The sequence below is a fragment of the Lactuca serriola genome, chromosome 5 (genome assembly GCF_051521515.1).
Source record: "Lactuca serriola cultivar US96UC23 chromosome 5, Lser_US96UC23_V15, whole genome shotgun sequence".
Taxonomy (NCBI): Eukaryota; Viridiplantae; Streptophyta; class Magnoliopsida; order Asterales; family Asteraceae; genus Lactuca; species Lactuca serriola.
Window position 1 is genome coordinate 151710122 of NC_136412.1, and position 72089 is coordinate 151782210.

At 37.5% G+C, this 72089-nt stretch overlaps 1 protein-coding gene and 1 non-coding gene across 2 annotated transcripts; one reads left to right on the top strand and one right to left on the bottom strand.

Moving 5' to 3' along the window:
* The first annotated feature begins 19399 nt into the window (after positions 1-19399).
* Positions 19400-21174, top strand: LOC145049883 (uncharacterized). Its single transcript, XM_078998225.1, has 4 exons — positions 19400-19683; positions 19995-20241; positions 20308-20859; positions 20938-21174. Exons 1-4 carry the CDS (start codon positions 19400-19402, stop codon positions 21172-21174), a joined length of 1320 nt encoding a protein of 439 aa, XP_078854351.1.
* LOC145056123 (small nucleolar RNA R71) lies at positions 19774-19880 on the bottom strand. The gene has a single exon (XR_013685659.1). It is a non-coding gene; the product is annotated as a small nucleolar RNA R71 (small nucleolar RNA).
* Positions 21175-72089: the final 50915 nt, after the last annotated feature.

Sequence of the window (72089 nt, forward strand, 5' to 3'; positions counted from 1 at the left end):
GATAACATCTTGCCTAATGAAAAAGAGCTATCTGAGTTACAAGAGCTAGAGTTAAAAGATGAAGAGTTTAATCCAGAAAGAGATTTGGAGGAGCTGGAAAGATTGCTAGCAGAAGGGTCAAATGAAGAACGAGAACAAGCTGAATTGCAGGAACCAAGTTGTGGTTTGACCATTACCACGACATGGCCCCCTATATTTCCAGTTTTTGTTTCGAAGGATGGGGTGACGATTCCAACTTTGGAGAAAGTTATGAAACGCGATCCATTTCTGATTAGTATCCAACCGGTCCCAACCCTTATCAAGATTCTTGGGTTTTATATATTCAAGCTCGTTTGGCCAATTATAGAAGCGAAGAGCCAAATTTTACAAATTGGTCCACCAAAGAAGATATTCAATGCAACAGATGGATTGGCATTGACTTTATTGGAAGTTTATTAAGTTGAGAGTCCAGCTAAAGACTCGCACAAAAAGAAGCGCTTGCGGGAGGCAACCCGTCATTAGAAGTTTGCTTTTCTTTTTCTTTTTGAACTTCTAGTTTATTAGGGTAGTGTAGGATTTTAATTTAACGAATGTTTTCCTTTTTATTATTTGGTTCTTGATTTTGATCTTTGCAGAAGTTAGGGCGAGAATCGATCAAATTGTTAAAGCGTGAGGAATAAATGTGAAATCGAGTCTAAAACGAAAAGAGTGGGAGAATTAAGTCTAATTACGAGTCGGTGAATAAATGGCTGAAAGGATGAGCTTTTACTGAAGAAAACTGAGGGGGAATATTGCTATAATCATTCCCTTAAAATCCAGAAACGAAACTGAAGTTGGAGTATATTTTGTTCACTCAGTGCATAAAACTCGTCGAGTTCCCTATATAAACTCGACGAGTTCTTTTGGAAAAACCCGACTGTGCCGGTTTCAGCGACCCAATTCGACGAGTTGCTCTTTCTCTTACCTTTGAGTTGGTGATTTGATTACATTCTACGAAGGCAATTGGCTGTGCTATCAACGTTTATTTTCCGAGCATTTCCAAGATCTTTTTCCTCTATATTTTGGAGCATAACCATACGAGATTTGACACCCAAGGCATGGATGAGCTGTTCCCATGTCCAAAGTCAGCTGAAGAAGGAGCTCAAAAGAAGAATCTCAACCTTGCAACTACTATCCCAGGGGAGTTTGTTCTAATTTTCTCTACTTTTATGTTCTTTTTCATGCATAACATGCAATGGGGACATTGCATAAATTAAGTGTGGGGTAGGGGGTTGATTACATTAGTTATATTAGAATCCTAGGTTTAATTTTTGAAAATTGCATAAAAATTGCTAGGGTTAATTTAGAAAGTTTTGGTAAAGAAATTAGGATTCCATGCTAGTATTGTATTTGATGATTCTATGAGAACCCAAATGTTTAGTTGAGCCAACATATGTTATAGTGCATTTGTGGCCCCCTTTATTCTAGTGAAATCATGGGACAAAAACACAACCTCGCTTAGTTAGAGGATCGAAATATGTTTATCATTGTGTACTTGAAATGTATCCAGGAAAGCTTAAGTAGTCATTGCACACGAGACTAATGCCTTTAACCAATAAAGGATGAAGTTAAATTCCCTTGCTTAAGCATACGTTTTTCTAGGTTTTTAGTTTTGAGTGGAAAAAGTGCGTTGAAAAAAGAAAAAAAAAGAGAAAAAAAAAAGAAAAGAAAAGAAAAAAAGTTGCAAAAAAAAAAGAGTGATGAAATGTTTGAATAAAGAATCTACAAAGCTATGAAGACAAAGAAGAGTATCATGAAGAAAAGCTACAAAGTATAAAAGATTCAATCAAAAGTTGTATTTGTCTTTTATTTGTAATTTTCTTTTCTAGGTTGTTTTATCGTATGTATGCTTAGGGATTTAACCAAAAATGACTTGCGGTTAAGAAAGTTTTCTGAGGATGGATTCGGAGGGATGCATAAAATGAGCGTTGTTCAAAAGAAGCGGGCGGGTGTTTATGAGGATTGTAAGTATTTAGAATTGAGGGGGGTCCTTAGGAAAAATTTTAGACACAAATGCATGCGTTGCGGTCTTGGCATAATGGCTGGGTTCAATTGGGATTGTCTTATGTGATATTAGCATGTTCAAATTCGGTTTTGCTTGGCGGCAAGCAAAAGTCAAGTGTGGGGTATTTTGATATGGGCTTATTTAGTCATAGAAATCATTCATTATCTTATTAATTATTGTTGATTTTATATCATTTTATGAACCAAAGATAGTTAATTAGCTTAATATTTCAATTTCAGCAATAAAAGACATGCTCGGGTGAGAAAGGAAGAAGATTGAGTGATTGGAAGCTTGGATCTTGGATTTTGAAGAAAGAAGGATGTTGCTGGACAGTTTGACCCCTCATCAGTGTTTTGGCCATATCTCATGAACCGTAACTCCGATTGACGAGATTCAAAATGTTATGAAAACTAGACACAATTTCGGATGACTTTCGTGTTTTGAGAAAATGTTGATTCCAAAAGAAACTCGACGAGTTTTTAGCACAAACTCGACGAGTTGGTTAGAATGTTCCAGATTCGAAGATGCCTTGCCGTACACGCTGTATACGCGGATTATCGAAAAAACTCGACGAGTTTTTGGTGAAAACTCGTCGAGTTGACGCTATTTTCAGAATTTATATATAGAAACTCTTCTCATTCGAACCCTAACGTTTTGTGGAGGCTAGCTGCGACTTTTGTAGACCAGAAGGGTTCTTGGAGCTGCTATTTTCGAGATTGCAACATAAGAGACAATTTAGAAGAGAATCAAAGGCAAATATTCATTCTACTTTTCTTAATCTTTGTTTTGAACCATGTTTGAATCATTAGATTTTGATTTTAGGTTATTACTTGCTTTAGATATGAGCTAAAAGCTTTTTACTTCTGTTTGGATGAGATAATCTTATGAATATGGTTTGATTGAGTGGTTGAATTGATATTAATTTGGTTATTCATCTTGTTAAGCTTATTAAAGATCCTTATGTATTGATGATAAATGTTTTTAGTTAACAAATAAGTGATTGAGTTGCATGAATATCTTCTTGATTACTTGATTCATATAGTTTTATGAATATTAGATTGTATGCCTAGGAATAGTGAATATGAAACTAGGGTTAACTATAAAATATGTAAATCAATGTGTGAGCATGTGTGATGAACATCTATACATGAGTTGATTGAATTGAACAAATTTGATTAACTATTATTATAAGTCTTGCTTGATACGAACTAAACACTAGGAAACTTGTTAGTTTAATCAACTGGCCATTGTTTGAATTAACTTGTCTACTAAAGGATTGGTAATAATGAACATGAACCCAATCACATTAGGAATCGGTAACCATTGACATATTAATCCATTGCACTTGCCACGAAATCAACCATAGGAATAAGTGAATCGAATCTGAACAGAAGTCTCTTTTATCATTGAATCTAGTTGTCCTTTCTTGTTCTTCTTAGTTGTTAATTGTCTTTGTTTGAAAGTTAATTGATTGATTAAGTTTCTAGTCTTGCAAAACTAGAGAAACCCCTTTTTTATTACTTGTTTTATTTAGATAATATTAACATTTATTTTAATTGTTTACCGTTCCCTGTGTTCGATACCCTACTTGCTTGAACTATATTACTAATCGATAGGTACACTGCCTTTCATGTGTTTATTTTGTGTCTAAGTTAGTAGGATTAAAAATAGTTTGTTTCACACACATCAAGTTTTTGGCGCCGTTGCCGGGGAACGGTTCTAATAGTTAATTTTATTTGCTAGTATTATCGATCCTTTGTGTAAGATTTATCTCATATAAAGTTACACGTTTTCTGTTTTAATTTTTATTATAATATTTATATGTATTTTCCAAATCTCGATGCTTTTGATGCTTTTCTTGAGGAAGTAGTACAGGAAATTGAGCAAGAAGATGAGGAATATGACTCAGATGAGGATTTGATGAAATTTGGAAGATGGTTAGATAACATCTTGCCTAATGAAAAAGAGCTATCTGAGTTACAAGAGCTAGAGTTAAAAGATGAAGAGTTTAATCCAGAAAGAGATTTGGAGGAGCTGGAAAGATTGCTAGCAGAAGGGTCAAATGAAGAAAGAGAACAAGCTGAATTGCAGGAACCAAGTTGTGGTTTGACCATTACCACGACATGGCCCCCTGTATTTCCAGTTTTTGTTTCGAAGGATGGGGTGACGATTCCAACTTTGGAGAAAGTTATGAAACGCGATCCATTTCTGATTAGTATCCAACCGGTCCCAACCCTTATCAAGATTCTTGGGTTTTATATATTCAAGCTCGTTTGGCCAATTATAGAAGCGAAGAGCCAAATTTTACAAATTGGTCCACCAAAGAAGATATTCAATGCAACAGATGGATTGGCATTGACTTTATTGGAAGTTTATTAAGTTGAGAGTCCAGCTAAAGACTCGCACAAAAAGAAGCGCTTGCGGGAGGCAACCCGTCATTAGAAGTTTGCTTTTCTTTTTCTTTCTGAACTTCTAGTTTATTAGGGTAGTGTAGGATTTTAATTTAACGAATGTTTTCCTTTTTATTATTTGGTTCTTGATTTTGATCTTTGCAGAAGTTAGGGCGAGAATCGATCAAATTGTTAAAGCGTGAGGAATAAATGTGAAATCGAGTCTAAAACGAAAAGAGTGGGAGAATTAAGTCTAATTACGAGTCGGTGAATAAATGGCTGAAAGGATGAGCTTTTACTGAAGAAAACTGAGGGGGAATATTGCTATAATCATTCCCTTAAAATCCAGAAACGAAACTGAAGTTGGAGTATATTTTGTTCACTCAGTGCATAAAACTCGTCGAGTTCCCTATATAAACTCGACGAGTTCTTTTGGAAAAACCCGACTGTGCCGGTTTCAGCGACCCAATTCGACGAGTTGCTCTTTCTCTTACCTTTGAGTTGGTGATTTGATTACATTCTACGAAGGCAATTGGCTGTGCTATCAACGTTTATTTTCCGAGCATTTCCAAGATCTTTTTCCTCTATATTTTGGAGCATAACCATACGAGATTTGACACCCAAGGCATGGATGAGCTGTTCCCATGTCCAAAGTCAGCTGAAGAAGGAGCTCAAAAGAAGAATCTCAACCTTGCAACTACTATCCCAGGGGAGTTTGTTCTAATTTTCTCTACTTTTATGTTCTTTTTCATGCATAACATGCAATGGGGACATTGCATAAATTAAGTGTGGGGTAGGGGGTTGATTACATTAGTTATATTAGAATCCTAGGTTTAATTTTTGAAAATTGCATAAAAATTGCTAGGGTTAATTTAGAAAGTTTTGGTAAAGCAATTAGGATTCCATGCTAGTATTGTATTTGATGATTCTATGAGAACCCAAATGTTTAGTTGAGCCAACATATGTTATAGTGCATTTGTGGCCCCCTTTATTCTAGTGAAATCATGGGACAAAAACACAACCTCGCTTAGTTAGAGGATCGAAATATGTTTAGCATCGTGTACTTGAAATGTATCCAGGAAAGCTTAAGTAGTCATTGCACACGAGACTAATGCCTTTAACCAATAAAGGATGAAGTTAAATTCCCTTGCTTAAGCATACGTTTTTCTAGGTTTTTAGTTTTGAGTGGAAAAAGTGCGTTGAAAAAAGAAAAAAAAAGAGAAAAAAAAAAGAAAAGAAAAGAAAAAAAGTTGCAAAAAAAAAGAGTGATGAAATGTTTGAATAAAGAATCTACAAAGCTATGAAGACAAAGAAGAGTATCATGAAGAAAAGCTACAAAGTATAAAAGATTCAATCAAAAGTTGTATTTGTCTTTTATTTGTAATTTTCTTTTCTAGGTTATTTTATCGTATGTATGCTTAGGGATTTAACCAAAAATGACTTGCGGTTAAGAAAGTTTTATGAGGATGGATTCGGAAGGATGCATAAAATGAGCGTTGTTCAAAAGAAGCGGGCGGGTGTTTATGAGGATTGTAAGTATTTAGAATTGAGGGGGGTCCTTAGGAAAATTTTTAGACACAAATGCATGCGTTGCGGTCTTGGCATAATGGTTGGGTTCAATTGGGATTGTCTTATGTGATATTAGCATGTTCAAATTCGGTTTTGCTTGGCGGCAAGCAAAAGTCAAGTGTGGGGTATTTTGATATGGGCTTATTTAGTCATAGAAATCATTCATTATCTTATTAATTATTGTTGATTTTATATCATTTTATGAACCAAAGATAGTTAATTAGCTTAATATTTCAATTTCAGCAATAAAAGACATGCTCGGGTGAGAAAGGAAGAGGATTGAGTGATTGGAAGCTTGGATCTTGGATTTTGAAGAAAGAAGGATGTTGCTGGACAGTTTGACCCCTCATCAGTGTTTTGGCCATATCTCATGAACCGTAACTCCGATTGACGAGATTCAAAATGTTATGAAAACTAGACACAATTTCGGACGACTTTCGTGTTTTGAGAAAATGTTGATTCCAAAAGAAACTCGACGAGTTTTTAGCACAAACTCGACGAGTTGGTTAGAATGTTCCAGATTCGAAGATGCCTTGCCGTACACGCTGTATACGCGGATTATCGAAAAAACTCGACGAGTTTTTGGTGAAAACTCGTCGAGTTGACGCTGTTTTCAGAATTTATATATAGAAACTCTTCTCATTCGAACCCTAACGTTTTGTGGAGGCTAGCTGCGACTTTTGAAGACCAGAAGGGTTCTTGGAGCTGCTATTTTCGAGATTGCAACATAAGAGACAATTTAGAAGAGAATCAAAGGCAAATATTCATTCTACTTTTCTTAATCTTTGTTTTGAACCATGTTTGAATCATTAGATTTTGATTTTAGGTTATTACTTGCTTTAGATATGAGCTAAAAGCTTTTTACTTCTGTTTGGATGAGATAATCTTATGAATATGGTTTGATTGAGTGGTTGAATTGATATTAATTTGGTTATTCATCTTGTTAAGCTTATTAAAGATCCTTATGTATTGATGATAAATGTTTTTAGTTAACAAATAAGTGATTGAGTTGCATGAATATCTTCTTGATTACTTGATTCATATAGTTTTATGAATATTAGATTGTATGCCTAGGAATAGTGAATATGAAACTAGGGTTAACTATAAAATATGTAAATCAATGTGTGAGCATGTGTGATGAACATCTATACATGAGTTGATTGAATTGAACAAATTTGATTAACTATTATTATAAGTCTTGCTTGATACGAACTAAACACTAGGAAACTTGTTAGTTTAATCAACTGGCCATTGTTTGAATTAACTTGTCTACTAAAGGATTGGTAATAATGAACATGAACCCAATCACATTAGGAATCGGTAACCATTGACATATTAATCCATTGCACTTGCCACGAAATCAACCATAGGAATAAGTGAATCGAATCTGAACAGAAGTCTCTTTTATCATTGAATCTAGTTGTCCTTTCTTGTTCTTCTTAGTTGTTAATTGTCTTTGTTTGAAAATTAATTGATTGATTAAGTTTCTAGTCTTGCAAAACTAGAGAAACCACTTTTTTATTACTTGTTTTATTTAGATAATATTAGCATTTATTTTAATTGTTTACCGTTCCCTGTGTTCGATACCCTACTTGCTTGAACTATATTACTAATCGATAGGTACACTGCCTTTCGTGTGTTTATTTTGTGTCTAAGTTAGTAGGATTAAAACTAGTTTGTTTCACACACATCAGTATTCTTTAGTGCTTAGGAATGGTTTAAGTTTAGATTTGAACAATTGTTGCTATTCGCCAGAAATGGCTACAAACATTATTTCATTTCATGGCTTGTTTAGACAAAGTTTTAGATTTTCTTTTAATAATGAGAATGGTTCTATTTTAGCTTATCTAAATGGTGTCTTTTATTTTGAAGAAATACCGTGTAATGGAATTTATGAAACTGTTATGATTGTTGATAACTTAGGAAATGATGTTTTGAACATAGATTCTTCCAATAGTATGGATAAAGCATCCTTGTGGCATTGTCGTCTTGGACATGTCAACAAGAAACGCATAGCCCAACTCCAAAAGGATGGAGTGTTGGAGTCATTCGACCTTAGGGAAGATGACACATGCGAGTCTTATTTGCTTGGAAAGATGACTAAGTCACCCTTCGTTGGTTCTTGTGAAAGGGGTGAGGGTCTATTGGACCTAATACATACCGATGTATGTGGACCGTTTAGATCAACCACGAAGGATGGGAACCGCTTCTACGTGACTTTTACCGATGACTATAGTAGATATGGGTATATTTACTTAATCAAGCAAAAGTCAGAAACTTTTGAAAAAGTTTAAAGAGTTCAAGAATGAAGTGGAGAATCAATTGGGCAGGAAAATCAAGATGCTTCGATCCGATCGAGGAGGAGAGTACCTAAGTTTTGAATTCCACGATTATCTCAAGGAGTGTGGAATAGTTTCACAATTGACGCCTCCTAGGACACCGCAGTTGAATGGTGTAGCAGAAAGGCGTAATCGAACCTTATTAGATATGGTTCGCTCTATGATGAGTCGTGCTTCACTACCTATCTCTTTTTGGGGGTATGCCTTAGAGACTGCCGCCCATATCCTTAACCGAGTCCCTACTAAGAAGGTTGCCAAAACACCTCACGAGATGTGGACAGGGAAATCTCCCTCGTTGGCACAAAGCAAGGTTTGGGGTTGCGAGGCTTTCGTAAGACGAGATACTCACGACAAGCTTGAACCTCGTAGTGAGCGATGTATTTTCATCAGCTACCCGCAGAAATCCTTTGGATATCTCTTCTATAGACCGAAGGAAAATGTTGTCTTTGTTGCGAGGAGAGGAGTTTTCCGAGAGCGAGAACTCATAGGCCAAGGAGACAGTGGGAGGCAAATCGAACTTGAAGAGATTCAAGAGTCGATAGATGAAGGAACCTCTACCACTGGCACTCAACCCGAGGAGGAAACTCCGGTTGAACCAATTGACGAGTCCTTACCTCTTAGATGTTCCGAAAGAGTTAGAGTTCAACCCCAGTTTTATGGTTTTCATATTACTACCGAAAGGGACACGTATATTAGTGATGGTACACTAATAAACCTTGATGAACCTAATAGCTATAAGGAAGCCATGGCAGGCCCGGAGTCTGCGAAATGGAAAGAGGCAATGGATAGCGAGATCCAATCCATGTATGATAACCAAGTTTGGAATTTGGTTGATAATGTGCCCGGACGTAAGACCGTTGGGTGCAAATGGATCTTCAAGAAGAAGACCGACGTGGATGGAAACGTACACACATATAAAGTGCGATTGGTCGCGAATGGCTTTACTCAAACTCCCGGAGTTGACTATGATGAGACCTTCTCACTAGTTGCGAAGATAAAATCTATTAGAGTGGTGCTAGCGATTGCCGCATTTCATGATTATGAGATTTGGCAAATGGATGTCAAGACCGCTTTCCTTAACGGGAAGTTGGCTGAGGATGTTTGCATGGCTCAGACAGAGGGGTTTGTGGATCCGAAGCATCCGAATAGAGTGTGTAAGCTTGAGAAGTCCATTTATGGACTTAAGCAAGCGTCTCGCAGATGGAATCTTTGCTTCGATGAGAAAGTCAAAGAGTTTGAATTTGTACGAAGCGAAGATGAATCGTGTGTATATGTCAAAGCCAGTGGGAGTATAGTAAGCTTCCTCGTTCTATATGTCGATGACATATTACTCATAGGAAATGACGTCCCGACTCTGCAGGAAGTTAAGTCCTGGCTCGGGAAGTGCTTCACTATGAAGGACCTCGGAGAGGCTTCTTACATTTTGGGAATAAGGATAGTGAGAGAAAGAAGTAAGAGACTAATAGGACTTAGTCAGAACACTTACTTAGAGAAGGTACTAAAACGTTTTAGCATGGAAAACTCGAAGAAGGGAGAATTACTGATACAAAGTAATGCCAAATTAAGTAAGACTCAAAGTCCGAGTACCAAAGCTGAAATAGCAGAAATGAGCCGAGTACCATACGCTTCTGCAGTTGGCTCAATCATGTATGCTATGACTTGTACTCGCCCTGATGTAGCCTTTGCTTTGAGCATGGTTAGTAGATATCAAGGGAATCCTGGCAGAGCACATTGGATTGCGGTTAAGAATATCCTTAAGTACCTTCGGAGGACAAAGGAATGGTTCTTAGTCCTCGGAGGGAGTGATGACTTGAAGGTGCGTGGGTATAGTGACGCCAACTTTCAAACCGATAGGGACAACTATCGTTCGCAGTCGGCCTGGGTCTTTACCCTGAATGGAGGAGCAGTAACTTGGAAAAGTTCCAAGTAGGAAACCGTAGCTGATTCAACGTGCGAATCAGAGTACATTGCAGCGACCGAAGCGTCGAAGGAGGCAATATGGCTGAAGAACTTCATTGGAGACCTTGGAGTTGTACCTACCATAAAGGAGCCCATGGAGATTTTCTGTGATAATGAAGGAGCGGTTGCCTTAACCAAGGAACCGAGGGATCATGGTAGATCTAGACATATCGACAGAAAATATCACTTTATTAGACATCGTGTAGAAGAAGGACAACTCGTAGTGAAGAGGATATCATCAGAAGATAACCCAGCAGATCCGCTTACGAAGGGACTGAGTAGGGTTAAGCACTTGCAGCATGCTAGGAATATTGGGCTGAAGGATGATATTAGTATAGATTAGATAGTATTAGAAACGTGTAATAGATAAATGTAATTAACATTTGATGATTAAATAAAGGAGTTTTATTTATGAGTAATGTTACTGTCTTATGTTAATTGTTTAACTATTGTTTCACTTTGCATGTTTTGACTTCCGTAATAATTGAGTTTATTAAGAATAATCAAATTATTCAAATTGTCCACAATCGTTCATATGTTGGAAGTAGATATGAATGAAGATTGTCATGAATTGGTGTGTAGATTGTCTAAATGGTATTAGACATAGCAAAGGGTTGCTGCAACGTTCATGAGTGCTTATGAACTAGTTTTGAGCATTGGAACAAACCCGCGCTTGCTGGAATCACTTTATGGAATATGATATAAAAGGGTGATCGCAAGACGATAATATCATATAGTCTTAAAACCTAGATATATGGTTTGTTATTTGTTAATTGATTGAACATTGATAATGCGAAAACGCATCAGTAACTCGGTGTTATAAAATGCATTGTTGTGTATAGTTGATTAATGAATAAGTAAATGCATATAAGTCGAAGTTTATCTATAACTTTTATCCTAAGAAGGTAAAAGCGATATCTCGGTCGCTCGATGATTTCATTTGACTTATGTGCCGGGCCCGGTCAGAACTGAATTGATGTGTTCGATTAAGTTCTATGTCAAATAAATCAGAGATCGAGAAATCTAAATGCTTGACTAATCATTCCATAGAATTGTCAGCATGATATCTAGCAGAGGACTGTACGATCCCTTATCTAAAGGACAAGATTGATCAGATCAGAGTTTGACAGCGTCTTTGAGAGCTATGATTGCAAATCGAATTGTACTTGTGCATATAGTTACTAGACTTATCCAAGTGGGAGACTGTTGGAATAGTGTCTAAGGCTGCAACTATATTAGGCAAGTATTTGACCCGATTGTGCATGGTCTTTTTGGGTTGCCTTCACCATAGCAACTTGATAGGATGATTTATTATGAGAGAATAAATATTATTAATATATTATGAGAATAATATAAGGAATGATCATATTGTTATTTGATTAATATAAGTCATAGATTAATTAGTATTAATTTTGGTGACTTAAAGAGATTAATTAAATAAGAGGGTATAAACTGTCAATTGTTTGATAGTTGCACTTTAGGCTGTAAATCCTTAAGGGATAAGGGTTGGACGGATTCTAGGGCTTAGGATAGCCTCAAAATCGTCCAAGGCTTACCTTAGGTAAGGATTTGGATTGCTTTAAGGAAAGATTATCCAGCTAGGGTTTAAGGGTGAAACCCTAGGAGCCTACAAGTATAAATAGACCCCTAGAGCAAGGGGAATCGGCATCTCATCTAAAGTAAAGTACCCCTGGCCGATTTCTTCCCAACCCTCTCTCTCAAATCATCTTCTTTGCTAGTTGGTGTTTGTAAGTCATTAGAGGAGTGACAATTGTGACTCTAGAGCTCCAAGACAACAAGATCAAACAAGAGATTCAAAGGTAAATTTCTAGATCTGATTTAGTATTGTTCTTATACCTAATTAGTCATTAGAAGTCTTGGATTCAAAGCATGTTTAATTAGAGAAACCTAGATCCAAGCATTAGGGTTTTGCATGCGCACATAGGAAAGTTCTTATGGCTAAAACTCATCAGTTAGTACAGCAATAGTTACTATAATACAACACTACAGTACTTTATTATTTCCCCATTGCATTCACATTGTGATCTTCTCACATAAAGGATAATGTAAAAACTATATTTTTTGTTAATGATAGTCACACTTGGGAAAATACACTATTACAAGAAACAAACATACAGAACATTTGATGCCTTGGTAGACGGCTCCATTTAGTAGAAAATATAGGATTTTCTAGGAGATACAAACATTCACTACAAACATTTACAAACTTACACATCAAACACTTAGAAATATTATCATACAAACAATGATACTAAAATGCTTATGAACTCACCAGCTTTAAAAGCTGATAAACTCCTTCAAAATAACTTGTATTCTCTGGTCATCAGTAGACAGGTACCGATGCCAGGTTTTGAGAAGATGGAGCTCGTTTAAGACTCATCTTTTATTTTGATTTACATTTTTGGTGTCTTATAAATTTCGAAGAACACACTTGTATTAAATTATATTATTAATGCAATTGATGATGTTGTTGCTTGTTTACTACTATGCTTTGTTGTGATATTCTACATTACGTCCTCTACCCCCGAACGTTTCCACCGTTCTGGTTTTGGGGTGAGACAATACCCTTCTAGTTAAATTAGACGGTACTTTTCGATTATTTTTAATTCAATAATATATATTAATCACCTTCTTAAAATAAGTAAAATGATTGGCTAATATTTTTACATACAATAACACAATAATTAGTTTTAATAGAATAACCTAAACATATATATATATATATATATATATATATATATATATATATATATATATATATATATATATATATATATATATATATATATATATAATGATTTTGACAAAAATAATTTACATAGCTTTTTAAAAAATTCAAACGATTGATATACCACCGGTTGTATTGAATCGACAAAATTGGGTTTAAAGGGTTCAATTAAACCATCTGAAACAAAGTATTTTCATTAAACACGGTAGAGATGGTATGAAATCATAGGCTTTCGAGCCACTTTAGATGCCATTAAAGCTTGAGAAGTTCACTGAAACACCATCAAATATTGACATGATTTTATTTAAATGTGAAATAAGAAGCTTACAACATAACAAACATTTTTTGATATTCAGAATAACTCTCGATACTTCCTTAGTTGTTTGCTGACGGGTGAGACCTCTTATACGCAGCAGCAGTCTTACTAAACCCGGCCTTTTGTTGTGCAGCAGAAGCCTTTTTGTTTGCCGAAGGTGCCACAGGTTCAGATCTCGCTCGTTCACCTAATTTGCCGAGTGACGGTGGTAATGCGCCATTATGCATCTGATTGCTACCGTAAGGTATGGAAGCGACGAATGGCCTTATAACTCCAACAGACGGCGGTTGACCAAATCCCGATGGGGGCGGATCCACCGGATTCTGATGGGCATGGATATCAGCAGCCACAGGATTGTGCGTGGCATTGACCTGGGGATGCTCCGGCTTAATCCATGTCCGAATAAAAGATGGAATGATGTTGCCGGGTGGCATATTGTGATATTGAAGATCAGTGATACATATACAATTCAGATGGTGTCGTTATATAGAGACACCAAAAGAAAGCAGGGAGGAAAGAAGAAGGCGTTCATGAAGCAGTCAACGTCAACGCAAATAGCTTATTTATTTATCTTAATTATTTAAAGACCAGGTTTTTGTCTAATTATTAACCGGTTGAACCGTTGACCTGGAATCGGATTGACCCGATCGGTTTGCTTATCAAAATTACTTCTAAACATAATAAGAAAAGAACCTCACGTAGCATCCATTGATCATCAACGATTTTCTTCACAGCTTCTCAAGTCCTTCATGCATCATGATCGGTGATTCAGGTGCGATTTTATTTTTCTCTCTCGCCTTTCTCTCTGTCTTCCTCGCCTTTCTTAATTTCCATGCTGGCATTGGAAATTAAGAAACAATATTTGTATAAGTTTATTCGGTTGTATCGTGTGGCGTTGTGGGGGTGTGGTGACGTAAGTACATGACGTCAATGTGTTTGCACCGTATTCAAGAAAGAAGTCTTTTTAAGTTATAATTTTCACCCTTCTGTATCATTTAATTCAATTAAGTAAATAACGCATGCAAGTTTTATTCCATGAATTTGTTTTTTTTTTAACCCAAATTCTTAATTGATTTTATACATTACACCATTCTCGATTGTTTATATTAATATTATTGGTATCAGCATTAGGTTTAAGATTGAATTTTAGTGATTCAACCAAAAAATACATCACTGGTAGGTGATGTGCATAAAATTTAGGCATCCGCAAATAATATTGCATACTATATGTCAATTAGTTGCGAATAATAAACTCAATTATAATTAATATGACTACCAAGTTTCTTCTAGAAACCAGATCAATAATTCCCGATTAGATCAGATTATAAGAAATGAGTAGAAGCAGAATGTCATGTTATTGGAAAAAAAATAAACGCAAGACAATAAAGTAAAATCAACCTGTTAACGGCTGATCTCGAACGTGTAATAATTGCACGAATCAAACTCTTGAAGGTTTTTACTTCGCTTCTATCGGTTGTAAGCAACAAAGTAAAACTCCAGGATTTAATACGGATATACCGCGTTTCAAACAACAATGAAAAACGATAAACGCAAAGTGAATATTGAGAAGCTGGAACGAAATCACCAAGAGAGCTTTGATTTTCGTGTGTAGAATACGGCTCCTAGGGAGCTGTATTTATAGTTGTTGAAACCCTAGAAGACAGTAAAAGGGCTCTCATAGATCGGCCCCTAGAAAACCCTAGCGTGATGACTTTCCCTCCAAGAAAGTCGTTTTCTCGGCCTTCCAGAAGATTTTGTCACCTTATCCACAAAGTCAACCGTTTGACCAAATCGGTCCAATCGGCTTGGCTCGAACTTGCCAAAAATAAAACCTTCTCAACTACCGATACGTCATACGAAGTGTCAAGTGCGCCTAAATTGGGCCATTTCATGCATTACAATATCGGCTAGGCGTGCACGTGGGCTTGACCCATTCCTTTGATCCACTAAAGCCTTTGAAGGCATATCAAGAGAAATGGTTTATAAGCTCACAAAATGTTTCTTCCCCCCACCAATGTGGGATAGAGGAAACTTGCCAACTTGCAATATTTCCTTTATAATTTCCAACAACCCCCCACCAAGTTGGAAATTTTCCTTTCACTCAGACATATGATGTCACTTGGGTGTCACTAAGATTAGAACCTAGTTTAATGAGGACAAACAATAAGAGAGAATTTCAATGGTATCCTTATAAGCTTAAACCATGAACCTTGTGACCTCTCCGGTTTACCCCTACACATCACATGTCGTCTTTGCGTTCTCCTTGAGCCCTAATATAGTCATGCACTAGAAATCCTTTTCATGACCATTTAGAAGATAAAACACTAATCTTCATTTGAGGCGACACCACCTCTAGGTCATATAGGCAAAGTTTTACTATATCTTCATTGTTTAGATGTCTCCAAAACTTTGTTAAGAGTCGTAACTCAACCTCGTTCTCGGCAATGACATACTATCCTACCTCACATAGATCTATCATTAATGATAGTACCTTTTATCGTTAGTGATTTTATTGTTACCCTTTAAACTTGAGAATTAGGAGCACTAATGTCAAGTTTGGTTTCCATCACTAAGCAATTTTATTGTGGTTTCAGACCCATGACTCTTGTGGTAGATGTAACCAAACCTCTAGTCAGCGGTTTGGTAAATGGATCTGCCAAGTTTCTATTTGTCTTGACATAGACAATTTTGATAGTACCACTTTCAATTAGTTGTCTCACAAAATTGTGTCTTAGATCTACATGTCTCAACTTCCTATTACATACCACATTATATACTTTAGACAATGTGGCCTTACTGTCACAATACATCAGTATAGAAGGCACTGGAATATCCTACAGACGGATATCCATAAGTGAATCTTAAATCCACTCTGCCTCTTTGCCTGATGTTGTTAAGGAAATTAGTCTGCTTCCATCATTGAATGTCATATGTATGTCTGTTTCTTGCTCACCTAAGAAATAGCACCACTATCTAGAGAATAAATCCAACCAATTGTGGATTTTAAATCACTGGTGTGATTTATCCAGCTAGCGTTGAAATAACCTTCTAGTATTCCATTAGATGACGAATACATCAACTCAAAAGTACTTGTCCTTTTTAGGTATCCTAGTACTGTACCCACTGCCTTCCAGTGATCCGACCCTAGATTGACAGTATATTGACTTAGTTTTCTTACAATAAATGTGATGTCAGGTCGATTGCAATGCATTACATACATCATGCTCCCAATTGCACTTGCATCTACTAATTGAGGCACTGGTCGTCCAGCATTGACATTAAGTTTCACACTTGAATCAAAAGGAGTGTTAAATTCTTTAATATTCAAATGTTGAAACTTTGTCATAATTTTCTCTATTTAATGAGATTGACTTAGAGAAATCTAACTGTCTGTCCTTTTCACCTTAATACCAAGAATTGGATCAACTTCTCTTAGATATTTCATCTTAAAGATTGAGGAAAGGTATTTCTTCATCTCAAGAATATCGTCTAGATGAGTGCTAATAATCAACAGATCATCAACATAAAGAGATATAAAAACTATGTAATCGGATGTGTATTTGGAATAATTACACTTGAAAGCATTGTTGTGTTGAAAACTGAAAGTATTCACAGTGGTGTCAAATCATTCATGCTACTATTTAGGAACTTTCTCCAACTTGTATAAGGATTTAACAAGTTTACAAACTTTGTTTTCCTATCCAGGTATCACGAAATTTTCATGTTGCCCTAAGTAAATCTCATTCTTGAGATAACCATTGAAAAAAGTTGTCTTCACATCCATTTGATGAATTTACAATAATTTCATTGCTAATATTACTATGAGAGTTCAAATATAACTAATCCTAGCAATTAAGGCATAGGTATCAAAATAATCAATTGCTTCTCGCTGCCTATAGCCCTTAGCAACTAATTAATCATGCTTTATAGGCATATATGGATCCACCTAGATGATATTTTCTCTTGAATATCCATTTGGATCTGTTAGATGCCATTTTATGCATCTTATAGAGTAGTTTTTATCATCATTTTAGCATCATATTTTGTACATTTTCATGTCAGTTATTTAAATACTGTTCAGCTCATGTATTTCGTTAGAATTCTCGTACTACTCATGTTTTATTGTTGATTTCAGATAGTTCGAGTGGAGCAGTGCTTTGGGAGCAGTTGGATGCACATTTGGAGCTTAAAATGGAGCTTGAAACTTATGGAGTATGTTGAGGAATGTTTGGATGATGCTTTGGTCAAGGAACATTCGATTGAATTTGTCACACGAAGAAAGAATATGCAATATCAAAGTTAAAGGATGTTGCTGGCAGCTTTGACCCCCTGTCAGTATTTTGACCATATCTTGGGAACCGTAACTCCGATTGACGCGATTCAAAATGATCTGAAAAGTAGACGAAATTTCGGACGTCATAGGCACAAGTTGCGATCGCAGGTTGTCCCCTTGCGACCGCAGGTGACCTTTTTGTGATCGCAAGTTTGGTCGTAGGTTGCCTTCGAGGTTCTTTTGTGCCCAAAATTCATCCGGAAGTGAAATCTCAAAACCTACGATTGCAAGTTGTCTCCTTGCAATCGCAGGTTGACCAAAAAGTGTCAAAATAGCATCCTACTTCATTAAAACGGCATCATATGTGTTTATTTCAAAATCTGCGATCGCAGGTTGTCCCCTTGCGATCGCAGGTGCGTCATTTTTGCTGCTAGACATATAAAAAGACCCTGATAGCCTTCCAGTAACCTAAGTTGACGATTCCAGAGGTTCCATACAGCGAAAATACAATTTTGGAGGTGTTTCTTCTCCGATTTCATCAATTTCTGAAGATCTGAAGACTGTGGATCATCTCCTACGTTTAGTTTAGTAAGATTAGTTGTTTGATGTCTCTTTTTAGTTGTTTTTATTAGATTTTGGCCATGTCTGGCTAAACCCTAGTTTTCAGTTCTGCAAAGACAAGTATTTTTCATGTGATTGATCATTAGATTTGGTTTTTTATTTGTGTTTCTATCTAGATTCTTCAGTTTTGTTCTTAATGAATGTTTGATTTTGATTCTTGTTAGTTGACCACCTAGCTAGGGTTTTATCATTCATGTTAATCAGTTAATAGAATCCGTAATTGTTCTTGTAAACTGGTAAAAGTAACAAGTATCAGATTGGTTCCATTTTGGGATTTAACTCTGGTATAAACTGTAAAAATCATATCTTTACGCTTCCAAGCTTGTGAGAAGTATTGGGTATTGCTGAGAATTTTACAAAGAACTTAAAGCAATTTTTCTGATTTAATTAAGAGCTTGTTTAATTGAACAGTAAAAAGTTAGGGTTAATTGAAGAGCCTGTTCTGATTAACTAATTTAGGTAAAAGAGAAATTACTAGAGCTTGTTAGTTTTTCTCAGTACCAGCTTAGATAGAACACATCTCTAATAATCAGATTTGGATCAGTTACGTGATTAGGAAAGTTGCAGCAGAACTGAAATCGTTTTTTTTATATTGATTTTTGTTTAGTTTAATATCACTGCAAGTTTTTAGTTTATTTCAAAACCCCCTTTTATAATTTCTGTTTTGACTAGATGTGCCTGATGCAAAAAGGCATTGACTTTTAGGCTGTGTCCTTGAGGATTCGACCCTGCTCCCCTGTGCTATATTTTTAGTGCAACCAGCAGTGATAAATTTATTTGTTTAATACGTGTGCGACAACGTGGTTAACAAATCGGCGCCGTTGCCGGGGACACGGTGCTTTCTAATAGTTTTATGCCCAGAATTTTTCGTTCAGGTACACCTTTAGTTTTTGATCCAGAAATCGAGCGAACTGCAAGGAAACTGAAGAAAGAAGCAACAAGAAAAAAAACAATCAGCTGGTCTCTTTGGTTCATCATCTTCCATACCCCCAGAAACCTCCACACCACAAGGCACTACCTTGTGAAACGAATCAGATCCGTTTTTTCCAAAAGTACCCCCATCTTCTCCTCAAAACAACCCATATAAAACTTACTCCCCACCCCCTTCCGTTAAAACTAAAACCACAGACTCTTCAGAAACCGAATCTGAAGACTTAGTTATGAGTGGAGACGAAGCAGAAAAGACCCTTTGGGAGTGGGCCACTCAAGAGGTCAACCAACAGCCCCTTTGCATTACGTTTCCAGAAGCCCATAACTTCGAACTTAAATCTGGGCTGATTCATCTTCTTTCCACTTTCAGAGGATTGGAAAATGAAGACCCACATAAATTCCTTAAGGAATTTCATGTGGTTTGTTCAGGAATGAAGCCTCATGCTGTCACTGAAGACCAGATAAAGTTAAGGGCATTCCCCTTTTCGCTTCAAGATTATGCAAGAGAATGGTTGTATGAACTCCCATCAGGTTCCATCACCACTTGGAGAGAACTCGCAAAGCTTTTTTTTTAGAGAAATACTTTCCAGAAACGCGAGTCTCCAGTCTCAGAAGAGAAATCCTTGGTATCAAACAAGGAAAAAGAGAAGTTTTACATACCTACTGGGAGAGATTCAAGAAGTTGTTGGTCCGTTGCCCCCAACATGGAATTAGTGATTACCAGCTCTATAATTGTTTTTGTGAAGGTCTAACACCCATGGAAAGACGACTTATAAATGCTTCCAGTGGTGGTTCTTTGCGTGACATGAACCCAACTTAAATCAGAGAGCTGATTGAGAAGCTGGCGATCGAGTCTAAACATTCTGGGAATGAAGACGAATGGTATCTAGATCAGCCAAAAGGGGTCAAGGAAGTCAGCAATGTTCATTTGGAAGCTCAGATATCTAAATTGACAAAAGTTGTTCTGCTCTTGACTAAAGAAAAAGCAGCTGCAAAGAAACAATGTGGGATTTGCTTAAAGACTGATCACCCTACAGATATGTGCCCAATATTGCAAGAGGATACAGTTGCAGTAAAAGCTGTCGGGGGCTACCAATAGAATTTTCAAAATAATTATCAGTGTAAAAAACAATTTCAGCCTCCACCCGGATTTCAGCAGCAGCGAAATTTTCAGCAGCCAGGCTTTCAGCAGCAAAATTTCCAAAATCAGAATTACCAAAATCAAAACACACATCAGCAACCCAGTAGTTCCAGCATGGCCTTAGAAGATATAGTGAAGAGTCTTGCCACGAGCACCCAAGCATTCCAGACCGAAACTAGAGCTAGTATCAAGAATCTGGAGCAACAGGTGTCTCAACTTGCCACTTTTGTGGGTCGTCTGGAGTCTCAAGGAAAGTTACCAGAGCATACTGAAAACAATCCAAAGCATAATGTGAGTGCTATTTTCTTTAGAAGCGGGAAGACATATGAAGGCCCGAGCTCATCTGAACCAAAAAACAAAGAAGCTGAAGAGTTTGAAGAGGTGTTGGTTGAAGAAGAATCTGAAAAGCTGGAAGAAAAAGAAACTCCAACACTATCCAAGCCAATTCTGAAGGAGTACAAGCCATTACCTCCATTCCCATCAAGACTGAAGAGCACGAAACGCGAGCGTGAGGATGAGGACATCATGGACATTTTTCGCAAAGTAGAGGTAAACATCTCGTTACTTGATGTTATAAAACACATTCCTCGTTATGCTAAGTTTTAAAAAGAATTATGTGTTTCAAAGAAAAAATTGAAATCTAATAAAACAATTAAAGCTGGTGAAAATATTTCTTTAATTTTGCAAAAAGGTTTGCCTCCAAAGTGCAAGGATCCGGGGATTTTCTCAGTTCCTTGTAAATTGGGGAAACTTTATTTTCCAAAAGCCATGCTTGATTTAGGAGCTTCAGTTAATGTCCTTCCCTATTCTATTTTTGAAAAATTAAAAATGGGATCTTTGCAAAAGACCAGGACAATTATCTAGTTGGCGGATCATTCAATAGTACACCCAAAAGGTGTACTTGAGGATGTTCTTGTCCAAGTGGGTGAGCTTATTTTTCCCGCTGATTTTTATATTTTGGACATGGGAAACTTGGACACTTCAGATTCAAACTCTATTATTTTGGGAAGACCTTTTACTGAAATTGCAAAAACAAAGATTGATGTTTTTGCTGGTACTCTTTCAATGGAGTTTGATGGTGATATTGTGCACTTTAAAATAAATGATGCTGGAATTCCAATTGATAAATTTTCTATTAATTATCTGGGTATCAGCAGTCCTTTTTCTGAGGACTGTTGTGATTTTTCTAATGGTTTTGTGCAAGATTTATTTTTAGACAGGAAACTAAATAATTATACATTAAAGGAGCTGAACATAGATAAGCTTGGGGAGATGAAAGATCATGTAAATTCTGCTGGAGGAACTGGTACAAAGCTGATGGAAAAAGCTAAGCTTGCAGAAGATGAGAAAAAGGTGATTTTTGACATGAAGCTAAAAAAGGAAAAGAAGAAAAACAAGAAGTTGGGTGCTGTCAAGAAGAATGGAAAAAGAAAACGACTCAAAAATCTAAAATTTGAGTCATTTGATAAAAATCTGGAGTCTTTCCAGTTTGCTGAACAAGTTCCAGATCTACCTATATTGCCATATTTGAAGGGATCTGTAGTTACAAGGAAAAGAGTTGAGCTTCAAGGAAGTCCAAACCATACGGGTTCATAAATCTGGTTGGGCAAAGTCGAGCCAACGACTTTAAAAAAGGGCGGCTTTCCAGGAGGTAACCCGATGAGTAGTTTTTAGTTTTTATGATTTCAATAAAGAGATGGTTGTAGTCACAAGCAAGCTCGGGGAAATCAGAGAATCGACAGAGTTGCTGAAATTCAGATTTTTCGCCACATCTTCGTCAAAATCATATTTCTGCAACCTTATCAGGTACATTCTTTCCTAGCTGCACACTTTTGTTTTTATTTGCTTTATTGAGCTGTTCATTCCTCTCTAAGCATTGAGGACAATGCATAATTTTAAGCTTAGGGAGGGGGTTAGTGTAAATAAATTTATTTGCATTTTTGTTAAAAAAAATTATTTTTTCAGTTTTTCATTTAAATTTTTCAAATTTTTTTTTCTGTTTGCATTTTATTCTATTCCATTTGCACATAAAAATTCGAAAATCCAAAAAAAAAAATTATTTTCTATTTTTATTTTTCTGCATTCATAACAAAGAAAAACCCAAAAAGATTTTATTTCTAGTTATTTTTTATTTTCTGCATATTAAAAAAAATTTTAAAAAAATGAAGTATACATGAGATGAGGATATTTTTTACATTCGATAGCTCTGTTAAGATGATGTGTAATAGTTACCGAAAATAACAGTCTCATTACAATCAATTTTAAGAATTATCTTTTCAAGTACTTTAAATGTTTACAATATCAACCAAAATATGAGTCAGATAATTTTTACAATGAAAGTGTGGGATGGAAAAACGAATAGTGTTTTGAAAACAATTTCCTTGAATTCCTTAAAAAGAACCTAGATTGGATAACCCTTATCATTCCTTGAAGTACTGGACCCTATAGTTTCTACGCCTTTTGAGATTAGGAGGGAACTCTTGTTATACCCACAATTTATTATCATTTTCGAAGTATTGAAGATATGGTGGGCCTCAAAGTAAAATTCGTGCCCGATCTATATATATGTTAGAATTGGTACATCAAGAAACTTGAAGAAATCTGCAATTCAAAGTCAAATCCAAATCAAGTTCAAGTCGAAATCAAGAAGCAAACAAGTTAAATTTGAAGAGTTGATGAAGACAAAGAAGATGTGTGGTATAATGAGATTGATCCCTCGATAGTGGAATCATAGGGGTAAGCTTGGATTTTCTGTCCATAATGGAGCTTACCGCGTTTGCTGGACGAGTTCGGAAAAAAAAGGAGGGGTTGGTCAAGCTAAGTTTTTTATAAACGAATTTTCGTGAAATTATTTTTAAAAATACACTATTTTCACAAATTTAATTCGGCGTAAAAATTATTTGCTCGAGCTTGGTTTAACTCATTAAATATGAAATATGAATTATTAATATAAGATATTGAGACTGTTGTCTAGGTAGTGATTTCATTCGGGCTTCCTCGTTGTGAAATCTGATCATGTGAACAAAAAAAAAAGAGTGAAGTGTTTTGATAAAGTTTAAAATTTTAGTTTCCTTAATCTTGTTTTAGTTTTCATTTTAAGTTCTTTTTAGGTTATCTACATCTTTCCATTTGTTTATAATGTTTTATCTTCTTCTTACTTGAGGGCAAGTAAGGTTTAAGCTTGGGGAGATTTGTTAGATGCCATTTTATGCATCTTATAGAGTAGTTTTTATCATCATTTTAGCATCATAGTTTGTACATTTTCATGTCATTTATTTAAATAATGTTCAGCTCATGTATTTCGTTAGAATTCCCGTACTGCTCATGTTTTATTGTTGATTTCAGATAGTTCGAGTGGAGCAGTGCTTTGGGAGTAGTTGGATGCACATTTGGAGCTTAAAATGGAGCTTGAAACTTATGGAGTATGTTGAGGAATGTTTGGATGATGCTTTGGTCAAGGAACATGGATGATGCTTTGGTCAAGGAACATTCGATTGAATTGGTCACACGAAGAAAGAAATGCAATATCAAAGTTAAAGGATGTTGTTGGTAGCTTTGACCCACTGTCAGTATTTTGACCATATCTTGAGAACCGTAACTCCGATTGACGTGATTCAAAATGATCTAAAAAGTAGACGAAATTTTTGGACGTCACAAGCACAAGCTGTGATCGCAGGTTGTCTCCTTGCGACCGCAGGTAACCTTTTTTCGATCGCAAGTTTGGTCACAGGTTGCCTTCGACGTTCTTTTGTGCCCAAAATTCATCCGGAAGTGAAATCTCAAAACCTGCGATCGCAGGTTGTCTCCTTGCGAACGCAGGTTGGCCAAAAAGTGTCAAAATGGCATCCTACTTCATAAAAACGACATCAGATGTGTTTATTTGAAAACCTGTGATCGCAGGTTGTCCCCTTGCGATCGCAGGTGCGTCGTTTTTGCTGCTAGATGTATAAAAAGACCCTGATAGCCTTCCAGTAACCTAAGTTGACGATTCCAGAGGTTCCAGACGGCGAAAATACAATTTTGGAGGTTTTTCTTCTCTGATTTCATCAATTTTTGAAGATCTGAAGACTGTGGATCATCTCCTACGTTTAGTTTAGTAAGATTAGTTGTTTGATGTCTCTTTTTAGTTGTTTTTATTAGATTTTGGCCATGTCTGGCTAAACCCTAGTTTTCAGTTCTGCAAAGACAAGTACTTTTCATGTGATTGATCATTAGATTTGGTTTTTGATTTGTGTTTCTATCTAGATTCTTCAGTTTTGTTATTAATGAATGATTGATTTTGATTCTTGTTAGATGATCACCTAGCTAGGGTTTTATCATTCCTGTTAATCAGTTAATAGAATCCGTAATTGTTCTTGTAAACTGGTAAAAGTAACAAGTATCAAATTGGTTCCGTTTTAGGATTTAACTCTGGTATAAACTGTAAAAATCATATCTTTACGCTTCCAAGCTTGTGAGAAGTATTGGGTATTGCTGAGAATTTTACAAAGAACTTAAAACAATTTTTCTGATTTAATTAAGAGCTTGTTTAATTGAACAGTAAAAAGTTAGGGTTAATTGAAGAGCCTGTTTTAATTAACTAATTTAGGTAAAAGAGAAATTACTAGAGCTTGTTAGTTTTTCTCCGTACCAGCTTAGATAGAACGCATCTCTAATAATCAGATTTGGATCAGTTACATGATTAGGAAAGTCACAGCAGAACTGAAATCGTTTTTTTATATTGATTTTTGTTTAGTTTAATATCACTGCAAGTTTTTAGTTTAATTCAAAACCCCCCTTTTATAATTTCTATTTTGACTAGATGTGTCTGATGCAAAAAGGCATGGACTTTTAGGCTGTGTCCCTGAGGATTCGGCCCTGCTTCCTTGTGCTATATTTTTAGTGCAACCAGCAGTGATAAATTTATTTGTTTAATACGTGCGCGACAGCGTGGTTAACATGATCCTATAGGTCTCCTCCCCTTGGGTAGATCAGCTAATTCCCAAGTTCTGTTACCCATAATTGAGTCCATTTCATTATTGATGGCTTCTTTCCAAAAAGGTGCATCTCTAGATGTCATGGCGTCAGTAAAGGTCTTAGGATCATCATCCAAGTTAATTTCAAAACTGACCTCTCTTGTCACTATCTTTTGTGTTCCTTCGACCAAATAATATTAGAAATCATCTCCTAAACTTTTCTCTATTGTAGTCCTGTTACTTGTCTTTGGTTCCTCCACAATAGGAGGAGGTGGGATTATTTTTCGAGAAGTAATTATTTGTATCGTGCTATTGGAGTTTTCATCATCTTTAGAAAACTTGTCTTCAAAAAATTCCACATCTCTAGATTCTACGGCAACACCAGATTCATCATCCAATAATCGATAAGCCTTATTGTTTTGAGAATATCCAAAGCACACACTCTTCATAACTCGAGCTCCCAATTTGGATCTCTTAGGATCAGGCGTCTGATAATAAGCGACACATCCCCACACTTTCAAATAGTCTAGTTTAGGTTTTCTACCTTTCCATAACTTATAAGGTCTTGTAAGAATCACATGACTAGTGATCCTATTATGGACATAGCAAGCAATCAAACGTGCTTCCCCTTATATATTTTAGGCAAACCAGATTGGTTCAAAACGGAGTTGACCATCTCACAAAGGGTTCTATTATTTCTCTCAACCAAACCATTATGTTGGGTAGTATATGGTGAAGTTCTCTCGTGTTTGATTACATTCTTTTCATTGAATGATTCAAAATCTTGGTTGAAGTATTCTCTGCCTCTGCCTCAGCAAAAAAAATTTATGCGTCTTTCAAGTTGATTTTTGACTTCAGCCTAATACAGTTTAAATGCAACAAAAGCTTCATCTTTTGATCTCAGCGGATAAACATATAAATATTGATTGGAGTCATAAAAAAATGTGATGAAATACCTTTTTCCTCCTTGAGTAAGTATTCCATTTAACTCACATATATAAGAATGAATCAACTCAAGTAATGATGTATTTCTCTTAACCGAAGGGAAAGGTTTATTTGTAAACTTTGATTTCACACAAGTTTCACATTTTTCAAAATCATTTTAGTCATATTTTAATTCCTTTAGTTTGCATTTTTTTTAATGTTTTTAACATTAGTGTGTGCTAAATGTTTATGCTATAAAGAAATTGAACAAACAAAATAACCAACAAAGTTCACTTCATTCGCATTAGTAACTAATCCACCAATTACATCATTAATAGTAACACTTGACACACTTGCAACACTCACACCATTACTATCAACATTTGTTCCACTAGCACTACCCTCATCACTAGGACACAAACAAGACATCCCTGAACAATTGTTCGCCCTCCCAACATATCTTCTTCCCTTAGTGATCATAATTCTACCTTTCTCAAGCTTCATCTTGAAACCACCCTTATCAAACTTGTCCGAAGAAACAAACCCATTCGAGATACTATGAACGTGAAGAACATCTTGAAAGGTAACCCCTTCACCACGTGTGAACTTTACACGAACATCACCTCTTCCTTGAACTTCAGCTCTGTGACCATCGGCACAAACGACTACCGTTCCTGGTGACATTGGACGGTAAGTGCAAAATTTTTCTCATTGTCCACAAACATGCACGGTGGCTCCAGTATCCACAAACCATCCTTGAGCATAGATTTCTCGGGTAAGGGAAAAGGTCATGAAAATATATCCAATGTTCACACTTGCAACCATATCAGTAACCTGCTCGACTGCATGTGCTACCGATCCTAATTTGTGATCTTTGAATTCTCTCGCATAATACCCAATCTCTCTGCAGACGTGACAAGGTCCGACCCTCTTAGGCTTTGAGTTAGGATTTTGATGACCCTTCTTCTTAAATCTTTGTTTTTTGGATTGGAATTTCTTCTTGTTTTGTCCCCTAGACTTTGCCTTGTGACCAGAACCCCAAGATGATACATGGTGCACACTCAATCCAGCTTTAACACGCTTGTCCTTGATGTGGGTTTCCTCTTAAATGTGAAGGTGTTTCATTAGATCTTCCATGGAGTAGTCCTCCGATTTGTGCATCATTCTCTTAGAGAAGTCTTTCCACGAGGGTGGCAGTTTTGGAATGATCGCACCAACCTGAAAGAGTTCTGGCATAGAGATTGGGAGCGTGTTCAACTTGTTAACCATGAACTGGATTTCATGCACTTGGTCCATGATAGGCTTGCGATCGACCATTTGAAACTCTAGGTACTTAGACACAAGGTACTTGTTAGTACCTTCTTCATGTGTCTTGTACTTCAGGTCCAAAGCACTCCATAACTTTGTTGGATCATTCACATGCGCGTAAAGATCATAGAGCCGATCAGATAGTGAGTTCTTGATGTAACCCACACACAATTACTCATACTCTCTACGTAGAGCACTTTGCTTTTCGAAATCAAAGATAACCTTTGGGCCCGTAGTTTTCCCTGCCTCAGAAATTGGATCAGCAGGAATTGGAGTAAAATTAAGGTCTAAAACATAAGCAAGCTTCAGTACATGAAACATGAATTTGAACTTGTCTGCCCAGTGGGTGTAGTTCTGACCATCAAATCGGTCAAGCTTGACAAACTCTTGATTCATGAGATGTAGAATAACAGATGAGAGTTTGGTGTCCATTAGTTCGTTAATGAATAAACACAAGAACCAATAGACAAGCAAGGAAACCGACAAATAATATTGAGAATTATATGTCGATTAATTGCGAATAATAAAGCCAATTAATATTAATATGATTACCAAATTTTGTCCAGAAACCAGATCAATCCTTCTCGATTGGACCTGATTATAAGAAAGAAGTAGAACCATAATGTTCTATTATTGGACGAAAATAAACGCAAGACAATAAAGTAAAACCGACCTATTAACGGTTGATGTAGAATGTATGATAACTGCACGGATCGAACTCATGTCCTTAAAGGTTTTTACTTCGCTTCTATCGGCTGTGAGCAATAGAGTAATACCCTAAGATTTAATGCAGATATACCAAGTTTCTGACAACAATGGAAAATGATAAATACAAAATGAATACTGAGAAGCGGGGAAGAAACCGCCAAGAGAGCTCTAATTTTCGTGTGTAGAATACGATTTGACAACTAATTCTTGTCCAATGATTACAAAAAAATAAAAGTACAGTTATCATATAAGTTTTACCTTAACAGAACATTTAATATGAATGTACTAATTTAAAAAAAAAAAATCTCTAGCAATATGGAGCCTACCAGTTAATGTCTTGATGGTATGGGAAAAAAGACTTACATATAAATGTTGCATTTTAAAGATAAATGATATTTAATATGCTTTTAATTTTAAAATGATAAAAACAGTTAAAATAAGATCTGAAAACATAAATGAGAAAATTGGGACAATAATAGATCTGATAAGGATGAAAATATTATTTGCCATAAAATTCGGGTTTAGTGACGCGAAGAGTCAAAATAGCGCCATGATGAAACATTAGACTTCGGGTTTTGCCACAACATTTATACACCCGCAGGGTAACTTCCTTAAGTCTATAAATACACGATTGTTTTATCCAATTCGATATGCATAAAATACCTTTCACCTACGAAAAATATTTGTTCCAAAACCCTTTTAAGTCGCATTCAAAAGGTGAAGGAAGCATAATTTTGAAGATCACAGTTTGGAAATGTAATACGTCATTATGTTTGCCATACACGCCATTATACAATATAACATTTAACAATATGTTTGACACTGTTCCTAAGGTCAAATCCTAGGAAGAATTTTCTTATTGTACGCTCCATGCTTTCTTGTTTAACCCAAAGATCGAAGATTATAGCTCCACTTTTCTCACTGTCGTAAAAGAAAAATGTTGAAGCAAAGCTCTGTGCTTCACTCCTCTACCCCCTCACTCACCCCCACCACACGACCGTTTGCTCTCTATATGTCGACCCACACAAACAAACCAGTAGCACTATTTCTGGACCACTGCTATACAATCACCACCGCTGCTCATCCACATTCGTCTCTTTCTTAACCCCCACCTTTGCTCATCCTCTCAGTCTCTAACACCAACACGGTCGTTTGGATTCCAAGAAAAAGGTATCATTGCTTTCTATTCTTCATCAAACAAGAACATGGTTCGTTTTTTTAGTTTTCCTGATAAAAAATAAATGATAAATTTAATCTTAATTAGAAGAAGCTAGTTCTCGATCACAAAAAAGACACAACCTAACTTCCACCATAACCAACATCATGTTTCTCAGGTGAGCACCTAATATTGTCTATCCTTCAAACTCTAGATTTTGGTCATATATCTTTAATTTTGATGTCTTTTTCTTTTTGCAGTTTCAACATTTGGATTCAGATACCCGACTTTGAGAACACCTCTACTTACCGACCCCTTATAAATAATTTTTTTGTTCTCTAAACGTTTTTCTTTTTATAAGTAAAACCATGACATCTATTTCTTGCATATATGTGGTTTTTAAGCATCAAATTTGCTTTCATTCAAAGTTCTGAATTGATATACATGTTTTTAGATTTTATGTTTGTAGATTTTAATATGTGTAAACCAATTTGCAGATGAAGTAAACCAATTTATTTTCATAAGGTTAGTCCAGCGCTCCAACTATTGAACTATCGAAAATGAATTCATTGTACCCTTTACATAAACAAGGTTGGAAACCATAAAGAACTCAAAGAAGTATCATCATTTTCTTTAAATCTTACAGGTCTCCAACTCTCTCTCTCTCTCTCTCTCACACACACACACAAATATATATATATATATATATATATATATATATATATATATATATATATATAATGTTTTAATGGAAATTAAAATGTTACCAAATTTCCATGCTGCTTTTCAAATTGAACCAACATAATGGGTTAACTGTTTTTCAAATTGAATCAACCATATATATCGAATTATTTGTTTTTATATATATAACTAGGTTTACACCCTCGCATAGTGGCGAAGACAATTATTACTGTTTCGATAAATAGTTTTTTTATTCAAAAAATGTTACTTGACTTTTTTATGACTATAAATTTTCTGACTAATATCTTAGAAAATTTTCATTGCCTAACTTCCTTAAATATTTTCGTTGATTATTTTTTTTATCATAATTAGTTTTTGTTCATAAAAAGATGAGTAGTTTATGCATAAAATATTTGTACATTAAATTATCAAACATAGATCTTTCAAATTTCAAGAAAAAATTAAATATGTTTTATAATATAGTTAACATATTTTATCTTTTATCATTTATTTAATTATAATACTTTTCATAAAAAATTATATAATAAAATTAAATTTTTTTTTGTAACTACAGTATTTATTTCTATAACTTTTTTATTATAAGATAAAATATCAAACACTTGCATAGACATAAAATACACCTAAGACACAAGATTTGGTTATGATATCATACAAATAACTGAAAATAAAATAAAAAACACCTAAGACACAAGAAACGATAATGATATCATATAAATAATTTAAAATAACAATAGGCAAAACAAATAACAAGTGAATATTTTATCTTAATGAATTGTTGTCGATAGTAACAAAATGATTCTGTTGATATATTAATATTAATCAAGGTAATTATCATGATGGTGAATGTTGTATCCACAGAAGTGTTGTAGAAAGCAAGTGAAGGTTATTTACGTAATAAATTTAGAGGTTAAAAATATCGATTTTCTACGAATAAATTGTTTGATAGTCACTTTATACATTGCTATGTAGCTGTTGGAATTGGTATGTAGTATGATTTTAGGTTTAAAAAGGGTAAAACTGTAAAAACGTTTCTATCAATAATAGGAGTAAGGGCCTCCACCGATTCGCCAACGCCTTCCTCTTCTAGCGCCGACGGTCCCTGCAACTCTGATGGTAGGGTTTATTACCCCGACTATAGGGTTTATTCCTCATGTGATAATTTTTTGTTCATTGTTTTCACGAAACTGAAAATCGAAAATTACCAGTCAAGACACATCAATTGAATTGCATTATCTGGTAAAGCTCTTCACATCTAACATATGTTTCACTCCCTGTAATTGCATCAAGTGAATTGCTTGTTGACTATGGGTTATCTATGGAAAACGCTCATCCCTTGTGGGACTGGGACTACCCATTTGGAGCTTTAAAATCTGATCAGAAGCATAAACTCAAGGTTTAAGATGGGTATTACATCATATTTCGAGCTTTGCATACATTAATGGGAAAGTGATAAGCCCTGCTTCTCTATTGTATAACAAACTGGAATGCCCTTTTGTTAAAAAATAAAGTGCAACACAAATGTTAGAAAGTTAAAAATGCCAATTCAAAGCAAAATTATAACAGTATCAAGTGAATACCAATAACAATGTACTAGATTGACAAATTGGTGTTCAGGTGAGAAGAAAACGAGATTGAAGTTCATATGTTGGAGTTCAGTGAATAAAACCTGAGCATGAGAGAATGATGTTTGCAGGGGCAGTGGAGCTTGTAGAAGAAATGCCAGAATTTGGTTCAGTTTTGAATAAATTTTGATTTATTTTGTTTGTTTTCTTAATTGCAAGTGAGTAGGTCTAAAATTGTTCAGTTTCTTTTTTAGATTATGGTTTATGGACATAGTTGAACATTTTTAGAGTTTCATCTAATTACCCATGTATCTTTTTTATCCAAATACTTTTGCTTTGTCTTTGTTGGTCTCTTATTGTATATATATTATATATTTTGTATAATTATTCATATATTCTATATAGATATTTTATCAATTATCAAACAGATACATTTTATTTGGCACAAAATATAATATAAGGGTAAAATGGTTATTTTTAGCAGCCAACACATCAGGTCAGATACGTAATCAAACAACATGGTTTCAGTCAAAGTTAGATATAGTCAAAGCTTTAGACCCAATCATGCCCTGACTGAGTCAGAAGTGACTCAGACAACAACTATCAAACAACCCCTAAGAATTTCAAATAAGTAAGAAATTAAAAACTTATAAAAAACTGCTTATTCGAGAAAATAAGCACTTATTATTTTATTCTATCCAAATACTAAAAATTATTTATTATCATGCCAGACCGCAATAAGTCAGAAACACTTCCAATAACCAATCCCAAACACTTTAATTAATAGAACTAAATGGAAGAAGAATGCTAAAATAGAAAAAATGGAAGTGAGGTACAATTCTTATGATATACTTTGTGGATTTTTCTAAATTTTTTTAGCATTGAACTTTCAATGCTATAATTTGTTAGATATTTCAAAGTAAGATGTCCTAATAAGCAAAAAAATTAAGTGTACAAATGCTTTAATTCGGTAGCACTTTGAAATACAATGTCCTAATTAGATAGATTTTCAATATACATTTGAATTGGATGGTTTAACAAGGAAACTGATCTTTTTAAATGGTTTAAAATGTATTTGTACTTCCAATCTTTCATCTATTTATAACAATGTACTTTTAAAATATAAGACTTTAATAAGGAACAAAAACAAAAAAAATTCTTTCTATAATTTGGTTTCAACGTTTAGTTCTTTTCTTTTAAACAGAGACAAAACCTGTTGGGAAACTTCAGAAGAGCAACATTGTTGTTTTATTGAAATGGTGACTAAGTTGTGAGACAGGGACCAAAACTATTTTACAATATGGTTTTTGAAAATTTAGTTCTTTTTATTAGACATAGGTACCAAAAGTGTGTAATGTGCTTGTGTGGGAGTAAGTGTTTAATAAATAGCATTGTACTTTCATTGATATGTTTATTATAACATTTTACTTTTATTTCATCCTATTACAACATTCTATTTAATTAAAATATAAAAAAATAAAAGGGTAATGTTGTAACAAAAAATAAATAATAGGAAAGTGTTATTATATAAATAAAAATGTACTACTTGCTTTAATAATATGGTTTTCAAATTAACACCTCAACGCACAAGCTAAAAACCTCGTTTTTAACATTGTTTATTTGATTGTATTGTGTTTTTAAGGGAAGATTACAGGCCAATACCCTATTCCTCTGTTTAGATGTAGATGAACCTTCAATATTGTGACTTGATTTATTGATTCGATTTATAAAAGATTGATTATATATATATATATATATATATATATATATATATATATATATATATATATATATATATATATGTATGTATGTATGTATGTATGTATGTATGTATATATAGCTTCAACAAAAAAACACCAAAAAGATTAAGAATGCAAAAATAGATTTGGACCATCTAAATATTCAGATCTAAGACTATTATCTAGCGGGTCATTTATATAAATTCTAAAATTACTGGTATTAAAGTAAAACTTTGAAAAGGTTATAAGGGTATAACGGTAATTACAACTTTAGCCTATTCCTATAATTTCTCATTCTCTCTCATATTTTTTTTTCAAATTTCTCGTATCCCTCTTAATCTCTCTATATGCCTAGGGTTGAATCAATTAACCGCCTCCATAAGCTGCACACAACGATTTGTGCCTCACTTATATTCCCTCCATCGGACCACTATTTATCGTAGCCTGGCATCCCTAATTACTACCCAAGACACCGTCCTTCATATCTGTTGAAACCATGGTCTGCCTCATCCGTTGCCAGATTGATCTTCATAGGCATCACCGACGTCCCCTTTCGAAATTAGAAGAATCCAGACCTAAAACTCGATCTCTGTCTATTTCACTACAAGAAAAATTCAAAACAACTACCGAAAAATTTCGTATCTAAAACACGATATTCCGTAGTCAAGTGTGATTAGAGACGAAATTTGCTACGGAACCCATCTGTTGCAAGAATCTTCATTACTAAACTTTTGTTACTAAATCCGTAAGACCTTCGCGACGGATTTTGTAACAGACTTATTCTGTAGCAAATACCTATAAACTATATTCGTAGCAGTGACGTAGCAAATTAACTACAATTGTTGTCCGTAGCATGTCCATAGCAAATTACCTACAACCTAATATGTAGTTAATCAGTCACAAATTGACTATAAGTATTTTCTATAGCACGTCCGTAGCAAATTACTTACGACCCGATCCATAGTTAATATGTCACAAATTAACTACAAACCATACTGGTAGCTAGTTTTCATAGGAAATCCACTACGGGTAATGTCGTTGCAAATATTCCATAGTGAACCTATGGAATATTTTCATACTACGATCTAATTTTGTAGCAGATAGTTGGTAATAAATTTACTACGATCTACTTCCATAGTAAATTTATTACAATATACTTTTGTTGCAAATATTCTATAGTAAATTTACCACAACGTATTTCCGTTGCTGAGAAAATATGACGGAATAGATTCCATAGCAAAATCCATAATAATTCAACTACATAATAACAACGTTAAAATATCCATAGTAACTCCGTAAAAATATCAATAACAAAAAATGGTGACATGATTAGTTAACAAACATATAAAAATGATTCAATTTTCCATATGATGTTTTTCAAAACTTGTAGCTTGTGAAGTGCATGTTTGAGAGGAGCTTTCACGAAAAATCAATTTGCCATATGATCCGAGCCTATAAACTCTTTTCTTACGGTCATGTCCTCTAACAGCTGTATAAAACAGTTTGCTTTCAGGTACTTCCTCTCCTAGCAATGCAAAATCCACACGTTGAGACACAGACAAATCCTACAATGATATTGTTGCATTAATATATATTTTATAAAAGATTTTTTTTAAAATTCCTTTTATCAAGTAAATTAAAAATAAACTTACATGAACTTCTTTAGCTTTTTCAACTTGAAATGTCTTTCCGTCATGATCCTTAGTATGGGTAAACATGAATAGTTCATAGCATGATGGAGCTTTTCCCGTATTTTCCTCCTACATTAATTCCCAATATATGTCAAATATCACCACAAGATGTAATGAAAGAAATAAATTATCATACTAGACTTTAGTAATTTACATCAACCTATAATAAACCAAGAAGGTGGTTATATTATACATATAATATAGGATGCTATAACACGTTTCAAAAAGTGGTCATAAGTAAAAATGAATGTAATATGCCATAGTAATTAAAACATACCTCCATTAGATCAAATGAAAATAAGATGTCAAAAATAATATTAATATTTAAAAAGCACATACCATATCAACAACAAATTGTTGATGTGAAGCCGATCCACCATTATCGGTAGGGGGCTTTTCCATCCACTACACCTTTACGTCTGTTTTTTTATATATTGCTCTGATTTTTTCTTGAAGTCCTCTGAATTCCATATTGCATTCCAAGCATTCCATACTTGTACTTCTATGTGACATGGATTTTCACGAGTTGGGTTTCTTGTGCTTATGTCATAGATGAACTGTCGATATCTTTCTTTGGCCTTTTGTTCCCAAGCAACCTTGATGATCGAGTCACTAACATCAACATCCCACTGGCATTCTTTCTACAATACATAATAACAATTAACTTATAATAAGTGAACGGTGTGTCTAATAATTACACGGAAGCATAATAATAAATAATCTACCTGAAACTCTTCCCAATAAAAATGTTTCGATCAATAGGGTTTGCAAGTCGACTTTTCGAACGTAAGATTTCCCTTTTTTCTTCTTCTCTCAATCGCTTCTGTATCTATCGCTCTCTTCACCAAAGCGAAATGAAGATGAAACAACTTGATTGCAGAGGCCCCTTGTCGATTTTTGAAGACTAAAATATGGAAATGTTAAAAGAAGGAAATGACAGATGTTCACGAATGATGTTCACGTCGCCGGCTCCGAAGCGCCATAATCATGGCCGAGATCTAGAATCGCATACATTTGATGTTTACAAATCTGTTGTTGAACCCTGAAGAATCGACCTAGGTATTCCCACTGCTGAAGATGAAGATGAAGGCCCTAGGGCTTTTTCTTGCTAAGCTGAAGAGGCGGGGGGTTTAATTTTTGGGATCCAATATGCGGGAGTATTTTCGTCGATTTCATTTCCCGCCTAAAACGCGTGTTTCATCAAAAAATTATAAAGTGACACATTTACATGACACTCATTTTATGAAAGGCGCCCTCCGCATTTCTTTTTTTTCTTCTTTTGTGACACTAATTTTAGGACACGCATAAATGCATGTCCTCTATCCTTAAATTTTGGAAAACTGACATTAATTTTTAGGGCACACACAAATGTGTGTCCTCTATCAGTGTGTGTCATTGTTTGCACGTCATTAAAGGACTGTTTTCTAGTAGTGTAGGGTTTTTAATTCTATGCCAAAATTCCGTAGTTATTCAAATATTACTTACGGAATGCAATTCTATCGAATGTTCCATAACAAAATAGCTACGACAAGCCATTCCGTAGCATAATCTGTAGCAGAATAACTATGGATTTTACTTTCGTAGCAAATTTCAATAGTTATTTCAACTTTCTCTTGTAGTGTTGGTTTAAAAAAAATCAATATCTCGATTTCAAGAATGATGTAAGACTTCTTGTTGTTGTTTTTTTTTTTTTTTGTTAGGTTAACAAAAAAGTATAGTTGTTTACAGGATGGATTCCGAATATACAAAATCAATATTAAACGAAGATTTTACTTGGTCAACATTGTGTGGCTTCAAAATCTGCATAGTTGTAAACCTAAAAAATAATTAGAAAAGGATCAATTCCATTGTACTAAATTATTAAACTTTTTAAAATTGTGAATAAACAATGACACAATTAAGCCAAAATTGTTTAGTATGTGTTGTTTTTATTCCCACATTTATGTAAGAACTATGTTCGTTATTAGAAATTTTCTTTTGTACATTATGACAAACACTCTGTGTGTTAAATTAAAATAAAGAATTAGAAAACTTCTATTTTATAATATTATTTAGGATTTAGGTGTGAATTATCGTTCTAATATATTAATTACCTATCACTTAAAAAATAAATTATGGTTCTAATATATTAAATTACCTATCACTTAACAAGTGATTATCTATGTAATATATTTTTAAATAATTCACTTATTTTTATATTAATCATTGATCCTTTTGTAAATGATTATATATTATATAATCAAATATGATTACGAAACAAGTTATGGTTCTGCTACAAAAAGATAATTAGATCATTTAATAATAAATAATTATATATTGATTAATCCTAAATGAATATACGTGTACAAGAGATAAGATCTTTAATGATTATAACGCATAGGTTTTGAATGCATTAAAGAAGACAAAAGCATCACCAACACCAACCCACAAATTTTGAAGAAATAGGAGTTTGATGTTTTAATTATTTATTGTTGTATTTTTATAAACTACTAGCGTTGGGTTATATTTAGTGGTTTATGTTTTGTTTTGAATGTATTATATGGTTTTCGGTAGGCTTACTGTGTTTTTGGTGGGCCTTTTATGTTTGGGCTTTAGGCTTTAGGTTATTGGTTTTGGTATAAATATGATCTGTGTATAGTCATTTCAGGCTAATGCGCTTTTGGAGAGTTTGAGTCAATTCGACTCGAGAGTATTTTAATGTACTTGACAATTTATCAAAAGAATTGTGTGCATTCCTTTTGAAAAGTGTTCTTGATATATTTCATTGCTTGTTTCGTATCTTAGTTTGATTAAGATTCCGCATTAATCAAACCATTGCATTGGTACCTTGATAAATCCGAGTGGTACCTTGAAAAATCCGAGTTCAGGGACTTACAAGTGGTATCAGAGCCTTAAAAACGGCTTAAGGCTGTTTTGGGTATCAATTGCTTTCGAAACATTATTTCGTTTGTGGTGTTTTTAGGTTGTGTTGAAAGAAAAAGGATTTTTGTTGTTCTTCGTGTTCATCATTTTCTCGGTGTTCTTCACTAATTTTGGAGGATATTGCGTGAGAATTTTTTTTTGGTAATTTACCAAATTTGGAATTCATTGGATAAGGATACACGATCAAAAATACGTTTTCGGTTAGGTTCTAGTGTTTTCGACGGCCGGTGAATAACGTTTTCGGCAAAAGGGTATTGGGTTCTCGGCTTGGAAGAGTTCTCGCCCAACATATTGTTCTCGGTAAACTGTTTTTGGTCAAACAGTTGACCTTCAAGCTTCTCGGTCAACAGGGTGTCGACTATTGGTGTTTTCAGTCAAATAATATTTTTTTTGGTTTCCGGTAAAAATCAATCAAATTTTTTTTGTTGGTAAATAATGAGTTCTTACAACCATACCAAGGAGGTTAATGAAGCCTCATGCTCTCAGTTTTGTGAAGGTAAAATAAGTAAATACCGTGAACAAAATGAATTATTAGTTAGAGAGGTTTTTGACCTTAAAAATGAAATATATGAAATTAAGAAACTAAATAAACCGCTTAAAGAAAAACTAGAGGCACAAACTAAAGATTTAAGCAGGATTAAAGAAGAATACAACTATTAGACAAATATAGTTCTTGTACCATTCTGTTTTTGTCCTTTAGTTAGAGGGGTGTTCATGTATATTATTTATTAGTTAGAGGGGTGTTCATGTAATTTATTTACCTATATATATCATTGTAACTCTCGTGTATCTACAACATAGAGTTTTTCATTAACTTTCACATGGTATCAAGCCTTGTAACTCCCAATTACCTTCTATGGAAGAATCAAATGATCCCTCTTTTACAATACCAGCAACTTCTTGGTCATGTTGACGGCTCCGTTTCGTCCCCACCGCCCTCCATTTTGGTTGATAACAAGCCGACCTTGAATCCGGCATTGGCAGAGTGGGTCTCCACCGATCAAAGGGTTGTTATTCTTCTTCAAGCTTCTCTCACAGAAGAAGCTTTTTCTGAGATTGTGGGCCTCTCAACAGCTCGTGACATTTGGGTATCCCTTGAAGCCGCCTACGACAACTCCTCATTAGAGCTTGCCCAAAATCTCTGTGATCAACTACGTCATCTTACCAAGGGTTCCTCCACCGTTTCAGAATTTGGCCGAAAATTCAAGTCCGTTTGTGATCAACTTGCCGCCATTGGTCAAGGGGTGGAGGAAACTAACAAAACCCATTGGTTTATTTGTGGTCTTAGTGTCTCGTTTGAGAATTTTTCCACCGCCATCCGTGCTTCCGGGATTGTTTTTGGGTTTCGCGACTTGTTGGCTAGGGCCGACGGTCATGAAATTTTTCTCAAATCTATTCACGGCGACACCACTCCCTTGGTTGCTTTTTCTGCCGGCGCCACTCCCTCCTCGGGTTCGAATGGTAGTCGGGGTCGGGGTGGTCGCTCGTTTCGTGGTGGTCGCGGTTGTGGACGCCGACCGCCTCATTGTCAACTTTGTCGCCAAAATGGCCACTACGCGAACCAGTGCCCTCAACTTCACTCTTTTGCGTCCCCTTCACCCCATGCGTGATGTTGATCTCGCCAAAGCTTTTTTAGCCAAGTGCCAAGTTACTCCTTCCGGCCCAGATTGGTTTGTTGATTCCGGCGCCTCCGATCACATGGTGTCTTCCACCGGATCGGTGTCTAATGTCGATCCGTATGGTGGTGACTCTTCGGTGAAATTTGGAAATGGTAATACACTCAGAATCTCTTCTATTGGTTCTTCCAAAATTACTAATGGTATTCACTTGCGGGAAGTTTTGGTGGTTCCCCGCCTCACCAAAAATTTATTATCCATTAGTAAACTAACACGTGATAATCCTATGGATGTTCTTTTCTCTTCTTAATCGTTTTTTATTCAGGATCGAACAACGAAGCAGGTCCTAGCAAGAGGAAAATGTAATTGTGGGCTTTATGTTCTAGCCACTTCTCCCAATGCTTATGCGTTTTTTTCCAGATCCAAGCCGCGTGCCTTTTTTGAACTTTGGCACTCCAGATTAGGACATGTGTCTTTTGACACTATTTCTATGTTAAATAAACTTGGACTTTCATCTGTTTCTAGTGTGTTGCCAAAACTAAATATTTGCTCTCCTTGTGAACTTGCTAAGTCTCGTCGCTTTCCATTTTCTAATAATAATAAACGTGCTTTACATATATTGGATTTGGTGCATTGTGATTTATGGGGGGCGTCACCCGTTTCGTCGGTTAATTCATATTGCTACTATTTCTCTTTTGTGGACGATTATTCGCGCTTTACATGGTTGTATCCACTCAAGGCCAAATCAGAATTTTATGATGTTTTCGTCTCATTTCTCACTTTTGTGGAAAATAAATTTTCCACCAAGCTTAAAGTTGTTCAAAGTGACGGGGGTACGGAATTTTTAAACTATCGTGTGAAGGGCTTATTAAACTCGCGTGGCATTTTTCATTAGATTTCGTGTCTGTACACCCCGCAACAAAATAGACGAGCCGAACGCAAGCATCGCCATATAATTGAAATGGGACTTCCCATGATGTTTCATGGTCACATACCCGCCTCTTATTGGGTTCATGGCTTTAGCACCGCGGTGTATATTATTAATCGCTTGCCTTCGAAAGTTCTTGGCTATCGTTCGCCTTTTGAGATGTTGTTTGGTCAGGTGCCATCTTATTATAATTTCCTCCCATTCGGGTGCCGAGTCTACCCTTATTTGCGGGATTATTCGCCTCATAAATTGTCTCCATGGAGCATTCCCTGCGTTTTTCTTGGATATCACTCCCAATAAAAAGGTTACTTATGTATTGATCCTAGATCCTCGCGCATCTACATCACACGCCATGCTCGGTTTGATGAGTTGTGTTTTCCTTTTGACACCACTGCCACGTACACCGCAATCGTTAATTTACCACTTCACTCCTTTATGGATGATTTTTCGGGTGTGTCTGTGCCCGATGCTGTCTCAAATCCACCTCCAACGGCCTTGCCTCCAGCTCCCTGTACTGTATGCGATGATCCTCCCAAGTCGTCATCACCAGTCGAGCCCCCCAACCCGATCCTGCTTCTACAGTGCCTGCATCAGACTCCTCTTCTGCTGCCTCAGACTCTGATCACGGCTCCGACACTGAACCTGCATCGGGTTCGGATTCGGATCCGTCGATACCCGATGCCGACGTTGCTGCACCCTCGCCCTCTGCTCCATCGGCACTGGCTCCTATTGCTCCTATCGGGCACCCCATGACCACTTGAGCAAAATCTGGGATTTTTAAACCAAGGCATTGGGCGGACCTTTCTCATACATCTAATGGTGGGCTTTATGCTAGTCTGTTTGCCTCTACTGACCCGAGTACACATATTGAGGCTCTCAGGGATTCCAAATGGGTTGACTCCATGCACTCCGAAATGGATGCACTTTCACAAAATCACACTTGGTCTTTGGTTCCCCTTCCTGCTAACACGAATGTAGTGGGGTGCCGTTGGCTCTTTCGGACCAAGTACTTAGCCGATGGCTCTATTGATCGACATAAAGCACACCTTGTTGCTCATGATTTTAGTCAAATTCCCGGTCTCGACTTTTCTCATACTTTTAGCCCGGTGGTGAAGGCGGCAACAGTCAGGGTTGTCTTGACTATTGCTATTATTAATAACTGGCAGCTCCACCAACTTGATGTCAACAATGCCTTTCTTCATGGCCACTTGTCCGATACAGTGTATATACGGCAACCACCCGGGTTCGAGGATCCTCGTTTCCCTAATCATGTTTGCAAGCTTAACAAGGCCATTTATGGCCTCAAACAAGCTCCTAGGGCCTGGTTTCATCGCTTGAGCTCCTTTTCTTGTGGCAAATGGGTTCATTTGCAGTCATGCGGATCCCTCTTTGTTTGTGTTTCAATATGGTACTTATCTCTTATACTTACTCGTTTATGTGGACAACCTTATCCTAATAGGCTCTGACACGGCTGTTATTCATTCTTTTATCTCGAAGCTTCACACCGAATTCAAGATCAAGGACCTTGGTCACCTCAACTAGTTTCTCGGTTTGGAAGCCAAGCGTCTTTCGTCCGGGTTGTTTCTTAGTCAGTCCAAGTATGCTCATGCTATTGTTTCCCGCGCTGGCCTACTTGAGTCGAAGCCCGTGGCGACCCCACTATCCCTGAGTGTCTCTTTTGTTGCATCTGGTACACCTTATCAAGATCCGACCCATTATCGTTCTCTTGTTGGGGCTTTTCAATATTTTACCATTACCCGTCTTGATATTTCTTATGTCATGAATCAAGTTAACCAGTTTCTTCAGGCTCCTACTATTGATCACTATCAGGCGGTCAAGCGGCTTATCCGATATGTTAAGGGCACCTTCTCCTATGGTCTTACTTTTTGAAGACCTACATCTACGAAACTTGTTGGTTATTCTGATGCAGATTGGGCTCGTTGTTTGGATACGTGTGGGTCCACCTATGGGCACTCGATCTTCCTGGGGGGTAATCTTGTATCCTGGAGCGCCAAAAAGCAGCCTACGGTCTCTCGCTCTAGTTGTGAATCTGAATATCGAGCCATGGCTAACACTGCTGCTGAACTCATATGGATTACTCACTTGTTGTGTGAGCTTCACTTTCTTCCCATTGGTCGTCCGACCATCTTGTGTGATAATCAGAGTGCCCTATCTCACACAAAACCCAGTGTCTCATAAGCGCGCCAAACATATCGATCTTGACTACCATTTTGTTCGTGAGCTCATTGTATCTGGGAAACTCGTTACCATGTTTGTTCCTACCAAGCTTCAGGCAGCGGACATTTTTACTAAGAGCCTTCCACGACAACAGTTTGAACAGTTTCGTCACATGCTTCGCCTTGGACTACCACCAATTCGCTTGAAGGGGGATATTAGACAAATATAGTTCTTATACCATTCTGTTTTTGTCCATTAATTAGAGGGGTGTTCATGTAAGTTATTTATTAGTTAGAGGGGTGTTCATGTAATTTATTTACCTATATATATCATTGTAACTCTCGTGTATCTACAACAGAGAGTTTTTCATTAACTTTCACAACAACACCAAATGTGTTCACTATCGTTTTGCCAAAGAGAAAATTTTAAACTTAACTACCGAATTTGATGCATTAAAGGCGAAATTTAAGGATGTTGAATTTCATTTAAGGGAGAATTTGTTATAGGCCCTTCTTAAACTTCAAAATATCATATTTGCCCTGTTTAATTTCTAAATATCATACTCACCCTTCATAAATCTTCAAAATGTCATATTTGCTCAAATCCTTTTTTACAAAGTTTTTAACATTTTATAATCATTTTTTATACCTTAGAATTATTATAATAATTAAAAATTTTAACCATATTATCCTTACGTCTATGATAATGGAATGTGAATTTCTAAATTGTTGGAATGTCGCCCTCCTGATAAACAAAAAATTCATCTTCAACCCTCTCTATGGAATGTATATTTTGATTATTTAGTTTTTGTTGTTGCTGATTATTATCATGTTATAGATGAAGGATATTTTAGATATTACCATTGATATTTTGATGTTTAAAAAGTATATATATGATATTTTGATATTTAAGAAGGGCATATATGATATTTTGATGTTTAAAAAGGACATATATGATATTTTGAAATTTTATGAAGGGTAAATATGATATTTAAAAATTTTATGAAGGGTAAATATGATATTTAGAAATTAAGTTGGGTAAATATGATATTTTGATGTTTAAGAAGGGCATATATGAGATTCTACCTTAATTTAAAGAAATTCGATGTGTCAAGTGAGTTGAGTCAATGACAGAAAAACAAATAAAATGGAAAGACAAACATGGTGAGGGTCTAGGGTATCACAGTGTACCACCTCCCGTCAATGATAACTATACTCCAGCTTTTGAAACCATAGAGACAGAAAAATCTGTTCAAAATGATTAGTCTACTGTCACTGTTACAGTTAATACTCAACAATCCAGCCCACATGAGAGTATTAATGTGAACGATACCAATGTTTCTTTTTCATGTGCAGATAAAGTAACTGTGCAAGATGGGTTCAAGCAGAACAAAAATAATTTTAGTTCTGCTAAAAATGCTTCAAAAACTTGTGATGATGGTAATCCTACTATTAAAAAATTCAAGCTACAAAAATTTGTTAAATAATATTATAAATGTGCTCATTCTTGTGGAAGTTCTTTGAAACAAACTTTATTTGGACAAGGACCAAGTCACAATCTTATTTATTTGAAGAGGCAAACTTGTCTTAACTGTGGGACTTCCGATCACATTGCTAGAAATTGTCCACATCGCTCATATGTTCCCTACTATAAACAAGGGTGGCAGAATGTGCCAAGGGGTAGACAGTCCACAAGAAATCCTTCGAGGTCACGTTCAAGAAATGGTGATTGGATTGCTAAAAATACCAAAGGTTAGACTCTCAATAACAAAAAGTTCATGTCCGACAAGAGATCTGATTTGGGACCAAGACTGGTAAGTTCAAAGTCATCTCTGCAATCAGTCTCAAGCTCCAAAGCGAGTGCTGAAGCATCCATCCGAGTAAACAAGAAAATGGTTAACCTGAATATAGATGGGTAGCAAAAGTTTCCATTCCCAAATCATCAAAAAATTCTAACATCTCTTCATATTCTGTGTTTGATAAACAGGATATGACTTGGGAACGCGTGTCATGTGTAGATGCCAAAGGTCAACCCAGTTTCAAAATGGACCGGGTTCCTAAAACCAATTAATCCTGCACTCTGGGCCGGAGCAACTATGGTGAAATTTTTGGATATAGTGTCTAAGTCCATAACTATATTTGGTATGTGCTTGACCTGACCCGGCATGGTCCATTTGGGTTGCACTTCACCAGAACAATTTATGGATAATCTTTTGAGAATAGTATAAGTTATGATTTATTAATATATTACAAGTTCTAATATATTAATATAAGATCATATTATTTAATTAGTATTGATCTATAATTAATCTAGGATTAATTTAGAGATCAAAAGTATTACTAATTAAATATGGGCTTCTATATTTATATAGTATGGGCTAATGCTTATTTGGAATGGGCTAGGCTTGCATGGAATGTCCATGGGTACTCCATGGAGCTTTAACCCATGGATCTCATGGAAATGAAGAGACATGGGTATTAGGGTTTACATGGATGTAACCCTAATCCACCACACTATTTGAAATCACACTAGTTGAAGTGAGTAAAGCAAGAGGGCCGATTTCAAGATAGTAGTGACTATTCTCTCAAAGTTCCAAGTTTGTGGTGATTTGTGATTTCCATTTGAGGCATCCACACTATTGGTGCTAGGCTCTAAAACTCCAAGCAATCAACTACTACTACAAGGTGAGTAATTCTACTAGCTTTATTTGATTTATGTTCCCCATGCCATGCTAGTTAGGATATGAAGCTTGGAAAAATAATTATTTGCATGTATCTTAGAAAAACATAGATCCAAGGTTTATTAGGGTTGCATGTACACTTAGGAAGTGTTAGAATGCTCAAAACCCATCAGTGGTATCAGAGCCTAAGCTTGTTTGTGTGATACTTGATGCAAAATATTGGAAAAAGTCGAAAAACCTGTTGTCTGCCTGATGAACTTGCCGAGTCCATGGGGGGACTCGCTGAGTTCATGTGTATCTTCAACCTACTCGCTGAGTAGGTTCGTGCACTCGGCGAGTAGGAGCCTCAGAATGCAGATTTTCGACTTTAGTTGCTGGAAATGGACTAGGAACATTACCCTAAACTGTTTTGGTACTTGAAAACTTATTTTAGTTGGTGTAATGTTCATGCTAATCAATTTACAACAACAAGTTAACAAAATTACCAAGTTTTGAGTGTAGTTTTTGATTCATGAAAGTGTTCATGTTCATGTTCTTGATCTTATGATGTTTAGATGATCATATGAATTGTTTGTAACCTACTTGGTAGTTTAATTCTTGATCATAATGTGTTTTTATGGAGTCCATAACTTGTCCTCAAGTTATGGAAAACCAAGAGCCTCTCTTGAATTAAAACCATTAAAAGAACACTAGAGTTGGAAAAAATGAAGAGTCTTCATTTTTAATACTCTAATTAACTCATAAGTTACAAGAAATGAAAAGTTTTGAAAGTTTACAAAACTTGCCCTCAAGTTTTGGAACAAGTAAAGTCACATTAAAACTTTAGTTCCAACCCTTAGAATTTTAAAAGTTAAAATTCAACCCTTATACTTATAATATTATAAGTTAATAATATATATATATATATATATATATATATATATATATATATATATATATGTATGTATAAGATCGAAGTTGTCTTACCGCTAGTACGCCTCATTCACGAAGCCGGTCTATAAGGTGGGTATAATGTTGTTGCCTATAAAATGGCAACTTAATGGGTGTCCACTCTCACCCACCGCTTGCTTGACTGGCGGAGGGTCGTTAGCCGAACGGGTAGGACAAGGACTTATAAATTCTCATTAAAAGTATGACGAATATTATAAAGTAACTAAATGTTTTATTAAATTCCCAATCTTAGTTACTTTAGGAAAATGTGAATAAGGTGCTAATCCATGAAATTACACTTTACACTTTGTCTAAGTCGTTAGTGGAGCGTGTGTGGTTAACCGGCACACTAACATGGACTTAACAAGGTAGGTAAAGGGTGACTTAATGTTTATCATAGTATCGATGGAGCGTGTGTGGTTAACCGGCACATCGATTGAGGGGTAATACATTAAGGGTACCAAGTAATTTGCATGGTTCCTTCACACCTCGTTTTGTGATCCTCAGCATCCCAGTCACAAAACTTGGAGGGCACACTTGAGATTGAAACATGCCTTTGAAAAGTTCATTGAATCTCAAAAAGAATCTAGGAATTTCTAAGTACCAAATTAAAACTTAATATTTAATATTTCGTTTTTTGGTGGAAATTGGTGAATCGTCATTCACCTACCTTTCAAATATGTTATTGCTTAGATTACGGCATACCTCTTCTAAGTATAATATATTGTGATTGGGTCCTAGCCTTAATACTACATTTGGGTGTTTTATTAAGGACTATCTCTATATCTAAACTAATCCTTTCTTTCTTCTCTTTTCAGATGTCTGCAAACAATGCTTCTTCTGGCTCTAATCCTAGTGGCTCCTTTTCTCTTATGAACATGTGTGGGAAAGTCACTTTTGATGTATCCAAATTTAATGAATGGATCAGAAACATTAGAATGATTACTCGCTACGAGGACAAGGAATATGTTCTTTATAAGGAGCTTAAAGTGATTGATGAGACAGTTGCTACTCCTCAAGAGATCGCTGATTTTAGGACACATGAAAGGGATGCCACCAAAGTGGCATGCATCATGATGGCCACCATGTAATGACCAAAAATTTCAACCAATTTAAAATTTTCGAAAACAACTCGATTCCATTAAAGTTTATCTCAAAAAGGTTTTCAATACAATTTATTTTAAGTGTTCCCAGAATCTCATCACAATATAAACACGAGGAGCGGTACGATCACGCCTTCGCCTTGCCACGGTCTCCTGAAGAACCTGAAAAACATTAAACCACAACTGTAAGCCCGAAAGCTTAGTGAGATACCCCCAAAATACCAACCACATATACCATACACGCATAACATGCCATAACATATTCGATCACAGAACAGCCATGCACTTCGGTCTACTATGGGACTGGTCCGCCGCACCGGCCAACAGTCCACCTGGTCCACCCTCCGAGTCTAGCCATATACCTCGAGTCTACAGTGTGATTGGTCCGCCCGCACCGGGCCTTAAATCCACTAGGTCCACTCTCCGAGTCTAACCACATACATCGAGTCTGCAGTGTGACTGGTCCGCCCGCACCAGGCCTTCAATCCACCTGGTCCACTCTCTGAGTCTACAGTATAACTGGTCCGCCCGCAACGGGCCTTCAGTCGGCCTGGTCCACTCTCTGAGCCTAGGTACATCTGGTCCGCCCTCTTGGGGCCTACAGCCTATCCGGACCGCTCGCTGGGCCTTCGGGACAACCGGTCCGCCCTGGGTATCTTGGCCTACAGCATAAAGCAGGACCCTCCTCAACCCAACTCCAGTCCAAACAACCATGTGCACATAAACATACAATCATATAGCAATTCACAGTCAATAAGCAGATCAAACAGATCACATAACATATCATCATCCTAACCAGGATACCGACCTAACCGGTCACTAGCATAGCATCACCCTATCTCTCAGGATACTGATCTCAACCAGATCTCTAACATATACCATCCTAGCTACCAGGATGCAAACATATCAAAGCAATAGCATAACAACAAATACCCGGATCTCAATCCGATAAGGGCCGGCCTTGGTGCCTTAGACCCTGTTGATATAGTGAGGATAACTCACCTCGAAACTGCTGACAAAACAGTTAACCCAAGCTGCTTCGATCACTGATACGATCTCCACCACTGGACAACCACCAAGGCACTATACTCAAAACAATATCCAACAATTACCAAACTGCCCCTAAAAACCACTAGTCAACCCTTGGTCAAAGTCAACCCCTGACCGACTCTACTCGCCGAGTCAACCCGATGACTCGCCGAGTCCCCATGATCAGAAATTCCCCAATCCGCGACTCAACTCGCCGAGTCTCCCCGAGACTCGCCGAGTTCAACAACTCCGAGTCCACTCACATACAACTCACCGAGTCATCCCCTTGACTCACCGATTCACGGCTCAACCAGAAAAGATTGGGACTCTTCGACAAGACTCGCCGAGTCCAAGAACAGACTCGTCGAGTCTAAGGCTATCTTCAGCCTACTCGCCGAGTTGTTCTTCCAACTCGTCGAGTTCCAGGCCATCTTCATCCAACTCGCCGAGTTGTTCTTCCAACTCGTTGAGTTTCAGCTCATCTTCAAGCAACTCGTCGAGTCTACCCATGTGACTCGCCGAGTACCACCGGTCTGAACGTATACAGAAGCATTCCAGGCCATGCAATTGATCCAAAACATAGATCTAGCCTCCTACAACCCATCCATCACGTAAAGTGGCAAACTTTACGTGAATCCAAAGAGATCTAGGCCTTTTACACTCTAGGTCTAGGGTTTGGGACATGATGGCTTCACTAAACACTCAAACACAGGGACTTAATGCATATTCGGACCATCACCACTCCAGATCTGAGGTAGCAACCTCAGATCTAACCTCCAAACTCCAAAAACATACCAAGATGAGCTCCCATAAACCCCAAAATGATGAATCTATATGAGTAACAGCCCAAGAACGAGATAATACCTCAAAAGAACGCTCCAACAACAATGAAACTAGAATCCAAGCAAAGCCCCTTGCTCCAAGCCTCCTACCCTTCAAGATTTCCTCAACAATTTCTTCTCCAAGCTTCCAAATGCAACTTGACCCACTCACACACGAAGGTTAGGGTTTCTGGACTTGAGGATGAGTAAAGAGGCTGGGGGAATGAATGTTATGTTCTTTATATAGGGCTCAACCCCGAGAATTAGGGTTTTCTCCACTCAGCGCCTACTCGCCGAGTCCAGCCTCTAACTCGCCGAGTCGGCCACATAACACACGACCAATTCGCGACCCTACTCGCCGCGTCCACCCATGGACTCGCCGAGTTCCTCTTTTCCAATCTACTCTTTTAGCCCTTCAACTTTATTCTTGCTATTCCGGGATGTTACACACCATGACTACTGATCTCCAAAAATCCTATGAAGATTTTTACCCCTATGAGATGCACCAAGACTTGATGGAAAGATACCATCAAATTGCTCGTCAAGAGAGGTATGAAATCATCTCCTCCATGATAACAACTCGCATGAAGGATGGTGAACCCATCACGGGCCACATGCAGAAAATGCAAAGATTTGTGGACCGTTTGCTGAAGCTTAATGTGAACTTCCCCGAGGAGCTTGCAATAGATATCATTTTGCATTCCTTACCTTCAGGTTATGATCAATTTCGCATGACATACCACATGAACAAGGAAGATGTCACACTCAGCAAACTTCAAGGACTCTTAAAGACCGCGGATAATGGTCTTAAGGGTAAGGAGATTGTTACTTTTACTCCTACCAACTCTGCCCATGTCTTGGCAATCGGGAAAGGGAAGGGTAAGAAGAGGAAGAGCCCCTCGAAGGGTACCAAGGCTAAGACCCTTGAAGGCTCCTCTTCTGGAACCAAGAAAGGTTTCGTCACTCCTTCGTCTGACCCAAAAGAGGCTGAATGCTTCTATTTTCATGAAAAAGCACATTGGAAGCGGAACTGCCCAAAATACCAGCAAGATGTGAAGGATGGGAAAGTTAAACCCAACCATACAGGTATTTACATTATCATTTCTAATAACTCACCCAATTTTAACTCTTGGGTCCTTGATACTGGTTGTGGTATTCATATTTGTTGTGATTTGCAGGGACTAAGAAGAAGTGAGAATGTGGAGCAAGGAAGGATAAACTTAATCATGGGGAATAGGAAAGCTACACCTGTCACCAAGATTGGAGTTTATACTTTATCGCTAAGTAGTGGGTTTAATTTAGATTTGAATAAATGTTGTTACTCGCCAGAAATGGCAAGAAATATTATTTCCTTTCATGCATTGTATAAACAAGGGTTTACCTTTTCATTTAATAATGAAGTTGGTTCTATTGATGCTTTCTTTAATAATGTTCTTTATTTTAAAGCATTACCTTGTGATGGTGTGTATGAAGCTGTGTCTGTTGTAGATAACTTAGGAAATAATGTGATGTGTATTGATTCTATCAATAATAATAACTTGGATAAAGCATCATTATGGAATTGTCGTCTTGGACATATAAGCAAGAAACGCATAGGCCAACTCCAAGAGGATGGATTTTGGAGTCATTTGACTTAAAGTCAAATGATAGTTGTGAATCATGCTTACTTGGAAAAATGACAAATTCACCCTTCACTGGTTCTTGTGAAAGGGGTGAAGGTTTGTTGGATCTTGTACACACGGATGTGTGTGGACCCTTCAAACATGCCACAAGGGATGCTAATCGTTATTATTTGACTTTTACTGATGATTATAGTAGATATGGATATGTATACTTAGTCAAGCATAAGTCAGAGACTTTCGAAAGGTTTAAGGAATTTAAACAAGAAGTCGAGAATCAATTGGGCAGGAACATTAAGATGCTTCGATCCGATCGAGGAGGTGAGTATCTTAGTTCAGAGTTCCTCGACTATCTTAGGGAATGTGGGATTGTCTCACAATTGACACCTCCCAGGACACCACAGTTGAATGGTGTAGCTGAGAGGCGTAATCGAACCTTGTTGGATATGGTTCGTTCCATGATGAGTCAAGCTTCGCTACCAATCTCATTTTGGGGGTATGCCTTAGAGACTACCGCCCATATCCTTAATCTAGTCCCTACAAAGAAATTTGCCAAATCTCCTCACAAGATGTGGACTGGTAAAGTACCCAAACTAGACCACATCAAGATTTGGGGTTGCGAGGCTTTTGTGAGGCGCGAGACTCATGATAAGCTAGAACCCCGAAGTGTGAGGTGTATTTTCATCGGCTACCCACAAAGATCCTTTGGTTACCTCTTCTACAGACCTAGTGATAATGTGGTCTTTGTAGCAAGAGGAGGAGTCTTTCGAGAGAGTGAGTTTATAAGCCAAGGAGACAGTGGGAGGCAAATTGACCTTGAAGAACTTCAAGAGTCAAGTGGTGAAGGAACTTCAAATCCTAGCCCTCAACTTGAGGAGGAAACTCCTATTGAGCCAATTGACGAGTTTGTACCTCTGAGACATTCCACGAGAGTTAGGAATGCACCTGAGCATTACTATGGTTTCCATATTATTGTGGAAGGTGAGACACTTATTAGTGATGAGACACTAGTAGGTCTGGATGAGCCTAACAGCTACATGGAAGCCATGGCAGGCCCTGAGGCTGCTAAATGGAAAGAGGCTATGGATAGCGAGATACAGTCCATGTATGACGATCAAGTTTGGAACTTGGTTGACCATGTACCTGATCGTAAGGTAGTTGGGTGCAAATGGATCTTCAAGAAGAAGGCCGACATGGATGGTAATGTACACACTTATAAGGCACGGCTGGTTGCAAAGGGTTATTATCAAACTCCGGGAGTTGATTATGATGAGACCTTTTCACCAGTGGCCAAGATAAAGTCTATTAGGGTTCTGTTAGCCATTGCTGCATTTCATGATTATGAAATATGGCAAACGGATGTCAAAACCGCTTTCCTTAATGGAAAGTTGGCTGAAGATGTTTACATGGTTCAACCAGAGGGTTTTGTCAGTACAGAGTACCCCAATAGAGTGTGTAAACTCGAGAAATCCATTTATGGATTGAAACAGGCACCTCGTAAATGGAATATTTGCTTTGATGAGAAAGTTAAGGAATTTGGCTTTTCAAGGAATGAAGATGAATCTTGTGTCTATATCAAGGCTAGTGGGAGCATAGTCAGTTTTTTGGGATTGTATGTGGATGACATACTACTCATAGGAAATGACATCCCAACCCTACAGGAAGTAAAGTCCTGGCTTGGGAAGTGTTTCGCTATCAAGGACCTTGGTGAAGCTGCCTATATCCTAGGGATAAGGATTTTGATAAACAGGAGTAAAAGACTAATTGGACTTAGTCAAAGCACCTATGTGGATAAAGTGTTGAAAAGATTCAACATGCATAACTCCAAGAAAGGTGAGTTACCCATTCAGAGTAACGCCAGATTGAGTAAGACACAAAGCCCTAGTACTGAGGCTGAGATAGTAGAAACGAGTCGACTACCTTATGCTTTAGCTGTAGGATCGATCATGTATGCTATGATGTGTACTCGACCTGATGTAGCTTTTGCTTTGAGCATGGTTAGCAGGTATCAGGGGAACCCGGGCAAGGCACACTGGACTGCGGTAAAGAATATCCTCAAGTACCTACGAAGGACTAAGGACTAGGTCCTTACCCTTGGTGGGAGTGATAGATCGAGAGTTGTAGGGTACAGTGATGCTAGATTTCAAACTGACAGGGATAATTTCCACTCTCAGTCGGGCTAGGTCTTTACCCTAAACGGAAAAGTTCCGAGCAGGAGACAGTGGCTGATTCCACTTGTGAATCAGAGTATATAGCAGCAAGCGAGGCAGCAAAGGAGGCTATATGGCTAAAGAACTTCATTGGAGACCTTGGAGTTGTACCAGCTATAAAGGAGCCAATGGAGATTTTTCTGTGACAGCAATAGTGTGGTTGCCTTAGCCAAGGAACCAAGAGATCATGGGAGATCCAGGCACATTGATAGAAAATATCACTTCATCAGACATCGAATTGAAGAAGGAATCCTCGTGGCAAAGAGGGTATCATCGGATGAGAACCCAGCAGATCCCCTCACGAAGGGAATGACTCGGGCTAAGCATCTCCAGCATGCTCAGAGCATAGGGCTGAAGGATGATATTAGTTTTAGTAGTTAGATAATCTAGAAATTTGTAAAATGTAATTGACATTTGATGATAAATAAAAGTTGTTATTTATGAGTAAAGTGTTGCTATCACTTGTCAATTGTTTACTATATTTCTTTTGCATGTTTTGACTTCCATAATAGTTATGTTTGGTATATCATATTATTCGAATCTCCACGGTCGGTCATACGTCGGAAGTAGGTATGAATCAAGACTGCCATGATTGGTTGCAGAGGTCTAAGGAGTTGGACATAGGCTATAACAATCATGAGTGCTCATAAGTTCTGAGCATTGGAATCAACCCATGCTCACTAGAATCACTTCATGGAATTTATCTCGAGTGATCGTGAGACGGTAATATCATATAAGTCATCAAACCTAGAGATATGATTTGTTACTTACAAGTTCGTTATGCATTAATTGTACGAAAACACATTGGTAACTCGATGTTATAAAACGTGCTTTTGTGTATAATTCAATGAGCGGTAGAACAAACATATGAGTCGAAGTTTATCTGTTCCTTCTAGGATTAGAAGCGATATCTGGGCCCCTCGATGATTTTGTTTTGACCTATGTATCGGGCCTGGTCAGAACTAAATTGATGTGTTCAGTTAAGTTCTATGTCAAACAAATCGGAAATCGGGAATCAAATGCTGGACAATAAGTAAGACCATGTTCCATGTATTTGTCCGGCTGATATCTAGAACAGAGGATTATATGATCTCTTATCTAAAATGGCGCATTCTAGTTCAACAGAGTTTAAAGAGCTACAATTGCTGATCGGTTCCTGAAGTCATACTTGCAACTATAGTTATTAGACTTATCCAAGCGGGAGACTGTTGGATATAGTGTCTAAGTCCATAACTATATTTGGTATGTGCTTGACCCGACCCGGCATGGTCCATTTGAGTTGCACTTCACCCGAACAATTTATGGATAATCTTTTGAGAATATTATAAGTCATGATTTATTAATATATTACAAGTTCTAATATATTAATATAAGATCATATTATTTAATTAGTATTGATCTATAATTAATCTAGGATTAATTTAGAGATCAAAAGTATTACTAATTAAATATGGGCTTCTATATTTATATAGTGTGGGCTAATGCTTATTTGGAATGGGCTAGGCTTGCATGGAAAGTCCATGGGTACTCCATGGAGCTTTAACCCATGGATCTCATGGAAATGAAGAGACATGGGTATTAGGGTTTACATGGATGTAACCCTAATCCACCACACTATATAAAGGAGTCTTTGGTTCTTGAAATCACACTAGTTGAAGTGAGTAAAGCAAGAGGGCCGATTTCAAGATATTAGTGACTATTCTCTCAAAGTTCCAAGTTTATGGTGATTTGTGATTTCCATTTGAGGCATCCACACTATTGGTGCTAGGCTCTAAAACTCCAAGCAATCAACTACTACTACAAGGTGAGTAATTCTACTAGCTTTATTTGATTTATGTTCCCCATGCCATGCTAGTTAGGATATGAAGGTTGGAAAAATAATTATTTGCATGTATCTTAGACAAACATACATCCAAGGTTTATTAGGGTTGCATGTACACTTAGGAAGTGTTAGAATGCTCAAAACCCATCAGGAATATCATCAGACTTCGGTATGTTGATAGTGGTTGTTTCAAGCACATGATAGGGGACATCTCTCTTCTGCATTTGTCCTTTGCGAGAAAAGGAAAAGGAAATATCACAAATGGGGATTTCTTCAAATGTTGAATTACAGTTTGAATTATCTAAATCTTCTCTTCTATGTGATAATAATGCTGATTTTCGATCATCGAAAAACCTATTTTTTCTAAAACCAAGCTCGTGCTTGTAGGATTTCTTAAGATTATTCATTTCGAAGACCGAAATTTCTTTTCATTTTTATTTAGTATTGTCTTATTCCCTTTCATTTTGTTTTACTTTTTGAAAAAGAAATTTTGTGACAGTCTTTTGGGAAGTGATATGAGTTAGTGATAAAGGGTAAATGCAATACGTGTAAAGTACTAACGCTGAATTGTCTAAACTCTGTGTTCAATGTGTTGGTAGGCATAAAGGACGAAGACTGATAGACTAGACATTGTGGACTTATTTGAACTTAGAAAACTTCATTTGGACTGACAGTATGACACTTGGATAGATTTAACAGTAAATAGACAAGGAGGCTTATGACTTAAATTGAAGCTAACTATCATCTAGATTTGTGGCTCAACACTTCATTGGCATATGGACTTGTATACTTAATTCTTGTATTGACAGGGGGTGACTGATGGATTCTCATAAATTGGGTCTATTTAAAATCATTATTCTTTCTTTCTTAGTTAGCCATATGTTGTCCCTTTTGCGTCATCAGAAGATCTGACCTGGGACACAACATATGCACTCAGATGATGCTCACTGCTTTCAAGTGAGTATATTGTCTCCCACAAATCTCAAATATTCTACTTTCTATGTTAGTCATATGTTGTCATATCTGTGTGATCGGTAAAATCCGACCTGGGACACAACATATGCATTCCACAATGATTAACTACTCACCTAAAGTAAAGGAATCCGAAGAGATTTCCTTGATTATTGGGGTATGCAATGAAGTGGGGAATATGTTCTAGTGTACTAACGTTATCCACACCCATAACTAAAGGCTGACTGGTACTGACTAAATTTAAGCGGACAACAATATTCTTGGTCGTCGTCAGTCAAAATGGTCTATCTAGGAATATAGTAGCTATCTATCGTCACTCATGATTTGTCCTGAAAAATGTCATTTTTGTTTAAGTGGATCACAATACCAATGATTGACCGGAGCCTTTCATGAACATGTATGCTGATAAACCTCATTAATTTGCTCCATAACGTTTAATCCTAAAAAGTTTCACTACAAATAAAATGACATTTAGTGGCATACATTTTCAATGATATATTTTTTTGTACCACTATATTACGTTTTTAGTGGCATATTTTATATGCCAGTATAACATTTAATAGATTTCGCGGTACTTAAAATTTTATGTGACTAATATTCACATATGTTAGTTGCATAATGATTAGAATGCAACTAAAAAAATATATTGTGTCATATAAATGATAATATATACTACTAAATCTTCTTTTATGAAATAACCAATTTGTAAGCCACTAAAGATATTAAGGTATTAATTATTGTTTTCACTCTATTTCACCGCTTTACTCTACGTCCTAAAGAAGGAAAAGCAAAGCTACTTATTTTTGTTTCCTAGTATTAATCTTTTTCCCTCTTTATAATTCGACAATCTGTCATCTTCTCTCGGTGTATAAAAATTAGGTGGGATGTAATTAGGGCATAGTTTGTAAAGAGGGAAAAATCCACAACCTCTCTTCCCAATTCATCCATCATCGACCTGCTCTTTCATTGGTGCTACTTCGCCTCACCTTCATTGCTCTTCCCTCATCTTCCCTAGTCTAGGAACGAGATACATTTCACAAGCTATACATGATTACCGAGAATATTACCTGACATCTTTGAAAGCTAGATCGTAATCATGAATGGAAGAGAGAGAATTAGAGAAGTAAAAAAAACCATAAAATTAGAAAGGAATGATATAGTTGAATGCTCTTCTGATTTGATTTTCAAACCGAGCTCTGAGGAGGAGGATCAGATAGGATTGTACAAATAATTGATGTTACTTCATCAATACAATGCAGAAAAATAATAAAACCTTGAAAAAAATTAGCTTTACTGTTTGTATTCCCGTTTTGCCCTTAGACCCAAGAACAAGCAATGACAATAAACAAGATAAAAGAAAATAAATAGAGAATGAAGAACAATAGATTTAACGTGGTTCAGCACAATAACTTGCTTACATCCACACGAAGAGAGAAAACTTTTGTATTAGGTTAAGAAGCAATTTACCTCACTTTGTTCCCCTGTTACAAAACTTACGTTTCTACCTCTCTCTACAGCTGAAATTAGCATATAAGAAACATACATGGGCCTATAATTCTTTGGGGTATTAACTGGGTCATTTAACCCAAAACAGTTGGGCTGACCTAAGTCAACTCAAGCTAACTTCTTGGGCTGACCACTTACGATTCTCCACCTCGAACAACATTTTATAGACCTCAAATTTTGGACGATACACCAAAGAAGAAGTTACACACCTTGATATATAAAACTCAATCCGGCGGCACCATTTGACCATGGTTGCCTACGTACCCACATCTGGGATCAAGCCACTGTAGTTCACTTCACCGGGTGAAAACTCCACCTCACCCTGACACCGCCTCGCAATGTCATTGCCCTCAAGGGTAATTAACACTGATTAATATTAAGCAAGTTCAAGCAATGCTTAAACTTGCCACCTGGTACCACCTTGGTTAACATGTCTGCTGGGTTCCCATCAGTATGCACCTTCATAAGAGAAATATCACCATCCTCTATGACATCCCGCACAAAATGATATCTAACATTTATATGTTTGGTACGAGCATGATAAACTTGATTTTTAGCTAAGTGAATTGCACTTTGACTATCACACCATAAGTCTACACAATCTTGCTCAAACCCCAAATCATCTAAAAAACCCCACAACCACAGTGCTTCCTTTACACCATCTGTTATAGCCATATACTCAGCTTCTATAGTAGAAAGTGCTACTGTTGCGTGTAGCATCGATCGCCAACTAACTGGAGCACCATGTATTTTGAACACATAACCAGTAGTAGATCGACATCTATCCAGATCACCAGCATGATCTGAATCCACAAATCCAGTAATTCGACATGTATTTCCACCAAAGCATAAACCAATATCAGTGGTTCCTTTAAAATATCTCAAGACCCATTTCACAGTTACCACTGACATGGCATCTTGCATCCCGAACCTTGAAATGACTCGCTCAATGTAGCCTTTTTGGCTCAAGAACAATCGATGTTTCGTCCACTCTCTTCTAATCTCCATACCCAATATTTTCTTGGAAATTCCCATGTCCTTCATCTCAAACTCTTTACCAATTTGAGATTTCAGCCTATCTATCTCCACCTTGCTCTTCGAAGCAATAAGCATGTCATCCACATACAAAAGAAGATAAATATAATCACCTCCATGATGATTCCACATGTAAACACAATAGTCATACAGACTTCTGGAGAACCCATGCTTCAGCATGAAAGAGTCTAACCACATGTACCACTGTCGAGGAGATTGCTTCAATCCATATAGTGATTTCCTCAAGCGACATACCTGACTTTCCTTATCAACAACCTTGAATCCATTAGGTTGATGCATATATATTTCCTCATCCAATTCTCTGTGCAAGAAAGCGTTTTTACATCGAGTTGTTCCAGCTCCAAATCACCATGAGCAACAATACTTAACAATACCCGGATGGAAGTGTGTTTCACTACCAGAGAAAATATCTCATTGTAGTATGCTCCCTCTCTTTCTGAAAACCCCTTTGCTACTAATCTTGCCTTGTACCTTGTACCACTGAGTTTGGAAGAATGCTCCTTTTTCTTGTACACCCACTAACAACCAATAACTTTCTTTCCTACAGGTAATGGGACCACCTCCCATGTTTGGTTCTTTCGAAGAGACTCCATCTCTTCTTCCATAGCAGCCAACCAACTCTCATTATTGCCATTCTGAATAGCTTCCTTGAAAGAGTCAAACCGCATGTACCACTTCTGGAGAACCCATGCTTCAGCATGTAAGAGTCAAACCGCATGTACCACTGTCGAGGAGATTGCTTCAATCTATATAGTGATTTCCTCAAGCGACATACCTGACTTTCCTTATCAACAACCTTGAATCCATTAGGTTGATGCATATAGATTTCCTCATCCAATTCTCCGTGCAAGAAAGCGGTTTTTACATCGAGTTGTTCCAACTCCAAATCACCATGAGCAACAATACTTAACAATACCTGGATGGAAGTGTGTTTCACTACCAGAGAAAATATCTCATTGTATTCTACTCCCTCTCTTTGTGCAAACCCCTTTGCTACTAATCTTGCCTTGTACCTTGTACCACTGAGTTTGGAAGAATGCTCCTTTTTCTTGTACACCCACTAACAACCAATAGCTTTCTTTCCTACGGGTAATGGGACCACCTCCCATGTTTGGTTCTTTCGAAGAGACTCCATCTCTTCTTTTGAAGAGACTCAACCAAACTTGCATGTCCGTAGTGCTTCAAGGGTTGATCAAACCCCAACTTTTGAACTTTCTTATATGCTCGCCTCGGCCTAGTAGGGACCGAATTGTCCTCGAGCTCTTGTTCCTCTTGTTCGTGTACATTTTCATGCTGAACCGTCTCATGTTCAATATCATCATGAATACCACCATGATCTTCCTCGTGAACATGACTAAAACCTTGTTGGCTTTTAGGTTCTATATCAACTTCTTGAGACTTGACAGTCTCAATGTCATCACCATTTGGGACCATAGCTTTTGAAGAAGCTACATTGGAGTTCTCATCAAAAGTAAAATCCCTACTAATTATAAACTTGGAATCTTCCAAACACCAAAGACGATAGCCTTTCACACCTGATGCATATCCTTAGAAGATTGCCTTCTTGGCTCTTGCTTCAAGCTTTCCTTCACTAACATGATAATAGGCTGTGCACCCGAAGATTCTGAGTTTCTCATAATCTGCATATTCCCCTGACCATACCCTATAGGGTATATTTCCATCTAGAGACGCATGAGCAGACCGATTGATAATGTAGCAAGTTGTAGCAATCGACTCTGCCCACCATTCTCTACCCAAACCAGCGTATGATCGCATACACATTGATCTTTCTCACAATGTAAGATTCAGCCTTTCTGCGATGTGACAACCCGATATTTCAACTCTTTGTAATGACCTAAAAAGTCAAGTATTGTAACCACTTTGGAGTTAATAAAATTAACTTTGATAATAAAATGTTCAAAAAGTTCTATTTAAATTCCTTCTATGTTTATATGTCATTAAACCATGATCGTACGTAAAAAGAGCGCCCAAATCCGACTTCGTATATTGAAGTTAAGATTTTTCCAAGTTCGGCTTAGCAACAGACAACTAAAAACTCGAATCGGAGATCCAGCGACTTTTGGCCGGAATGACCTAAATGAGAATCGAAGGTCTCGACAATGGTATGTCAGCGGTGAAAAGACTGGCAAAAACCGACGTCAGATAAAGAAGTTATGAATTTTTAAAGAAATTCCTTAATCACGTCATTTTATAATTAAATAATAAAAATAATTTCAGAATTTGCCAACGGAGTCTAAACGAAAGTTGTAGAGCGTAGTCTCACCTACGCGTGGATATAAAGAACGTCGAAAACAGAGTTCGTATGAAGGAGATATGAATTTTAGAAGTTTATTTAAAATAAATATAAATTTAAATATAAATTCTTGGTATTATCCGAAGGGGAGTCAGCAGATAGGACCGGAGTACGCCCTACGTACCCTCGTACGCCCCGCATACTCGAATCAAGGGCCTCGGATCGTCCACGTCGCCCCTACTCCTCTATGCTCTCCCATCCGAAGTGCGTAAGCGATGACGTCCCCGTATGCGCTGCGTACCCTCGTATGCCCAGCGTACCGAGGCGGTTCAGCACCCCTATAAAAGGGATGCGAGGGTTTCCGAAAAACTTGCCCATTTCTTCTCTTTTCTCTTACGTTTTGCCTCGTTTTCTGTGCCCGTTCAAACCCGAAGTTCTGGTCTTTTTGCTCAAGTCCCAAGGGTCGATTTTACTCCCGAGATTCCCGAGAATCCCGAGAAAAATCCGTTTCCCAAGATGAAACTCTGCCCGGTTTTCCATCTCGCTATCTTCAAACTTTCAAGTGAGTTCATACCCCTTTAATCAACCTTTGAAATGATTTTAAATGTTTTAAATACTTATGGGGGGGATACAAGTTAAATACTTATAGTTATTGCTTCAATCACATGTGGTAGCATAAATCACATGTGATTAATAACTAGGGAAACCAGTGATTTTATCACCGTTCAAACTGTCTATCAAACTGTTTCACTTCAAAATGTTTTACAAACCCTTTTACTTTTCAGACTTATTTACAACTGTGATTCAAACAAATGTTCCTTATACTTAAACTGTTTTATCAAACCTATGCCTTCAAATTGTTTTATAGATTGACATCAAGTCGATCTTTTCTTAAAATAATACTTATGTTTCAAATGTCTTATAAAAACTTATTTATGCTTTTATATTATAAATTGCATGCCCATATATGTATAGATGTATAAATAATGTTTAAAGGGCTTAGGAAGGCCATCCGCCCTATTTCCTTTTTCTCGATTTGGATGTGGTCTGGTGGGATTTCGGGTGACCATCCGAAGGTCGTTTCAATATTAATTATATATCAAATATACATATATAGACATAAAAGTACTTCCATATTCATACGTACTAGACACACATTAGTAAGTTACCATCGGGGTAACACAGGATCATACTATTACAACTGCTAGATCAATGAGTCAGTTCATTCATGAGTCCATATACAACTATACTAGGAAGAGAACATATACAACTATACTATGAGAACATATACAACCATACTAGGAAGAGAACATATACAACTATACTAGAACGAGAAACATTACCCTTACATTAATACGTTAACAATTGTGATCCACTGTATCGGAGCATGCCTTAAATGTCATGGACCGAGTTGTAGCCAATTCTCTTGGAGGGAGAGCGTGAGTTTGCGTATAGATCTATACTGGATTGACTATCCTACACCTTGCTGCTAGCTACAGCCGGACCTGCAGGTCTGCGGGTGCCAAACGTCATTCCGTTATTACGACCATTCGTATGTCGTTGTTACCAGTCGATAGCATGGTGCAATTATCACATTTTACCTTAATATAAATCCGGTTTAAGGTAGTTAGTACAGCAGTAGTTACTATAAAACTAAGCTACAGTACTACAATGATTTAGCCATTACATATTTTTAGTGATAACCTCACTTGAACTTTAATGTACAAACTATATTTTGTTAAAAGATAGTTGCACTTGGGAAATTACACACTTTTACAACAAACGAACATACAAAACAGTTAAGCCTTGGTAGAAGTCTACTTTAATTGAAAATATAGGTTTTTCTGAGAGTTTCAAAATTTTACAAACACTTACATACATTTTACAAACTTATACTTGAGTCACGTTTAAACGTTTTTGATAACAAACACCGACACTAAAATACTTATGAACTCACCAACTTAATGCTGATAAACTCTTTCAAAATAACCTGTATTCTCAGGTCATCAGTAGACAGGTACCGATGCCAGCTTTTGAGAAGATGGAGCGCATTCAAGACTCATCATATTATTATTTTGATTTACCTTATATTTTTGGTGTCTAAAACTGTATAGAACACGCTTGTATTAAAATTATATATTTAATGCAATAGATGATGTTGTTTGCTTATTTACATTTACTGTGTTGTGATACTTTACATGACGTCCTCCGCCCCAGAACGTTTCCACCGTTCTTGGTTTTGGGGTGTGACAGATTGGTATCAGAGCATTGTTTATAGTGAATCAAGTATATCAACCCATAAAAGATATACTAAACTATAAACCCATTAGGGATTAAAGCACTCTGACCAAGAGTCTATACTTTAAAATATTAAAATATTTAATTAAGTATACTAGTCTGCATTCATACTAAAATCAGTGTCACAATGACAAGAACAAAAGTATTACGATTGTTAAATATCACAAGTGAGCTCGGGGATGTATGGTCAGTCCTGGGAATGCCATACTTTGGGGACCGAAGCTTTTACAACGTCAGCGATGGTGGCTCTGCTGACCGAGCTCTGCCTGTCATTATCCGCAGAATAGCTCGTAAAGTCGAGCAAGGTCGAGCAGCCATCGACCGGGTCATGGAGATTGATGCCAACTCAGGTGTCAACACATTCCGCATCCGCTGTCTTGAAGAAGACATGAAACGAACCCGGAGAACCAATGAAACCCTGCAGCAGCAGTTGGCCGCCTCACGAGCTGAAAAGGAACTTCGAGCTCGTCAGAGGGCTCAGGATCGACACCTTCAAGAGGTGTTTCGTCAAGTGTCCGACCTCAGGGCTCGCCCGGGGAATTCCCACCGCCGTTAGATGATGTCTAGTACATCTCTGACTTTTGATTAAAGAATAGCCTTTAACATCTGTGCTCTAAGTAGCACTTGTCTGTAAAATATTCCTAACTTTCAGTACTCTAATTAGGAATCTAAGAACTGACAAACTTTTCTATATGGTATGATGTAAGACCTACTGTTAGGTCAATTTTCCCTGAACTTATTACATCAGTAATACCAGTATTATTGAAATCTATCTAATCTGTGGGAAAAATCTATACACTTGTGCTTTCCTACTAATATTTCTTATTGTGATTTCAAACACCCATTCAACTGTTGGGCTATGGTTAGTTGGTCCATGTGTCACTCTCACGTTGCTTACAAATTGATTCTTACCATTTTTCTTATCTTTATAAACTTATAGCTGAAAGATGCCTCCTCGCAAATCTCCCAGGAATAATCCTGCACCACCACCTCCTCCGCCTCCGTTCATCGACACTGTAGCCCTGAATGCTGCCGTAGCTGCAGCAGTGGCAACTGCCATGGCTCAGTTTCACTCTTCTGATGTCAGTAGAGGTGGAACCCCTGTGGAATCAACCCCGGTTGAAACCCCTGTGCGCTCGAGAGAGTGCTCATACAAGGATTTCACGAATTGCAAACCGAAGCCTTTTTACGGCACCGGCGGAGTCATTGCCCTCTCGCAATGGCTCAAGAAGACTGAATCAGTCTTCGAAATCTGTTCATGCCCTGCGGCGAGTAAAGTCAAGTACGCCGCATGCACCTTTGAAGGAAAGGCCCTGACATGGTGGAATGGCCATGTTAAGGCACTAACTCTCGTCGTAGCCAACGACATAGGCTAGGAAACAATGAAAGACCTCATGACTGAGGAATACTGCCCGAGGGGCGAGATCCAGAAACTGGAGCAGGAACTTTGGAACCTGACGATGAAGGGCACCAACGTGGTCGCTTATACTGCCCGATTCAGCGAGCTGGTGGCCCTCTGCCCCAATATGGTTCCCACCGAGGGGAAGAAGATCGAGAGGTACATATGGGGGCTAGTGCCTCCGTATCAGGGGAATGTTCTAGCATCAAACCCCACTACCTTCGACAGTGCCAAACGATTGGCACAACGACTCATTGACCATGGAGTCAAAACCCCTGCAACCACAACCACCCTAGCCATCCCGGAACCCTCCAAACCCGCTGATACTAAGCAGAAATTCTGGGATGAAAAGAAGAAGCAACAGGCTGCCAAAAAGCAGCAAATTATGGCATTACATGCCGCAATAACCCCTGCTGCTGCTACTACTGCTCCGGTGGGTCGGTATGCTGGAAGTTTGCCCAAGTGCAACAAATGCAACTACCACCACAACGGCCCCTGCCGTGAAATGCAGTGCTCTAACTGCAACAGGAAAGGACACACCGTCCGTTTCTGTAAGTTCCCGGCACAACCTATCAACCAAGTCCCTGGCTCTGGCGCGAGCCCGACCTGCTATGCATGTGGCGAAGCAGGCCACTATAAGAGGGACTGCCCCAAAGCAAAGAATGCTGGTGGAGCAGGAAGGGTACTAGCTATAGGCCACGGGGAAGCAGTTGCTGACCCGACAGTGGTGACTGGTACGTTCCTCCTCGATAACTCCTATGCATGCATTCTGTTCGATAGTGGAGCGAAGTGAAGCTTCGTAAACCATAAATTTGCTCGCATGCTTAATCAACCACCGCACGCACTCAAAGAACTATTCACAGTAGAAATGGCTAATGGAAAAAACTGAAAGTACGAGTAGCATATACTTAGGTTGTACCCTAACTCTAGATAACCATTCATTCCCAATCGACCTCATGCCAGTCTCAATAAAAAGTTTCGACGTTATCATTGGCATGGATTGGTTAAGCCTTCATCGCGCCGACATCATGTGCTACGAGAAAGCAGTCCGTCTAAACCTTCCGTCTATTGAAACTCTTATAGTCTACGACGACAAACCCGGTGCAAGTCTTCGCATCATATCAAGTATTCAAGCACAGAAGTATCTGCGTAAGGAATACCATGCATTCCTTGCTCACGTTGTCGACACGAGCCTCGAAATGAAAGAACTAAAGAACATCCCTGTCGTGAGCGACTTCCCCGACATTTTCCCAGAAGAACTACCCGGGTTACCTCCGCAACGACATGTCGAGTTCAGAATCGACCTAGTCCCAGGAGCTACCCCAGTAGCCAAGTCGCCCTACCGCTTAGCACCAGCTGAGATGCAGGAACTCTCTGGTCAACTTAACGAACTGCTCAGCAAGGGCTTTATAAGACCGAGTTTCTCACCTTGGGGAGCACCGGTCTTGTTCGTTAAGAAGAAAGACGGATCATTCCGTATGTGTATTGACAACAGAGAACTCAACAAACTGACGGTCAAGAATCGTTACCCTCTGCCTCGCATAGATGATCTATTCGACCAACTGCAAGGGGCGAACTATTTTTCTAAGATTGATCTGACAGCCTTCCGAACTCGTTATGGACATTACGAGTTCGTGGTGATGCCATTCGGATTAACCAATGCGCCCGCAGTCTTCATGGATCTGATGAATAGAGTATGCCGACCTTACTTGGATCAGTTCGTCATCGTTTTCATTGACGACATCCTGATCTACTCCCGAAGTAAGAAAGAGCATGGCGATCACCTGCGACAGGTTATAGAGACATTACGAAAAGAGAAGCTTTATGCGAAGTTCTCGAAATGTGAATTTTGGATCCGGAGAGTCGAATTCTTAGGACACGTGGTAAGCGAAGAGGGAATCCACGTGGACCCATCCAAAATTAAAGCCATTGAGAACTGGTCAGCACCTAAGACGCCTACAGAAATTCGTCAATTTCTAGGTCTCGCTGGCTACTACCGCAGATTCATTAAGAACTTCTCTCGAATAGCGAAACCTCTTACAACCCTAACCCAGAAAGGCGTGGCCTTTGACTGGGAAGAGAAACAAGAAAGAGCGTTCCAAATGCTCAAACGAGCCTTGTGCACCGCACCAATACTATCCCTTCCCGAAGGAATAGAAGACTTCGTAGTCTATTGCGATGCATCGAATCAAGGGCTCGGATGTGTCCTGATGCAGCGAGGTAAGGTCATCGCCTACGCCTCGAGACAGTTGAAGACATACGAGGTTAACTACACGACCCACGATCTTGAACTAGGAGCAGTGGTGTTTGCTCTGAAGATCTGGAGACATTACTTGTATGGAACGAAGAGCACTATCTTTACCGACCACAAGAGTTTACAACACATTTTCGATCAAAAGGAGCTCAACATGAGACAACGACGGTGGGTCGAGCTACTCAGTGATTACGAATGCGATATTCGTTATCATCCGGGTAAAGCCAACGTAGTAGCAGACGCCCTAAGCCGGAAGGAATATTCTGGTCGCAAAGTCAAGTCATTGTCAATAACCATCCATTCACACTTGTCTAAGTAAATTCAGGAGGCTCAACTTAAAGCCATGAAACCTGAAAATGTGACGAATGAATCCCTTAGAGGAAAGGACAAGAATTTAGAAGCCAAGGGTGACGGAGCCTTATTTTTCATGAACCGGATCTGGACACCGAAACACGGTGGTTTCCGAGACTTGGTCATGACCGAGGCGCACAACACTCGGTATTCCGTCCACCCAGGTTCAGATAAGATGTATCTGGATCTTAAAAAGCTATACTGGTGGCCTAATATGAAAGCAGAGATTGCTACCTTTGTAAGTAAATGCCTTACTTACGCAAAGGTTAAGGTCGAGTACCAGAAACCCTCTGGTTTATTGCAACAACCAGAGATCCCGGAATGGAAGTGGGAGCGGATCACTATGGATTTCATAACCAAGTTGCCCAAGACAATGGGTGGACTTGACACCATATGGGTCATCGTTGATAGATTGACGAAGTCTGCACACTTCCTGCCTATCAAAGAAACCGACAAGATGGAGAAACTTACGAGAACATACATTAGGGAAATCGTACGGCTACATGGTGTACCTATGTCCATTATCTCTGATAGAGATAGTAGGTTCACCTCAAGATTTTGGCAATCACTACAACATTCCCTAGGAACAAGGCTGGACATGAGCACAGCCTACCATCCTCAGACCGACGGACAGAGTGAGAGGACCATCCAAACACTGGAAGATATGTTGCGAGCCTGCGTGATTGACTTTGGGAAGGCATGGGATACTCATTTACCCCTTGTTGAGTTTTCCTATTATAACAGTTATCACACGAGCATCAAGGCTGCTCCATTTGAAGCTCTCTACGGCCGAAAGTGCAGATCCCCTCTATGCTGGGCTGAGATGGGTGATACCCAATTAGCCACGGGGCAAGCTTCCGACAGTTCTCTCACCGGTCCGTAGATCATTTGGGAAACGACAGAGAAAATCGTTCAAATCCGTGAACGATTGAAAGCCTCTAGAGACCGACAGAAGAGCTACGCTGATAAACGAAGGAAACCTTTGGAATTTCAGGTGGGAGACCGAGTCCGTCTCAAAGTCTCACCCTGGAAGGGCTTGATACGCTTCGGCAAGCGTGGGAAGGTTAATCTGAGGTACATAGGGCCTTTCGAGATTCTTGCAAGAGTCGGCCCCGTAGCTTACAAACTCGACCTACCAGACGCACTTCGTAACATACATTCTACATTCCACGTATCTAACTAGAAAAAGTGTCTATCCAACGATACTCTTGTAATCCCACTCGACGAGATCGAGATCAACGAGAGCCTCAACTTCGTGGAAGAACCTATAGAGATCATGGACCGTGAGGTCAAGCAGACAAAACAAAGTCGCATACCATCGTGAAGGTTCGCTGGAACGCCAAGCGGGGACCTGAATTTACATGGGAACGCGAAGATCAGATGAAACAAAAGTACCCTCATCTCTTTCATGTTCACTAGTATCTTTACTACTTTAAATTTCGGGACGAAATTCCCTCTAACGGGGGGATGATGTGACAACCCGATATTTCAACTCTTTGTAATGACCTGAAAAGTCAAGTATTGTAACCACTTTGGAGTTAATAAAATTAACTTTGATAATAAAATGTCCAAAAAGTTCTATTTAAATTCCTTCTATGTTTAAATGTCATTAAACCATGATCGTACGTAAAAAGAGCGCCCAAATCCGACTTCGTATATTGAAGTTAATATTTTTCCAACTTCGGCTTAGCAACAGACAACTAAAAACTCGAATCGGAGATCGAGCGACTTTTGGCCGAAATGACCTAAATGAGAATTGAAGGTCTCGACAATGGTATTTCAGCGGTGAAAAGTCTGGCAAAAACCGACGTCAGATAAAGAAGTTATGAATTTTTAAAGAAATTCCTTAATCACGTCATTTTATAATTAAATAATAAAAATAATTTCGGAATTTGCCAACGGAGTCTAAACGAAAGTTGTAGAGCGTAGTCTCACCTACGCGTGGATATAAAGAACGTCGAAAACAGAGTTCGTATGAAGGAGATATGAATATTAGAAGTTTATTTAAAATAAATATAAATTTAAATATAAATTCTTGGTATTATCCGTAGGGGAGTCAGCAGATAGGACCGGAGTACGCCCTGCGTACCCTCGTACGCCCCGCATACTCGAATCAAGGGCCTCGGATCGTCCACGTCGCCCCTACTCCTCTATGATCTCCCATCCGAAGTGCGTAAGCGATGACGTCCCAGTACGCGCTGCGTACCCTCGTACGCCCAGCGTACCGAGGCGGTTCAGCACCCCTATAAAAGGGATGCGAGGGTTTTCGAAAAACTTGCCCATTTCTTCTCTTTTCTCTTACGTTTTGCCTCGTTTTCCGTGCCCGTTCAAACCCGAAGTTCTGGTCTTTTTGCTCAAGTCCCGAGGGTCGATTTTACTCCCGAGATTCCCGAGAATCCCGAGAAAAATCCGTTTCCAGGACGAAACTCTGCCCGGTTTTCCATCTCGCTATCTTCAAACTTTCAAGTGAGTTCATACCCCTTTAATCAACCTTTGAAATGATTTGAAATGTTTTAAATACTTATGGGGGGATACAAGTTAAATACTTATAGTTATTGCTTCAATCACATGTGGTTGCATAAATCACATGTGATTAATAACTAGGGAAACCAGTGATTTTATCACCGTTCAAACTATCTATCAAACTGTTTCACTTCAAAATGTTTTACAAACCCTTTTACTTTTCAGACTTATTTACAACTGTGATTCAAACAAATGTTCCTTATACTTAAACTGTTTTATCAAACCTATGCCTTCAAATTGTTTTATAGATTGACATCAAGTCGATCTTTTCTTAAAATAATACTTATGTTTCAAATGTCTTATAAAAACTTATTTATGCTTTTATATTATAAATTGCATGCCCATATATGTATAGATGTATAAATAATGTTTAAAGGGCTTAGGAAGGCCATCCGCCCTATTTCCTTTTTCTCGATTTGGATGTGGTCTGGTGGGATTTCGGGTGACCATCTGAAGGTCGTTTCAATATTAATTATATATCAAATATACATATATAGACATAAAAGTACTTCCAGATTCATATGTACTAGACACACATTAGTAAGTTACCATCGGGGTAACACAGGATCATACTATTACAACTGCTAGATCAATGAGTCAGTTCATTCATGAGTCCATATACAACTATACTAGGAAGAGAACATATACAACTATACTATGAGAACATATACAACCATACTAGGAAGAGAACATATACAACTATACTAGAACGAGAAACATTACCCTTACATTAATACGTTAACAATTGTGATCCACTGTATCGGAGCATGCCTTAAATGTCATGGCCCGAGTTGTAGCCAGAATTCTCTTGGAGGGAGAGCGTGAGTTTGCGTATAGATCTATACTGGATTGACTATCCTACACCTTGCTGCTAGCTACAACCGGACCTGTGGGTCTGTGGGTGCCAAACGTCATTCTGTTATTACGACCATTCGTATGTCGTTGTTACCAGTCGATAGCATGGTGCAATTATCACATTTTACCTTAATATAAATCCAGTTTAAGGTAGTTAGTACAGCAGTAGTTACTATAAAACTAAGCTACAGTACTACAATGATTTAGCCATTACATATTTTTAGTGATAACCTCACTTGAACTTTAATGTACAAACTATATTTTGTTAAAAGATAGTTGCACTTGGGAAATTACACACTTTTACAACAAACGAACATACAAAACAGTTAAGCCTTGGTAGAAGGCTACTTTAATAGAAAATATAGGTTTTTCTGAGAGTTTCAAACTTTTACAAACACTTACATACATTTTACAAACTTATACTTGAGTCACGTTCAAACGTTTTTGATAACAAACACCGACACTAAAATACTTATGAACTCACCAGCTTAATGCTGATAAACTCTTTCAAAATAACTTGTATTCTCAGGTCATCAGTAGACAGGTACCGATGCCAGCTTTTGAGAAGATGGAGCGCATTCAAGACTCATCATATTATTATTTTGATTTACCTTATATTTTTGGTGTCTAAAACTGTATAGAACATGCTTGTATTAAAATTATATATTTAATGCAATGGATGATGTTGTTTGCTTATTTACATTTACTGTGTTGTGATACTTTACATGACGTCCTCCGCCCCAGAACGTTTCTGCCGTTCTTGGTTTTGGGGCGTGACATGCGACTCCGTTCTGCTGTGGAGTTTTTCTGACCGTCCAATTTCTAGCAATTCCTTCATGATCACAAAATTTCTTGGAGGCACCTTCTGTATACTCTGTACCCTTATCAGATCGAAGTGTCTTCAATTTCTTGCATGTTCTGTTCTCAACCATTGCTTTCCACTTCTTAAACGTGTGAAATACCTCATTCTTGTGTTTCAAAAAGTAAATCCAAACATACCTAGAATTATCATCCACAAAAGTAACAAAATATTTAGAACCTCCCTTGGAAGTGACTGAAGCCGGACCCCAAACATCTGTATGCACATAGTCTAAAATTCCTCTACTTTTGTGTTTGCTTGATTTGAACTGAACCCGATGTGCTTTACCGTACACGCAATGCTCACAAAAATCCATGCAAGGCCTCTTCAAGTTCATCAACAAACCTTCTTTACGAAGTAGATCAAGACCCTTTCAGACATATGCCCAAGCCGTCTATGCCATAACCGAGTGCTTTCACATGGGTCACCACCACTACCATTTGTTCCGATTGTTGCACCATCTGTCACAGTTTTACCTGAAAGAACGTAAAGGTTTCCTTAACGAATACCTTTCATTACAACCAAAGAACCATGAACAACCTTCTTTACTCCTTCCCATGTAACTATCTTACACCCACCGGAGTCCAATACACCTTCAGAGATGAGATTCTTTCGCAACTCAGGAACATGTCTCACATCCAAAAAAGTTCTAATAACTCCATCATGCATTTTTATTCTAACAGAATCGAGCCTAACCGTTTTACAGGAATGGTTATTTCCCATTACCACGGTTCCACCATCTATGCTCCTATAGTTAGTAAACCACTTCCTATTTGGGCACATATGGTACAAGCAACCTAAATCAATAATCCATTTACTAGAGATTTCTTCATCAGAAGTGGCAAAGTA

Excerpts from the sequence above, each read along its gene's own strand:
- LOC145049883 (XM_078998225.1), top strand. The coding sequence starts at position 19,400 with ATGAGTGGAGACGAAGCAGAAAAGACCCTTTGGGAGTGGGCCACTCAA. Across the intron at positions 19,684-19,994 it reads GATTATGCAAGAGAATGGTT|AGAGCTGATTGAGAAGCTGG; the intron begins GTATGAACTCCC and ends AACTTAAATCAG. Across the intron at positions 20,860-20,937 it reads ACATTTTTCGCAAAGTAGAG|AAAAAATTGAAATCTAATAA; the intron begins GTAAACATCTCG and ends TGTGTTTCAAAG.